A 72,089-nucleotide genomic window follows, 5' to 3' on the forward strand; every position below is an offset into this window, starting at 1 on the left:
CTGACGTCGCTGGAAGTGTCCCGTGTCTCTGTGTTTGGTACGCCAGAACAGGTAACCCACGAAGGTTTCAGGTGTTGTTCCCTGGCACCGCTGGGTCTTAGAAAAACCCAGTCCTTCAGTTGGCGCCCAACGTGGGGCGACATCAACGGTACCGGTCCAAAGCCCGACGATCGTGAGGAACTTCGTGTGAAATCTCCGAGGGAAGGTGCACCCCGCTTCATCGATCCAGTTGTCGAAATAAGTGGCCCGACGTCTTTTCCCGCGAAGATCCCCGCCTCCTGACGGCTGCGACGGACTGATGCCCTGACTGTCGACCTGTTTTGGCGCCTGGCGTAGGCCTTTGTACGGCGAGACGATAGACTGGCCTTCCTGGTGACGCCATTGTTCTTTCAGTTAAGTATTTGTGGGTCGCTCCCAGTGTTCCTTTGTTGTTTGCATGGTACCATAGCATTCGTGGTTCTTAGTTGTTGGGTTTTATTTGACGATTGCAATTGCCAAAAACCGAGGGTCTCGCAATAAAGAGAAGGTGTTATTGCGGTGATGCAAGATGCTGAACAGTATCAGCGAGACAAAAATGAGAAAGAGCAGGAAGTTAGTGCTCGACTTCATCATATGGCGGTGGATAAATGTTATCCGGTGCTACCGTCTAATGTCGATAAGTCGGGAGAAGAAGCGGTAGAGGATTCGCTATTGTCTTATCTGTTGAAATCACCACCTCCCTATGCTCCCGATACTCTGGGCCCTGTGATTCTACCTCTTCCTCCACCTGCTGTTTTGGCGGCTGCTGGTCAGCCCGCCGTTCCTCCCGCTCTCCCGAATCCCCTTGTGCCACAGATCGTTCATCCTCTTTTACCGGCTTCTCTTCCTACTGCGCCTTTTCAAGTCCCTCCTCAGTCTGTCGTTCCCACTACTCCTGGTGCCGCGTCTACTTCTACTGCCTCCACCCCTACTGTTGCTGCGCCTGCATCTTCTTCCTCTTCTCCTTCTGTTCGTAGTGGTCTCCTGACTGCTGTTGCTACTCTTTATTCCCCGCTTTTTTGGCCAATACTCGGCTCGACTCTTTCAGATGCCGCTCAGAGGCGCAGTCAGCTTCCTGATGATAGGGAACGTGAATCGCTGGTAAAAATGGCACGTAAATGGATTCGTAATCCTGTTAAATACCCTTCGCGTGTAGTGTTTGAAACATTTTCTCAGTTTAATGCGCCCACTCAACGATTCGTGTTTGAGGAATTGTGTAAATCGTTGAAGGATGAGTGGGATCATGATGTGGTAGATAATGTACCGTCTGAGGTTTCTGAGCTCCAGCATCAGTTCACAACTGGTGTGATCGTAGGTGACAAGGTTCGAGAAGCTCTAGAACGTTTGTTATCATTTCGATGTACAGTGCAACCTCGAGCATTGTTTAAGGAAGAGACCGCAGAGTGGATGGCAAAACCTGGTCAATATCCGATGCGGGAAGTTCCCCCAGTATGGATGCCAGGTGATCCTAATGCTAACCCTGCTGTCCCAGGCCGTTTTCAGAGAGTGTGGATACACCTCCCTTGGAAACGATCGGAAGTCTTACAGGTGAAGCAAACTTTGCCTGATCCCCATAAAAATCCAGCAGGTTATTATAAGGAGCTGTCCCAATTGGTGGATGCTACTGTTATGAACCTTGCTGATATTGACATGTTGTTTGGCAATGTAGTGCCTCAGCCGATTTGGGCGAAAATTCGTCACGAGAATCACGCGGCCGAGTTAGGCGGTGATTGGGCTGCCCTTACAGCGGCAGACGCTCAGCAAGTTGGTGGGGCTAAGCCTGAGCAGCTTATTGTGGAACTGCCCCAGAGGATAATTACCCTTATGAAAACGCTTATGCCGGCGATGCGCGTTAATTGGGACAAGTTGTCCGCGTGCAAGCAAAAGAGGGATGAAAGCGTTTCCGGTTTCTTTACGAGATTCGAGGAATCATTTGTTGATCATAGTGGCCAGGACATGGGTTCAGAGGGTGGTCAGCGGCTGTTTGTTGATAAGTTTGTATCGAACTTGTTGCCCGAACTTAGCAATAAGTTGAAAAATTCTGAGAGTTCGTGGGCTGTTTCTACCACTGCTCAAATATTGGCTACGGCCCAATATTACGAAAATAGGGAAAAGGAGGAAAGTGAACGTGCAGATAAGAAAACAAAGGATCTTAAAACTAAGGTCTTATTGCAGCAAGCGTATCCTCCGCGCTCGAATTTCAATGATTCGCAACAGCCAAATAGATCGCAATCACAGTTCTCTAGATCGCAGACGCGAAATGACTCTCCCGCACCTCGTTTTGTGTTGGGATATAATCAATGTGCGTATTGTCGAGGGGAGGGCCATTTGAAGTTTAATTGTCCGGTTCTCTGTGATAGGAATAATGGTGTGTCAGCTCGAGGAGGTCGTGGTGGTCCTCAACAAGCTTCACGTGGTAGAGGTCGTGGAGTTACTCAGAATCAGGCCGAGCGTTTTGCCACTTCCTCAGACTCGCAGAATTGTTTCGATCGACGTGAACAATCGTCCGGTAGATCTGCACAGTATCATGTGGATGACTATTAGGTCGAGCGTGATGTTGATACGGATGGTATCTACTAGGACAGCCATAGACAAAGGAAGGGAGAAGTATCAGTTCCGGTTGATCAGAGAGGGCCTTATGTTGCAGTAGCCACATTGGGCGTCGTTGAGCCTTTTCTGTTGGACACTGGTGCAGCAAAAAGTTCCATTATGCATTCGAAACTCCCTGGCGCGCCTTTGTCTGGCTTAACGAATGTTTCCGTTGGATTCTCTGGCGCCCCCGTTAGCAATCCAGTTTCTAGCCCCTTGCCCCTTACGATTGGGTCTCATGAGTTAGAAGCTCCTTTGATTTTGACTACTGGTTGTGGTGAGAATCTTTTGGGCTTGGATTTGTTGAAGAGGTTACATGCGACTTTGTACTGCTCTCCTACGGGTGTGGAGCTTACATTGGGTGAGAATGTGACTTCCCCTATGTATCTCTCGGTCGATAAGCTCCCACCGGAATTGAGTTCTCTTCCGGTTTCTTTGTGGGCGACAGGTCCCAATGATGTGGGCCTGCTGGATATCCCACCTTATGTTGTTCAATTGAAAGTTGATGCGCGCTTACCACGCATACCCCAGTATCGTATTTCCCTTGATGGTGAACGGGCACTATTAGCGATCATTTATGATCTGATCGGTAAAGATGTTATCGAGGAGACACGAGGTAACGTGTGTAATAGTCCCGTGTTGCCTATTCTGAAACGAACTGATCCGTCCAAGCCTCCCGTGTACCGTCTAGTTATTGACTTACGGGAAGTAAATAAAATTGTTGTCCCGCAGTTTCCTGTGGTTCCAGACATTACAGCTTTACTGACTCTGATTCCAGCCTCTGCATCATGGTTCTCGGTGATCGATCTGAAGAATGCGTTCTTTAGCATTCCGATTGCTGAGGAAAGTCGTGATTTGTTTGGATTTTCGTTAGGAGGTCGCAGTTTCCGGTTCAAACGCGCACCTCAAGGCTATTGTGAGAGCCCATCGATATACAGCCAAGCTCTTAAAAGTCAACTGGATGCATTTGTGCTGCCGACTGGTGCGGCTTTGATTCAGTACGTTGACGATCTGTTGGTAGCTGCAGATACTGAACAAGTTTGAAAGACTGCTACTGTGTCACTGTTACAGCATCTCTGTGACTTACACCACAAAGTGTCACCTTCTAAATTGCAATATTGTTGTCAAGAAGTTACCTACTTAGGTCACTTATTGTCAAAGGCGGGAAGAAGGTTGACCCCTGAAAGAATTGCAGCAATTGCTCGAATGACTGTGCCGACGACCCAGAGAGATGTGCGTGCCTTTTTAGGTATCACGTCGTACTGCAGACAGTGGATTCCGAATTTTTCACTGTTAGCGAAGCCATTGATAGCTCTCACGTGCAAGGACGTTTCGACTCCTTTGCCATGGACGGAGGAATGTCAGAAAAGTTTTTCTGAACTACGTGATGCACTGTGTTCGGCTCCTGTGTTAGGTACTCCTGATTACAGCAAGCCATTCACATTATACGTTCACGAGAGGGAAGGTTGTGCGTTGAGCGTTTTAACGCAACAATTTGGTGGCAAGCAGCGCCCGTGTGCATATTTTTCCTCGACCTTAGACCCGGTAGCTAGAGCGTTGCCAAGTTGCTTGAGGGCGACAGCGGCAGCAGCAGTGTCTATTCGGCAGTCCGCAGGTCTTGTTATGGATAATATGCTCATGGTGATGGTTCCGCATGCAGTTGATAGTCTTTTGAATCGGACAAAGACTCAACATCTGACGAGTGCAAGGTTGTCTGGGTACAAGCTGACCCTTTTGGCAAGTCATATACAGATCAAACGTTGTAATGTACTGAATCCGGCGACATTGTTGCCGATTAATATGGAATCAGATGATGTGCCACCACATGATTGTTATTTACGAACTGAGGAAGAAACAAAAGGTCATGTGGACCTGAAAAACACTCCCTTGACAGATCCCGATGGTACTTTGTATGTGGATGGCTCGTGCTTTAAATTGCCGAATGGCGATGTGACGACTGCGTATGCTGTAGTGACGTTGAGCACGGTTGTGGAGACTGCGAGATTGAATCAGAATTCAGCACAAGCTGCAGAGTTGATTGCATTGACAAGAGCGTGTGTTTTGTCTAAAGGAAAGCAAGTGAATGTGTTTACTGACAGTCAGTATGCATTCGGTGTTGCGCATAACTTTGGAAGACTGTGGAGAGAAAGAGGATTTATGACATCGCATGGTACGAAGATTCAGCATGGGCAGCTTGTGAATGACCTTTTGGATGCACTTACACTGCCTAAACAAGTGGCGATTGTTAAATGTAGTGCACATCGGAAAGTGACGGATGATGTTGGTCGTGGTAATGCGTTTGCGGATGAGATTGCTAAGGAAACGGCTAAGGATCTTGCGACCCGAATGTATGTCACGAGTTCAGTGAGGTGGCCGATGGAGACTGGTATGTGTGAAAATACTATTGAGAGTGTGAAAGCAATTCAGAACGAAGCTACTAAAGCTGAAAAGACTAAGTGGAAAGAAAGTACGGGAAAGTTGGACATGCATGGATGTTGGGTTGACCTGACGGAATGTCAGAGGTGGATGTTACCAGATGCGTACGTATTAGCTGTTGTGACGATGGCTCATGGGTTGTCACATATCAGTGCGAAAGGAATATGTAGGTTTTTGTCCCCTGTATGGAGGAATGAGGGTATTGCTAAGTGTGCCGAGAGAGTGGTTAAGAACTGTATGGTGTGTTTGATGCACAATCCTGGCAAGGGCACCCCCACTCCACCTGGTCATTTTGCTCCTCCTGTTTGTCCCTTTGAGGTTATCCAGCTGGACTTTATCCATATGGAGAGATGTAATAACCTGAAGTATGTTTTGGTTGTGGTTTGTGCGTTCTCCAGATGGATTGAGGCCTATCCTCTTAAGGATAACACTGCCCTGTCCACAGCGAAAACCCTGCTGAATGAATACTTTCCTCGGTACGGAATGCCACGGATTGTATGGTCGGATAATGGAAGTGAGTTTGTGGGAAGTGTAATGCAGAGTGTGTGTAAGGGTCTTGGAATTCGTCAAAAATTCCATAGTGCTAATCATCCACAGGCAGCGGGTTTGGTTGAAGGGTACAATGGTACCCTAAAACTAAAACTCGCCAAGATTCAGGCTACGACTGGTCTATCATGGCCTGATGCCGTGCCTCTGGCTCTCCTATCGACCAGAGCGACCGTACACTCTCGAGTAGGGCTTAGCCCATATGAGATTGTGTTCGGCCGCCCTGCAAATATTTGGGGGGTCCCGAGGCCAAGGGCTTTTGATAGTCTTGAGTATCCAATGTTAATTGATTACCTGCATGATTTGACCACTAAACTACGGTTAATCCATCAACAGGTCTTTGAAGCTCTACCGGCGCAGACAGAGGGTCCTGGACACCAGCTCCGGCCAGGGGACTGGGTTGTCACCCGAAATTTTGGTCGGAAACGTAACTTGGAGCCAAGATTTGTAGGACCCTTTCAAGTCTTGTTGACAACGAGGACTGCGGTTCGACTGGAGGGCCGGAAGAATTGGGTACACGCCAGCCATACGAAAAAGGTACCGATCCCCTTACCAACGGATGGTTGGGTGAGGACTGGGATTTCGGCAGCAGAAACTGAGACTCCTTTGCACTTTGTGCCGTTTAGCGACGCTCAACCTGTGGGGAATGATTTGTCACTGCCAAACCCACATGTGGAGTCATCGGTAGCAGAGAGCCCAAGGTCTGACTCGTTGTCCACTTCATCGAATACTGTTGCGCCAGCTGAACAATTGTTTGTAGAGCAAACTCAACCTGGAAGAAGTCGGTACTTTCTTCGTTCAAGGACTAATAAAAATTAGTTGTATATTTGCTTTTGATGTTATGAACATTATGGACAATTATATCCTTTCTTTTTGAGTTTTTATGTGCTGTCCCACGGCTAAGAGACTTGTAATAATACTGAACTTTTTGAGGAAACCTCTCCATCCGGGTCACCGTAGGGCCGTGCGGGTACTCCTTTCTGTTTAGCAGGTTTCTGACGCTAGGTCGGTTACTTTTGTCGATTCCTGGGAACTCCTGGGGATTGATAATCGCTACTCAGAACGAAGTGCGTCAAGTACGGTTTGTAGAGGATGGCATTCTCTAAACTGTTGGAAGTAGAAAGGATGTCGGCGCAGAGATCAGAATTAAGAAGAGTTGTACGTACAAAATGTTTTTTGTTTCAGGTGTTCCTACTGTTCCTGACCGTATCTATGTTATTGGTGGGTGGAGTGTATTTTGGAGTACAGTTGTTATTACCTTCTGTTTCACCTACCTTTTCTCCTAAACTAAGCTCCCTCACCACTGTTTCCCCACATTCTTTTCATCCTCTGCCTCAACATGAACAGGTTAGGCGTGCGGAATTTATGAATAACTCCTTTGTTCAACTTCTACATCAGCATCAGTTGGTGATGAATACTACCAATTGTTGGGTGTGTGGGTTAATGCCACATACCATGGATAGGGGTATTCCATATTTGGTCCTTCCGTACAGCTCCCAGGGTTCGGCTCGAGCATTCCAAACTATGTTCCGTAGTGCACTAGATTCCTACCCCAGTCGAGAGCCACGTTCTGCCAATTTTGGTCCTGGGCCGTATCACAAACCTTTGGCGATAGCGATAGCGGATTTGGATAGAGATGTTTTTGATGCATCGCTTATCCCAAATGAAGAGGTACAGGCTTATAAGGATCTGAGCGAGGCTGAGTATAGTACGTCAGTGGGTGATAGACAGCTTAAGAGCTCGTCCCCAATATGGATTGTACCACACCTCGGTAATTTCTGCTTGAAAGGTTTGGGTCGAAATCCGAGAGCACAACTTGGGAACAGTGCTTGCACTGACACGTATGTTCTGCCGATGCTCTCTTCCCCTGTTTTTCTGACCGCTAAGGGCACTTATTTTGTATGTTATGAACGCGCGTATACATGGTTACCCCGTGATTTTTCGGGTACCTGTTATATTGCGAATCTTTTACCACCGACTTTCACAGTTGCCTCAGATTATCACAAAACTAGAGTTGTGAGAGGAGTTATTAGCAAAGAGGATACTGCCGGTCAAGAAGCAGGAGACTTCTTTAAGGGTTTCTTGCCGTTTTGGGGACCTATGGTTAATAGTAGGAACCTAAGACAGCTGACATGTGTAGTAGAGTCGACTGCTAATATTACTGCAAGTGCCCTTGGTAATTTAACAGCTGAACTTCAGGCGGATAGACTCATGACGTTGCAGAACCGTATGGTTCTAGATGTTGTTCTCGCAGATAGAGGTGGTGTGTGTAAAGTTATCCATTCGAGTTGTTGCATTTTTATTCCTGACAATGCTCCAACTGTCTACCAAGCCATCTCGAAGTTGCACAAGATTTCCGAGTCCATACACGTGGACGAAGGCAATTGGACGCTTCTAGGATGGTTTTGGGGCCTGATGTCAACTTGGGGTTGGAAGATTCTGATGATCGTAGGAGTTGTTGTAACGTTTCTGTTCACGTGTTGTCTTTGTGTACAGTGTGGTCCTGCCTTATGTGGCCTATGTGCTACAACGTGTATAAGACGACCATCTGTTACCAAGGAGACGTTGATGAATAGAATGATGTTCCAGCAGCAACTGAACGATCTGATGAATATTGAAATAGATTCCGATCTTGACTAGTGCTTGCCTACATGAGGGCAAAAGGAGCGTCTGAGGTTCCGTGTGGGACGGAACGACACTTTTGGGTGGTGACGAATATGGATGAGTTGGGTATCTACGAACCGCAAATGACGAGTATAGTGGGTGTACGCAGTTTCGCTACGCAACCACGTATGGTTCGTCTTATTTTTGGGTTTGTTCATCTGAACCCTCGGGTTCCATTTTAGATACGGCATCCATTTTGTTTCTTGCCCTCAAGTAGCCAGCGAACGGACTTTGTCCGCTTCGTGACCCTGGGACTCCCAAGCTTACACGAGGGACACGTGTTCTTTGGAGTATGACTTTTATGACGAGGGAAATGACACGACGAAGGCAGATGGCCCCGCTCAAGGCTCATCTTGCCGTGCCGGTCTATTGTTTCAGTCATGCATACATTAGACACGGGGTCTCTGATCCCGTTATCAAGTTCCCTTTATTACTCCTAACACTCTTCTCTAATCTGTTGTGCATCCTTGTCCTTTCTTTGCATCTGTTTTTGTTCCTTCTCCTAATGTGTTTACGGTCAGGATGGAATGTGTTTTATTGCAGAGAGGATATGTTTTTACAGTTGGGAACTGGCAATACTGTTGTAATTATGTTCCGGCCTCCTGAAACATGAACGCGACTCTTTTGAAGTTTATTATGGGAACTGAGTTGTAATCTTTGTTCACTATACTGTTCTATGGGAAAACGTGTATAAAAGGAGCGATCCACTTTTGCAACTCGAAGCAGTCTCCGAGAACCTACACGTTGTGTACTTCTTGTGACCTCTGTATCCCTGCAGTAAATAAACGCTGATCTCTGACGTCGCTGGAAGTGTCCCGTGTCTCTGTGTTTGGTACGCCAGAACAGGTAACCCACGAAGGTTTCAGGTGTTGTTCCCTGGCACCGCTGGGTCTTAGAAAAACCCAGTCCTTCAGTTGGCGCCCAATGTGGGGCGACATCAACGGTACCGGTCCAAAGCCCGACGATCGTGAGGAACTTCGTGTGAAATCTCCGAGGGAAGGTGCACCCCGCTTCATCGATCCAGTTGTCGAAATAAGTGGCCCGACGTCTTTTCCCGCGAAGATCCCCGCCTCCTGACGGCTGCGACGGACTGATGCCCTGACTGTCGACCTGTTTTGGCGCCTGGCGTAGTCCTTTGTACGGCGAGACGATAGACGGGCCTTCCTGGTGACGCCATTGTTCTTTCAGTTAAGTATTTGTGGGTCGCTCCCAGTGTTCCTTTGTTGTTTGCATGGTACCATAGCATTCGTGGTTCTTAGTTGTTGGGTTTTATTTGACGATTGCAATTGCCAAAAACCGAGGGTCTCGCAATTTTTTTTTGCGAGGATATCATAAATTCGATAGCCCTTGAAGTTTGAAACTCGGTTAGTGTGCGCGATGCCTAGCCGTAGTACTTTGTTTGGGTTTCTCAAATGTTGCAGAATGGATTCCTGGCTGGAGGATTCATGTCCGATACCTCCGGTTGGAACTCCAATTTACGAGCTCTATAGTCGCCATGGTGTGGGTCCTATCGTGTATAATGAATATTGGGTCCGCTACACTAAAAATGATGGCGTTCTTAGTTGGCCATCTCATGGTAGTTTCGAAACTGCCGTTTTAGATAATTTGGAAGCTAAACTGTTTAAAAAGAAGGTTAGGCCGGCCATGTTTGATTCCTTCCGGTTATGGCGGAAAGAGGCCAAGCAGAAAGAAATCAAACAGAGTAAGAAAAATAAAAGAGAAGGTGTTATTGCGGTGATGCAAGATGCTGAACAGTATCAGCGAGACAAAAATGAGAAAGAGCAGGAAGTTAGTGCTCGACTTCATCATATGGCGGTGGATAAATGTTATCCGGTGCTACCGTCTAATGTCGATAAGTCGGGAGAAGAAGCGGTAGAGGATTCGCTATTGTCTTATCTGTTGAAATCACCACCTCCCTATGCTCCCGATACTCTGGGCCCTGTGATTCTACCTCTTCCTCCACCTGCTGTTTTGGCGGCTGCTGGTCAGCCCGCCGTTCCTCCCGCTCTCCCGAATCCCCTTGTGCCACAGATCGTTCATCCTCTTTTACCGGCTTCTCTTCCTACTGCGCCTTTTCAAGTCCCTCCTCAGTCTGTCGTTCCCACTACTCCTGGTGCCGCGTCTACTTCTACTGCCTCCACCCCTACTGTTGCTGCGCCTGCATCTTCTTCCTCTTCTCCTTCTGTTCGTAGTGGTCTCCTGACTGCTGTTGCTACTCTTTATTCCCCGCTTTTTTGGCCAATACTCGGCTCGACTCTTTCAGATGCCGCTCAGAGGCGCAGTCAGCTTCCTGATGATAGGGAACGTGAATCGCTGGTAAAAATGGCACGTAAATGGATTCGTAATCCTGTTAAATACCCTTCGCGTGTAGTGTTTGAAACATTTTCTCAGTTTAATGCGCCCACTCAACGATTCGTGAAAAACGTGTATAAAAGGAGCGATCCACTTTTGCAACTCGAAGCAGTCTCCGAGAACCTACACGTTGTGTACTTCTTGTGACCTCTGTATCCCTGCAGTAAATAAACGTTGATCTCTGACGTCGCTGGAAGTGTCCCGTGTCTCTGTGTTTGGTACGCCAGAACAGGTAACCCACGAAGGTTTCAGGTGTTGTTCCCTGGCACCGCTGGGTCTTAGAAAAACCCAGTCCTTCAGCATTCCATATCTAGTACTGCCATTCAGCTATAATGGTTCATCATGGGCATTCCAGACCATGTTTCTTTTTGCGCTTGAAACCTACTCCCAGCGACCCCCGCGTTCCATTAGACCTAACTCAAATAATAACGCCTTGATGAAAGGAGTTGCAGATATGAGTAGAGATATCGATGCATATACATCTATTCCCAAGGACGAGTTGCGAGCTTATGTAGGTTGGAACGCGACTGGGTATAGCATCAGTTTGGGTGAAAAACAGCGCAAAAGTTCATCTCCGATTTGGGTCGTACCCCACATAGGTCGGTTCTGTCTACAAGGTAATGGTCAGAATCCAAGAGCTCAACTGGGGAAGAGTAACTGTACTGAAACATACACTTTTCCATCACAGTTTTCCCCTGTGTTTTTGGCTGCCAAGGGTACATACTCTGTCTGCAATGATCAAGCATATACATGGTTGCCCCCTGATTTCTCGGGCACATGCTATGTTGCGAATTTGCTACCGCCAACATTTACTGCCGCCTCTGATTATCACAAGACAAGAGTTGTGAGAGGCGTTGTTAGTAAGGAAGATACTGCCGGTCAGGAAGCGGGAGACTTTTTCCTGGGTTTCCTGCCGTTTTGGGGACCAATGGTCAATAGCCGGAACCTGAGACAACTGACCCGTGTAGTTGAATCCACTGTTAATGTGACGGCTGGTGCCCTTGGTAACTTGACAGCTGAGCTTCAAGCGGATCGCCTCATGACGTTACAGAACCGTATGGTTCTAGACGTCATACTTGCAGACCGTGGTGGGGTATGCAAGGTCATCCAATCAAGCTGTTGTATTTTCATACCGGATAACGCTCCGACAGTCTACCAGGCCATTTCTAAACTGCATAAGATTTCCGAATCCATTCACGTAGACAAAGGAGATTGGTCACTGATGGGGTGGTTCTGGGGACTGATATCAGCTTGGGGATGGAAGACTCTAATAGTCATTGGAATGATCTTAGCAATTCTTTTCCTGTTCTGTTTATGTATACAGTGTGCTCCTGTAATGTGTAGCCTCTGTGTTATATCATGTGTAAGGAAACCTATATCGAAGGACGAGCTAAGCAATAGGATGATGCTACAGCAACATCTCCATGACTTCATGAATGTAGACTTGGACTCAGATTAGTATAGTTCTTGCCTATGTAAGGGCAAAAGGAGGGTCTGTGGTACTGTAAAAATCGGAACCATGTAGGTGACATGGTCCCACCATGCCAAGTTTGGTATCAGCAAACCGCATATGAGCAACGTGGTATGTATGAGTGTTTTCATCATGTTGCACTGATGCATTCACCGTGTATACGATACTTTCCATGGGTTCCATTTTACAGTAGTAGCCATTTTTGTGGTTGCCCTCACATAGGCTGCGCACTAAGGCCATGCCTAGGCTTAAAGGACACGTACACCTTTGGTGACTTCTCTCTGACCTGTGCAAGCCGACTCCGCTGCCCGAAGTCAATCCTGTCCGGCCGGTTCCTTTCTCGCGGCCTAATGTGATTTGCATCAGGGCTCGACCCATCATAAAGCCCCTGTTCGCACACGATCCCTGACTAAGCTGTTTTCACACCTGACTCTGTTTCCGACTTTATGGCTTGTTTTACGAGCAGGAGGTGCCCGTGTTTATTGGGGTCTGCTCATATCTGATGAGGGATCTAAGCCTTGCTGGGTAAATAATTATGGGCTGGCTGAACTGAAATTTGGGATGGTCATCATGACTCTGCCTTTTCGTTTGTAATGAATACATATGAATGACCATATCGTAAAACGAGGAATGTGTGCCTGAAGCATGATATTTTGTATATAAGGAGAAGACTGGTTTTGTAACGGGAGCAGTCTCCTGAGAACATACATTGTGTTGTACTTCTTGGATATCTGTGATTGGTCTGCAGCCAATAAAGACGTTCTTTGAATTCACCTAGAAGACTCTGTGTTTCTGTGGGTCTGAAACAGGAAGAATCCGAAGTCTTAGGGTGTGTTCCCCTGCACCGCTGGGTTCTAAAAACCCGGTACTTCACCTCCCTCACCTCCAATTTCATCCTCCTCACAAAGACCAGGCTCAACCAATCATCCACGCCTGACATCGCCATCGCTATGCCCAATGGCTACAAGTTCCGACACCAGGTCCGTATCAACAAACAGGGAGGTGGGATCCTCATCATCCACAAAGAAACCATCCACTGCACCACAGCCACAGACAACACTGTGGGTTTATTTCCACTCTATAGTAGGAACTGAGCATTTGTGGACAGCATAACCGTTCAGATGGTGCCAGACTGATTCCATGCACCTACTCTGGATATGTTGTCCTATAGGCCAGAATACTCACAGTGCCACCATTAGCCCCCCTAAACCTAGACGGGCAGCAAATGGTTCAACCAACCACTGAACATGACATCCCTGATCCCTCAAGAATCATGGTAACAGATCTAAAGCCCTTTTTAGTCAGTCACTCGTACTCTCTTTCCCTCAGAGACATCTACACGACATACATAGGGGAATGTTTTCAATATTTTTGAACCTACATGATTCTTGTATAAAATATAAGTTATTTAAAGTATTCGGACAGTGAACATAATGAAAAGTTCCACCATGTTGCTAAAACAATGTATGTATGCAAGCATATAAACAATATAGAAAATCAGTTGTACTCCTACTACGTGTCACCTAACCTAAGTGTCTAGGACATGTGTGCTTGTTCTGCCAAGAATCCCCGCACTGGATGATCCAACCCATGTTAACAGAAGGGAAAGAATGCAGGTCCCCATCGTGGTCACAAGCTGGACACCCCTTGCAGGGATATCAGCAGGCTTCTGAGCTGAAGCATCAGCATATAGAGGCCTTGCCAATGACAGTAAAGCACTCCCCTGCCAACACCTGTAAATGAATGTTAATTCATAACAAACTGCACACTTGCCTTGTGCTGAGATCATGGCCAGGTCGCCATTGTTTATGTGTTATAGAGAGTTGTGTAGCCATACATATTAAACAAATTTTCATATTTGAACAATATATGTATTAACCTTGTACATGCTGTGTCAAGATATCATGAGAGTGTTCTTACAAAGTTGGTTTGTAAGCAAGTATAGTTTCCTAGAACTAATCTGTATTGTCACATTGCAAATGTTTGATAGAAGTAATTGTGTGAGGGTGATGGCAACTTTAGGAAGCTGCCTGTGTACATGTACAAAATGGAACTGTATTTCTCTATGCCTACATTGGACACATGACAACACCGCCCGATCATGGAACACCTCAACTTTCAGCTCAAAACGGGCAGCAAAACCATCTGAGGCACTCTTACCTACCAGGACCAGGACAACTCCCAGTGTTTTGCAATGCCATCCCAGAATTCATTGCACCACAAGCCACTCTCACTGAACACTACATCTTTCTCATAGACCTCAACTTTCACCTTTGTGACCCCAATGATGGCAACACAGCCAACCTCCTCAAGAGCATGGAGAAAATCAGCCTCACCCAGCTAGTCACCAACCTGATTGATAATGCTTGACACATGCTCTACCCCATCTTCACAGCTATGTCACCTCACTTCATCATCAAAGAAACCCCAAGAGCCACTCACAAGCCACCCAACACCACACACCGCAGCTGGGATAGAGTATCAGAAATTCATTGGACCGACACCCTCAACACCTCTCTACCTGACACCACAACCAACCTGGAACAGGCGGCAAAGAATTTCACCACCTGGATCACCAACAGTGCAGAAAGAGTCATCCCACCAAGCCTACCAAGCTCAAGAGATCCAATAAACATGGCAGTTGGTACACCTTGAAACTGAGAACCAAGAAATGAAACTGCGAGCAACTAGAAAGGAAATGGCACGGCAGCAAGGACCCCACAGACGACACGACCTTCAAGACAGCACTCAACCATTATCGCCTACTTCTGAAAGAGGAAAGTCTCCTTAGCTGACTGCATCGAAGCCAGCTCCAACAGCAGCAAAAACTCTTCAGCATTGTCAAGGAAATCTCCAACCCATCAGCAACCAAAAACATCATCACCACTTCCAAAGACCTCTGGGACACCCTGGCTGACTTCTTCCATGACAAGATGATCAACATGATGCTGCCGACATCGTCAGCCTTCTCGATCATAAGGATGCAAACCATGTCCACTCAGGAGCTGTCATGGACCCACGTCAACCTCAATAATAGGACCATCAGAAACAAACTCACCACCATCATCAACAAATCCATCACCTTGGCCACCTTCCCAGAAGAGTGGAAACAAGCAGAAGACAAACCCCTCCTGAAGAAACCGTCCGCCAACCCGAACAAACTCAAGAACGACCAACCCATCTCAATGCTACCCTTTCCCACCAAAGTCCTCGAAAGAGCCATGATCCGCCAACTCACAGAATACCTGGAGAACAACAATTTTCTGGACCCAATCCAGATTCCATACAAACCACAGCACCTAAAATGACCCCTGATCGTACTCACTGATGACATCAGAATCTTCCTAGACCGGGGAGAGATCCCTGCCCGGATCCTTTTCAACCTCTCAGCAGCCTTCAACACCACGTTCCACCATACCCTGACCAAGAGGCTTCATACCACTGCAACTTGATATTTGTAAGAGGCACCCTAAACACACCCCTTCCAAATACCAATTTAGAATTGGATCGCAAACGCAAACTGAGATTTGGTACCAAGTTACCAAATCGCAATGTAGTGTTTGTACATTAAAAAAAAAATTGTGGACTCGCAATTTGTGACCTTAAAAAAGACCGTAGTCTTGAAGCCAAGTTTTTCCTTGTCATCTTAGTGGATAGCACAATAGGTGTTGGGAGTCCATAGATGACATTTACTTCCCTGCATCCTATACAATGTCCTTAATGGGAAGTTAAATGTGTCAGTTGATGATTAATCAAAATTTCCTTGTGATAGAGGGCAGAGAGCATACTCTGAGGACTGGAGAGCCGTGCACCACTAGGCAGGGTTCAAACCAGCAATGTCAGTTAGGAAACAAAAAGGGGAGATAATAAAAAAAGGAATTATCTCCCAGACGTTATGAACAATAAATAACTGGATGTTTTGAAACAGGAGGCAGGCTGTCGTCAATGACTGGACACTAAGAAAGCCTCCCTGTCAGAAATGGGGGTCTCTAGTTGGCAGAGGTAGGTACCTTTATCCAAATAGGGGCCCTTGCTTCTAGTCAGGGTAAGGGGGATACACTCTTAAACTAGCCCCCTGTTCACTCCCTTGGTAGCTTGGCAGAAGCAGATAGGCTTATCTCAGAGGCAGTGTGTAAAGCATTCGTGAACACATGCAGTAACACAGTGAAAACACTTCAAATGGACACGACAACGGTTTAGAAAAATATGTAATCTTTATCTAAACCAAAACAAGACCAAATGACAAAAATAAGGCTTTCAAATGGTAGAAATTGTTCAGTTCAATGCAAGTTGTAAATGCGACACGTTTCTCACAAAGTACCTTGGATGCGTCACGAAAAACAAACAAAATGGCCACAGGGAAGGTGATGCGTCGGTTTTATTATACGCAAGAATGGGGATGTGTCGGTTCCTTGCTTTAGGGAAGGTGATGCGTTGGTTCCTTACTGCAGCGACTTCGGAGATCGTTGCACCCGATGCGTCGCATGGTGATTTCTCGAGCCGTAACAGGTGTTGCGATGGTTTCTTCGGTAACGCGTCAGAATCAGGTGCGTCTGCGACACGTTTCTTCGGTGTTGCGTCAATTTTCCAACTCCCAGCGATAAACAGTATCTAGAGGTCCTAAACAGCAGCAGGAACCTCTTTGCAGGTTGGAATTCCCAGGAAGGAACTTCAAGGGAGCTGGTGGTGAAGTCTTTGTGTCCTGAGACATCACAACAGGAGGCAAGATCAGTTTCAAGCCCTTGGAGATCTTCCTCAAGATGACAAAGCAACAGCAAATTCCTTTTCTCCTTTCCTTGGCAGTAAGTAGCCACTGCAGGCCAACCCCAGACAGCAAACAGCACAGGGCAGTATTCCTCCTCAGCTTATCCGGCTCTTCTCCTTGGCAAAGGTTTCTCTTGATTCCCAGAAGAGATCTAAAAGTTTGGGGTCTGGGTCCCTCTTCTTATACACCAAAATCCTTTGTTCTCTGAAGGCAGAGAGTGCTTGTACCCAGCCAAAACCAGTTCTGTGGGGCACTACAACCCCCTTTGTCAGTGTGAGTCTTGGCTTCAGACACACCACAGAGGGGCGGAGCCGTCATTGTGGAAGGCAGGCACAGCCCTATTGAGGTGAAGATGCTACTCCTCCCACCACTCCAAATGTAGACCAAGCCTATCCAGGCAAGCCCTGACTCATCAGACTTCTGGAGCCACAGCCCTCTCCAGCCCCCAGTCATCCAAAAGCCAAACATGAAATACACAAACCTAGCAGAGGCACACTGGATGGTAAGGCAAGAAAATACCTACTTTCTAAAAGTGGTATTTTCAAACACAGTATGTAAAAATCACCCTCACTAAAAGATGCATCTTAGCATTCTGAGTTCAGGCATACTAAACATTAATTTCCAATCTTGTTCCTGGGGTCAGTTATGTTTATAAGATGTATAAACTAACTCCCCATTCTAGCCTTTGGGAACAGATAGCCTTGCAATAGTGAAAAACAAAAGTGGCAGTATTTCACTATCAGGACATGCCACACACATCAGGGCATGTCCTACCTTTCACATACAATGCATACTGCCGATAGGGGTACCATGGGCCTACCTTAGGGGTGACTAACATGTAGAAAAGGGAAGGTTTAGGGACTGCCAAGTGTGTGCACTTGCCAAGTTGACATGGCAGTCCCAGACTGCACACAGGCTCTGCAATGGCAGGTCTGAGCCACATTTTACAAGCTGCTTCTGTGGGTGGCACAATCAGTGCTGCAAGCCCACCAGCAGCATTTGAGTTATAGGCCCTGAGCACACATAGTGCACTGTACTAGGGTCTGATAAGTAAATCAAAGAGCCAATCATGGAATCACTAATCCATAACGACAATTTACAAAGGGAGCCCTTGCACTTTGGCACTGAACAGCAGTGGCAGAGTGCCCAAAGCATCTAGACCAGCAAAAATAGATGAGGCACCAGCAAAATAATGGAAGGGAGACCCACGCCAATGGTGCCAAGTCTAACACTCTTGCATCCTCTTTCTGACTGCATGAGGAAAGGTCGACCCTGCAAAGTAGCTACCATGCAACTCTGCACTGAATACTGTACATGAAATATGTGAGGTGGCTCAGAAAGAGGGCCCTAGGTAGGAGTAAAAAAGCAATATGACTAAAAACAATTAGGAATCTTGTTGCCCTTGAATGAAGATTAAGATAAACACCAATGTGGCAATGAAAGAAAGCAAATTCACTCTGACTTCAGAGACGAAAAACTAATCAAGCATAATGTCCAGAAGGAGAATCCAGAAGAAGATGCAACTGTTAGAAGAAAATTCCAGGTACAAACATCATACCAAAAGACATGCCTCGTTTATATATGGTCAAAACAAAAAAGAAATAACATCACAGCATAAGACTCTAATAAATCTTGGATTACAAACCTTAAATACCATCTTATGGAAAAACCATCACATTGGAAAAGATTGCTTATAAGATGTGTCAATGTCCCCCCTCTCCTGGAACTTGGGTTATTTGTTGACAAACAAAAACAAGCCCAAGTTTGGAATCCTTTGTGCCACATTGAATTCTGCAAGTAATAAATATACTAAACAGGGGCACCCTGTTAGCTCTAAAAACCTCAGAGTAATTAATACAAACCAAACACAAACAGCCCCAGTCAGGGTACTCTTTGTGAATGATCTTCGAATAGGGGACTACATATATTGCATCACAAAAAACATTATTCAGTTTAGACCATATGGCACACAAACAGCAATGGCCAGTTATGGACATAGTAAAATGAACAAAACATATATTACATATGTAAAATATTTTAAACATCAGAAAATCTATGGAGAGGGTACCACAAGAAGTAAATCAATGGCCCTATAGTGCTCAATGGATAATCAGGTGCCATAGAAGGCGAAGGAAAGAAAGCATGTGGTAAAACAAATCTAGTTGCTGCATAATATTACTATTTGAGTAGTAGGTTAGTAGACACTATCCCACTTCCTACTGACTCCCTTTGCTTTAGTGGGCATGCCAAGAATAATCATCAATGTCCAAGAGGCAAAGAATTCTGCAGTCCTGCTTCCACCCTTTATGCTCAGCCGTCTGAGCAACTTATGGAACACTCGTCAGGTGCAGGAGCATAAGAACAATTCAAGTGGTCAAAGTCTAACCTCTTAGTTCTCCACAGTACTCTCAGCACAGATTTTGGCTAAGATGTAACAGTATGACCCATCCTGAAGGTTCATGCTTATCCAGGTGCAGCTGAAAGAAACAAAAAGCTAACAGGGATGCAGGGAAGTGAAAAATTTCTTCCCAAGAACACTCACTTGGAGAACAACCTTTTTCAGTAGATCGGAAATTGAAGCTGACCTTGATTTTTCAGGGAATCACAAACTGTTTGAATCTCATAATATGGGGATTCTTGTCCCATAATTGGCATATGTTCATTCAGAAGTCAATGATAAGAATCTGGACCACATGGCTTACATTGCAATGAATGAGACAGACTTAATAAGACAACAGAAAGGCCACATGATAGGTCAAATAAAATAGCAATAATGGTCAAAAAATATGTGGTACAAATTTGACTGGCAATGTATGGACTAAAAAAAATGAGAACACAGACAACGTACTCTCCAGGAGCAAAATTAGCTACTTTTTATCAGCATTTATAGCCATATCCCTTTTGTGGATTTTACAATGTTGTAAGATTTCAGAAACAAGTTATCCTTCCTTCTGTAATTGATTTAAATAATCAGTAGCTGTAGGGACCAAAGGATCAATATGACACAAATATGAAACAAATACTTGGATAGACACCTTCCATGGAAAAGAAATATGATAATTTGATTGTAATATGGGTCACTTGTTAAATAAGAACCACAATTGACTTGCAATAAATTGCCGTACCATACATCGCTCTAGACTTTGATTAGTTCACACTTCCCAGTTCACTGAGGTTGATAACCAAGGAAAAAGCATTTCAAAACTCTATGATTTACCTAAACATCTACAACAACATATAATATATTGAGCATCTCTCTCAGAAATGACAGAATGAAGAAATTAATGAAAAATAAAGATATCAATGAAAAAATATTGGGTCATTTCTTCATCTGCTGGCTTTTAATTCCTCTGTCCTTTACCGAAAGGGAAGGCTGTCTGGTCACTTATCCTAGAATAGCATTTGGAAATTCGGATCAACTCTAATGTCCCTTACTATTGTATCGTAAAACAATTGCAAAAAAAGAGAGTAAGGTTAGCTGTGCTACACAGAGACAGAGAAGAAGGAAGGATGAAATTCCTGGAAATGAAAACTTAGCATCTAGCCTCTCAACTGAAATACAGGAAGTCAAGGTTTGCAAAAGAAAATGATCTTGACCAACATCCGTTGAGTGGTATGGTTACGGATCAAGAAAAACAAAGACCCCCACTTAATATGGATGTAAGAAGTGACAATAATCCTTATATATTCAGACTGTCTCAACAGCAATGGAGACAGCTCTTTAAAGAAATATGAATTAAAAATCCATACATGCAAGAAACCCCAAAATGCAAATGAAATAGGTTTCAAAATCTGTCTACTTATTTGGATTTTATATCATGAGACACAGGGTGAACTGTAACGTATGGGAGATTTATTTTTAAATGGGAAGATATTTACATTTAGATCACACGTGTTTCTGGATTTGTGAGTACCTCACTATTACAATACGCTAGACTACTAAAGGCAGAGAAAATATCTGGCAACAATTCCCTGAGGAACCCATGACTACCAAAATGCTTCAAGTAAAATTTGACTTGACCACTAAACATGGATTGCACAAGTATGATAACTAAAGATGGAGAATGCACATAAGTCAAGCTTAAACCATTAATTGAAAAGTAGCACAAAGAAGAGATTAAAGAGACCAAAAAAGATAAAGATAGCATTATTGAGGGAAAGAGACAACATTACATGGAATAAATATCCCAAATCCAATAAAAACAGGAAAGTCGTCTGCTCTGTGGTATAGAGCAGCCCTGGAATGGACTCCCGCTTACCATCTACAATTAAACACATGTTATGATATTCTGCAAACTTTTAAAAATTCCCCTTTTCCAGCAATACGTTTTTTTCTCTATTATTGACATCTTGGTTCCAGGACACATTCATGTATTTGCATGCTTTATAATCCCAAATCAAATAAAAGTTTGTGTACATATATTGCTAGATAGTGAAAAAATATGCAAGTAGTTCGAGGTGGCAGTTGTAATAAAGGTATAGTTTGTTCTTATTATGCTTTAGAATGTTTAAGAAGGAAAATAAACAGACAAAGCAATTCTACAGGTTATAGTTTTAGCAAGACACAGAAGAGCAATTAAGCCTATGTGGTTGGAATCACAATTTGTTGATGAATTGAGGAAGGCCTTTAATGAATAATTTCTGGCTAAAGAAACAAAATTGTTATGCGTACAGAAATATGATAAACTATTGGAGGACTTGGAAACAAGAAAGACATTTTAAAGGGATCTTTTATTCCCACAAAATGACAAACCACCATAGAGTGATTATTCAATTTGTTATGATGCAAAGATAGAAAAAACGGTATTTATTCATAGCAATGATGCATACCATGGCAAAAAATATGATGTATGCCGCGTTAGATAAAATAGAGTTCACCATAAATGTGGTTGTTTTATGTTTACAATGGTTCCGAAACAAAATTAGAAAAGACTTACTGTGAAATATGTTATGAACTTCTGAAATGAATAAGATACGTTTTTAGAAAATCGGCAATATTTATAGCAGCCATACATAAAATCGCCTGTTGCTCTCAGTTTTATTGGTGTATGAAAGCAAAGTGTGGCCCCTAATCACTAATTTGGAGAGGTACCAGTAAATGAGGGGATTATTCCACTTCCAGTGATACTTTTCATAATGTAATCATTCTCAGGGATCATTGCGAGAGGGAGATCGCTCAGCAGAAATCCTGCTCAGCATTAGAAGAATGCATTTTTAAATAAAAAGGAAAAATGCATGGGTCTGACCTCTTCTGTCACCAGACACACCCCCACACCTGGCCCTTAGACAGTCAATTTGCTAGGCTTGCAGACAGAATTAGACCACCCTAGCAGACAGGGCATGCCCACTGGACAACCACAGATAAAAAGTTTTAAAAAAAGGGTAAATGGAGCAGGCTGCATCTGGCATCAGAGATCAACCACCTTCATTGCTGGAGCCCAAAAAATCATTCTATCTCCTGGGGTGGCAGTTTGAGGTTTACCCTAATCTTTCCATGTCTCAGGTGAGCAGAAATCTCTATTGATAAAAATGATTAGTATACAGAAACTAGAATGGTTTTGGGAAATCCTGAGCCTGACATCAGTCTGCACATTCCCACATCTGAGCAGCAAACAGGTTTTCTATCCCCTAGTAGAGAGACTGCCCCCAAAAGAGGAGAAATAAAGGTGAATGACAATGAGGATTTTGATGTGGTAGCTAGCGTAAATGATGTATGTGGAGAAAATAGCGAAGTAAATGATGAAAGTATGTGGATCAATGACTATGCCAAGAATGAAGAATTGAACCTGGTTAAAACATACCGTGTCAAAGGTTTGCCCAGTATCAAAGTCTTGTGGGTTCTATACATTTGTTTGCATAAGTTGTATCTGAGTTGTCCAATAAGGGTGAATTCTTGTTTCTTTCCGACAAATATTTGCTGCACCGACTACTTGAATTGTGTCACCAGGGACATATGGGAATGTCTGCATTGAAAAATCAAATACACGGACATTACTGGTGGCCAGGGATGGATGCTGAGGTTGATCGTCTAGTAAGACAGTGTGAAGTGTGTAAAGATGTGGCTAAAAAGTGCAAGATCCAGGTACCCCCTCCATGCAAGCAGTGACATGGCCAAAATGTGCATGGCAAAACGAGGGATTAGACATTGTAGGGCCTTTGAAGAATTTATCAGGAAATTTGAGATTTGTAATGGTACTTATAGATTATCATTTAATATGTCCTGAGGTGAAGTTTGTGGAAGGTGTAAACACTGGTACAGTGATTGAATTCCTCATGGGAGTATTTAGTAAAGAGGGCTTCCCTGAGAAATTAATTACTGGCAATGGTGTGTAGTTCATATTTAATGAGATGAAACACATTTTCAAGACTCACCGGCTAAGGCATTTATGTGTATCCTTATATGATCGACAATGCAATGGGTTGGTGGAATGATTTCATTGTGATTTGAAGGAAGGTATTCATTCGGCTATGGTTGGTAACAATCCCTTCCTTGTATCTGTTTGTAAAATATTGTTGCCGTATAGAATCTCTTTCATCAAAAAAAGGGGGGGGGGGGAACAAGGAGCCAGTTAATGGTCCAGTGTCCATGCTCCCAAAGGTTATCTTAACACAAAAAAGGTTGGGCACTGTTCCAAAGATAGGGTCCAGAGATTGACCCATATGTCTTATAAAAAGACAAAAGAAAAAGGGAGGGGAAACAAAATCCCAGGTTAAATGCACCCACCACAAGGGAGAAAGCACAAGTATTGCCTCTTGTTGCCCTCACACACCCCAAGGGGTGTCATGCTTCATCATCGGGCTATGCTCCTCGTTGGGCCGGCGCTGCAATTCCCAACGGGCCCCCCGAAGGGTCACTTTCTCAGAGATCTTTTTGAGGCATGCCGGATGGTGTATGAGGGTGTGTGGGGTGTGGGTTTTTAATGAGGGTAGCTAGAATGTGTGCAAAGTGAATTAAAAAATGACTGGGGGTTATGTTGATTTAGTAACCCTCCTGCCAACAATAAAAAAACTCTAATTTAGAGTATGGTCCCCAAAGACACATTGTGCCTCGGTGGCATTAAAACGGTCAACATGTTTCGCGCCTCTATCGCCGCTAGAGTCGTTGGCGCTTCATCAGGACCAAAGTAGTGCAGAAAGTGGTGAAATGCACGTGAATGTGTACGTAAATATAAAATTTAAACAAATATATATAAATACCTACAATATATGTCAGGGCGGGTCAATTGTACTGCTCCTGAACATGACCTAGGACACAGAAACAAAAAAAGGATACAGTTACAAAGGACGTGCATTAGACTGGCTTAATGCAACGTAGTATGCCACAGTCGTGTGCACCACATGCCAATGTTATACAAAGAAAAAAAGGAAAAAGGACGAGACCAAGTGGGGATACATGACTCCCTCGAGTGTTTTTCTCAAGACATTTGTGCTTATCTTTTATCATGCCTTTGTCTTCGCAACCTGACACGGTGCGGGTGTCTTATCGCCAACAGCCACTGAAGCGAGTTTTGCTCTTTGAGAGGTAAGAATACCTATAGGGAGGATGTCCTGTGGATATCTTTTGGATGTCTTTTTAAACCTTTTTGGGGTCTCAATAAGTGGAGAAGCCCCGGCTACAATGGAGCATATATTATTACGATTAGGGAGATTCTCTGCTCGTCATACAAGAGGAATTCCTTGTAAAATTGATACGCCATGATACACTTGCCTTGGTATCCTCCATGTCTTGAGAAAAACACACGAGGGAGTCATGTATCCCCACTTGGTCTCGTCCTTTTTCCTTTTTTTCTTTGTATAACATTGGCATGTGGTGCACACGACTGTGGCACACTACGTTGCATTAAGCCAGTCTAATGCACGTCCTTTGTAACTGTATCCTTTTTTTGTTTCTGTGTCCTAGGTCATGGTCAGGAGCAGTGCAATTGACCCGCCCTGACATATATTGTGGGTATTTATATATATTTGTTTAAATTTTATATTTACGTACACACTCACGTGCATTTCACTACTTTCTGCACTTCTTTGGTCCTGATGAAGCACCAACGACTCTAGCGGCGATAGAGGCGCGAAACATGTTGACCGTTTTAATGCCACCGAGGCACAATGTGTCTTTGGGGATCATACTCTAAATTAGAGTTTTTTTATTGTTGGCAGGAGGGTTACTAAACCAACATAACCCCCAGTCATTTTTTAATTCACTTTGCACACATTCTAGCTACCCTCATTAAAAACCCACACCCTACACACCCTCATACACCATCCGGCATGCCTCAAAAAGATCTCCGAGAAAGTGACCCTTCGGGGGGCCCGTTGGGAATTGCAGCGCCGGCCCAACGAGGAGCATAGCCCGATGATGAAGCATGACACCCCTTGGGGTGTGTGAGGGCAACAAGAGGCAATACTTGTGCTTTCTCCCTTGTGGTGGGTCCATTTAACCTGGGATTTTGTTTCCCCTCCCTTTTTCTTTTGTCTTTTTATAAGACATATGGGTCAATCTCTGGACCCTATCTTTGGAACAGTGCCCAACCTTTTTTGTGTTAAGATAACCTTTGGGAGCATGGACACTGGACCATTAACTGGCTCCTTGGTCCCCCCCCCCCTTTTTTTGATGGAATATTTGCACGGCAGTTCTGCCGAGGGACCGTTTATCTTTTCTTTCCCTTCTGTTCTCCATTTTCCTTTCATACATGAGACCTATATATCCTCAAGATGGTAGGCTCCTAGGCTTGTACATGAGTGATATTTTCTCCTTGTAGTGTGGTTTCAGTGGTCTAGGCCCCCCGTTTTTCCTTCCTTTTATCTCTGTTTACTACACCCATTGCTTTTGCAACAAATGAAGTAACTTTATTTTCCTAGATTAAAACGTGGTATGGGCTACACTCCTTGTTTCTTTCATTACTAACCATCATGGGTATGCCTTTGTGATCTACGTTCAGAGTTTAGTAGACGCTGTCATTAGGAGGATTCTACCTACCACGATTATGACAAGATCGCTTAACTCTGGCATTGACCGGTACACGTTTGATGGGCTGTGGTTTGACCGTATATAGAGTGCCAGTAATAATAAGCCTCCACTCGGGACGCCCATGCTCAGGGGATTACTAGTCCCGGTCTGCGCATGCACAGTAAGGGCGCATTTGCACGCATGCGCGTTTGCATTTTACAGCATGGTACGCCCCGGAAGGAGGATTCACCGAGGAACCTACGAGTTTAAAACCTCCGTCCCGCTGCCTCCAATGCATTACTGGCTTGGCGGTTGGACGCGTAGGTGTAAGAGTGCAGGCACCTGCTATCTACAGTGAGTACCAGATGATGATTGGGGATTAGGTCACGTAACCTATGTCTTTGGATGTGATGATAGCACCCCCTGTTCATTTGTGCTTATCTTTTATCATGCCTTTGTCTTAGCAACCTGACACGGTGCGGGTGTCTTATCGCCAACAGCCACTGAAGCGAGTTTTGCTCTTTGAGAGGTAAGAATACCTCTAGGGAGGATGTCCTGTGGATATCTTTTGGATGTCTTTTTAAACCTTTTTGGGGTCTCAATAAGTGGAGAAGCCCCGGCTACAATGGAGCATATATTATTACGATTAGGTAGATTCTCTGCTCGTCATACAAGAGGAATTCCTTGTAAAATTGATACGCCATGATACACTTGCCTTGGTATCCTCCATGTCTTGAGAAAAACACACGAGGGAGTCATGTATCCCCACTTGGTCTCGTCCTTTTTCCTTTTTTTTCTTTGTATAACATTGGCATGTGGTGCACACGACTGTGGCACACTACGTTGCATTAAGCCAGTCTAATGCACGTCCTTTGTAACTGTATCCTTTTTTTGTTTCTGTGTCCTAGGTCATGTTCAGGAGCAGTACAATTGGCCCGCCCTGACATATATTGTGGGTATTTATATATATTTGTTTAAATTTTATATTTACGTACACACTCACGTGCATTTCACCACTTTCTGCACTTCTTTGGTCCTGATGAAGCGCCAACGACTCTAGCGGCGATAGAGGCGCGAAACATGTTGACCGTTTTAATGCCACCGAGGCACAATGTGTCTTTGGGGACCATACTCTAAATTAGAGTTTTTTTATTGTTGGCACGAGGGTTACTAAATCAACATAACCCCCAGTCATTTTTGAATTCGATTTGCACACATTCTAGCTACCCTCCTTAAAAACCCACACCCCACACACCCTCATACACCATCCGGCATGCCTCAAAAAGATCTCCAAGAAAGTGACCCTTCGGGGGGCCCGTTGGGAATTGCAGCGCCGGCCCAACGAGGAGCATAGCCCGATGACGAAGCATGACACCCCTTGGGGTGTGTGAGGGCAACAAGAGGCAATACTTGTGCTTTCTCCCTTGTGGTGGGTCCATTTAACCTGGGATTTTGTTTCCCCTCCCTTTTTCTTTTGTCTTTTTATAAGACATATGGGTCAATCTCTGAACCCTATGTTTGGAACAGTGCCCAACCTTTTTTGTGTTAAGATAACCTTTGGGAGAATGGACACTGGACCATTAACTGGCTCCTTGGTCCCCCCCCCTTTTTTTTGATGGAATATTTGCTTGGCAGTTCTGCCGAGGGACCGTTTGTCTTTTCTTTCCCTTCTGTTCTCCATTTTCCTTTCATACATGAGACCTATATATCCTCAAGATGGTAGGCTCCTAGGCTTGTACATGAGTGATATTTTCTCCTTGTAGTGTGGTTTCAGTGGTGGAGGACCCCGTTTTTCCGTCCTTTTATGTCTGTTTACTACACCCATTGCTTTTGCAACAAATGAAGTAACTTTATTTTCCTAGATCAATACGTGGTATGGGCTACACTCCTTGTTTCTTTCATTACTAACCATCATGGGTATGCCTTTGTGATCTACGTTCAGAGTTTAGTAGACGCTGTCATTAGGAGGATTCTACCTACCACGATTATGACAAGATCACTTCACTCTGGCATTGACCGGTACACGTTTGATGGGCTGTGGTTTGACCGTATATAGAGTGCCAGTAATAATAAGCCTCCACTCGGGACGCCCATGGTGAGGGGATTACTAATCCCGGTCTGCGCATGCACAGTAAGGGCGCATTTGCACGCATGCGCGTTTGCATTTTACAGCATGGTACGCCCCGGAAGGAGGATTCACCGAGGAACCTACGAGTTTAAAACCTCCGTCCTGCTGCCTCCAATGCATTACTGGCTTGGCGGTTGGACGCGTAGGTGTAAGAGTGCAGGCACCTGCTATCTACAGTGAGTACCCGATGATGATTGGGGATTAGGTCACGTAACCTATGTCTTTGGATGTGATGATAGCACCCCCTGTTCATTTGTGCTTATCTTTTATCATGCCTTTGTCTTAGCAACCTGACACGGTGCGGGTGTCTTATCGCCAACATCCACTGAAGCGAGTTTTGCTCTTTGAGAGGTAAGAATACCTCTAGGGAGGATGTCCTGTGGATATCTTTTGGATGTCTTTTTAAACCTTTTTGGGGTCTCAATAAGTGGAGAAGCCCCGGCTACAATGGAGCATATATTATTACGATTAGGGAGATTCTCTGCTCGTCATACAAGAGGAATTCCTTGTAAAATTGATACGCCATGATACACTTGCCTTGGTATCCTCCATGTCTTGAGAAAAACACACGAGGGAGTCATGTATCCCCACTTGGTCTCGTCCTTTTTCCTTTTTTTCTTTGTATAACATTGGCATGTGGTGCACACGACTGTGGCACACTACATTGCATTAAGCCAGTCTAATGCACGTCCTTTGTAACTGTATCCTTTTTTTGTTTCTGTGTCCTAGGTCGTGTTCAGGAGCAGTACAATTGACCCGCCCTGACATATATTGTGGGTATTTATATATATTTGTTTAAATTTTATATTTATGTACACACTCACGTGCATTTCACCACTTTCTGCACTTCTTTGGTCCTGATGAAGCGCCAACGACTCTAGCGGCGATAGAGGCGCGAAACATGTTGGTGATTTTAATGCCACCGAGGCACAATGTGTCTTTGGGGACCATACTCTAAATTAGAGTTTTTTTATTGTTGGCAGGAGGGTTACTAAATCAACATAACCACCAGTCATTTTTTAATTCACTTTGCACACATTCTAGCTACCCTCATTAAAAACCCACACCCCACACACCCTCATACACCATCCGGCATGCCTCAAAAAGATCTCCGAGAAAGTGACCCTTCGGGGGGCCCGTTGGGAATTGCAGCGCCGGCCCAACGAGGAGCATAGCCCGTTGATGAAGCATGACACCCCTTGGGGTGTGTGAGGGCAACAAGAGGCAATACTTGTGCTTTCTCCCTTGTGGTGGGTCCATTTAACCTGGGATTTTGTTTCCCCTCCCTTTTTCTTTCGTATAGAATCTCTTCCCACACTGTCACTTGTGTATCACCTTTTATGCTGATGAAAGGAAGATGACCTACTTCCTTGATCTTCCCATGATGGTTCAAGATTAAACTGACTAGAAACAAGGCGATGATTGAGCAGGCTTTGGATGAAGTCAGGAGAATTGTCAGAAACAAACAGTGCTAGTCAAAGAGGCCATATGACATGGTATCTAAAGTTACTACATGCAAGATAGCTTTTGGTGATTTTGTGACAATAAGGGGTACAAGAATGAGTAAAGGCATCAGCAGATTCTCTAGACCGATCAAGGTGATTATAATCAACAAAGGAAGTGTGACCACCCAAGATGGTAAATGATAGAGTATGAAGAGACTTCCAAGTGTGCTAAATATTGTGTCAGCAAACTACCTTTAGAATGCAGATGTGATGTGGAACATACTCTATTGGATGAGCAAGAAGGAGAGGATGGTGATTTGTTCATTGAAGGAAATCTACGAGTGAGAGACAAAGGGTGTGAACCAAGGGCTAATGTAACAAACATGCCTATGACAGTAGAAGGCTCTGTAGACCACAAAAGCCCTGCAACAACTGTACAGAGTAAAATTTGCTATAATTCCTTTAAGGGAACTATTGTTTGATGATTAACTTGTGTAAGTGTTTCAAGCTTTCTTAAGAAGGCAGATGTGTTATGTTTTAATACATTACTGAATCAACTTATATTTTTTTCCTTTCCTTCCCTGACCCGCTTTCCCAACCTCCCTTTCTCTTACCTGTTTTCACTCCCTTCTACCTATTGATCATTGGGCATGAGCCCGAATGTTTCATGTCTGAGGGTTATGGAGTCTGGAATTGGAGGATGACAGTTTGTATCATTATTATGATGTGGGACACAGAGAAGAAAGGTAAAATAAACACACGCTTTACACACACTGATATTTACAGTTTCTTTTCATTTATTTATTGCAAATGATACAGTAAGTTTAATCAAAATCGACCCATCTCCCGCTGTATGCAGAAAGCCCACTAGATACCTAGTTTTTGGGTATTTCTTTGTACCAGACGAGTTAAAGCAGACATGTGAGGATATTAGCAAGCAAGGTCCCTCCCTCACTTAGGCTCTGGAATGTATTTTTCGCCTGCAGGATTGGAGTGTTTATCACCAAAATGTCTCTCTCAGGGTGGCAGAAAGGACATTAGACACAAGTCGTTGCTATTCAAAACATGAATGGGGAGGGTCACCCTGTCTTGCCAATGGGTGATCCACATTTACCCCTAAGCTCCCAACAGTTTTCTGCAGTCTTCACCCCACCACAGTGAAGACATGTCTGTCTAATCCCTCCCACCCCTCCAAACCGCCCTACCGCTCTTACCTGCATGGGCCGCTCCTGGAAAAGAGAATATGACTATACTGCAAGACGGACCGGCCTGCCTTCAAACCTTTTCAGTTCAGTAACTAAAGTACCATTAAATGACATGTTCTATATGAATTTCTGTGGATACGTATTTTCCTTGTTCAAAATTAGGTAATATAAAAAAACACAGAAATAAATGCTTACAGGAGAAAATACAAAATGTCAGACTTGGTCAATCAGTCAAATACATTTCATTTCGGTTCAGAGAAATATAAAAGTGCACAATACAGAAACCTTCTCAGTACAGAAAAACTTCTTCAGACATGTTCACACACCATACCAATATAAATATCATAATATCATAATCATTTTCAAATTTAGTGTATCTTGTTAATAGAATAGGTCCCTAAAGCTGCAAATCAAGACCAGGGAGAGAAAACCCTCAGACAGAGGCCCCTAATAGGGACTTGTAAAGGGATTGCCATGTCGCCCAGGCTACTATTGTATTTTCAGCTTAGGGCGCTACTGACTGATCACTAAAATTAATAAAATAAATAGTGCACCTGGACCAATTAAAAAACTGTAAAACCATGGATGGATATCATCCAACTGGACTAGTCCGAGTCTTCCAGGGTATCACTGGTTGCAGAGTGGGACACATAAGTTTAGAAAACCAAAAAGCTATACCCACAACGGGATTATTGAACAACCAGAACTAGTTAATTACCTAGGACAATAGATATTAACAGGTAACGATTAAGACATCAGGGTCCCTTAGAGAAGGCCCATTACCTATTCATATTGACATGCTCCCCCCTTAACAGAAAGACAACATGGCCTAATGGTTTAATTGCCTGGCAATCTGATATATTTTACCCATAACGCCTTCAGATCGTGGCAGCAACTCTGATGACATTTGCGACTGCAATACAAATATCAGTAGGGGTCAGTGAGTACAGATAACATAAACCTTCACTATAAGTACACAGACGGTGCTTTCTTAGTAATGGGAGCAGAAATCTAGCTATCACAGACTTATAAAGTGCACGGTGTAGAGTACTTTGCTTGGGTGAATTATCACAGGGGCATGGCGTGAGGTTGACCGACCATCCTCCTTGATGTGGGAAAGCTACCAAAAAGTGCATGGTGCCTAACCGGAACCTTATGGAATAAAATATGGTGTGCAGATTTGTGCTACAAGCTAAATAAAACTGAGGGGTAGCCGAAACAGGGGTCGTAACTCCAGGATAACCCTGGCAATGATGATAAGACATATTGTCCCTAGTGGAGAAAGCCAGTTTGATAGTATCTTTGCCATTTGAAGGCATATTTGGGGGATTTTCGTAGAGTTGGCCGAGGCCAAACTCATGAAATCTCTTTCAAATAGTGAAGCCAGGGGATGTTATCAACACTATGAACAGCAAGGCAATCCCTAATAATATCTCTGGAAATTGATAAATCCTCCTTTAGCCAGATCTTGAGCCATAAACACAATGGGGCGAGGCCAATACGATCCTTCATTAACTCTGTGCCGAATTCTGCATTGCAGAGTGTTGTAGAGGCACTTGTGGGTCCCATCAGGAGTCTTCTAATAAAGTTGTTCTCGGCTACTTTAAGCTTATGACTCCTGTTGCACCCCCATACCCTGCCCCATTAGTGGCAATAGGGAGGCATTTAGCTCTATAGAGAGTTAGCAGTTCTTTTACTCATTTCTGCTCCAAGTTAGAAGCAAACCGAAAGAGCGCGTCTGACGCCCTGCTTGTCTGCTGCGCTCTCACGGTCAGCAGGGGGTCCCATTTCAACTGAGTATTAAATAAGTTACCCAAATATGATATTTTTACATTTTCTATCACCTTTCCCTGCATCACAAAGGTTTTTGTTTTTGTAGAATGTCCGACTCAACATAAATGCAAAAGCCAGCTTTTCATGGCTATTCATCTCTTTCAGCCAATCTATAATTAAAGAACACGTTCGAGCATGTGATAAGAAAAATGCATGACCCCTCAAACAACTCAAGTTCATGTCACCTTATGGAAGAACATTATTTTAGGTTTTTCTTTTCGCCTATGGACATAAGACATGAAGAGTTAAACAGTGAGCAGGGCTACCCTACCGGTTCAGAGAGTAAAGTGCGAAGGCCCACTTAAACCTAAGTAGTCAGGTTTCCCTAAAACCAGTCCTCTAGAGTTAGAAAAAATGCTTCTCCTTCCATCAAATCTCGTAAAATGTACACCTTCCAGGAAAGGACATTCAACATATCTACCAATTATTTGTTTTACTGCAAAATGAACCAAAGTGTAATGTGTAGGTGTAAGCGCCTTCTAGTTCCATAACTACATCTATCATAAAGTGGTACTACACTGCAGTTTCCAACCCTTGCATCCCTTAAATGAGCAATGCTAAGATATCCTAACACATTTATTCTCTGTTTGATTGTATGATTACATTAGCCAATCCAGCAAGATTTGTTTTCAGACCACCAAACTGTCAATATTGGCCTCATTCGATATAAAGCTGTTGTAATCGCCTACTTGGTACGTTCCTTTCCCCCCCTCTCCTTTCTCCTCCCTTGGTTCTTCCCTTCCCTGTCACCAACAATCTATTGCACCCTTCCTCTGGTTATACTGGGTCCTGTGGTGGTGTAAGGATAACAAAAGCCTTACATCTACACATTATTATATAAGTCGCCGAGAATATATAAGCCCCTGTGAAAGAAACCTTGTACTTTGGGTATTAAAATAAAGTTAAGAATTAAAGAATTAAACATTAAATTAAAGGGTAGTGATTCATTGGATACCAACGTGAACTTGAAGGCATCCATTGCATCACTAATGATCAAAGAGAAGCATGGCAAAGAGAAGAAAGCCAATCTCAAGAGTGCATTTTTGAACCTCCACACTGCAGTACAGAAACAACTGGGTTAAGTGACAGATGTGCAAATTATGAAAACAGTGTGGGCAGGGCCGGCTTTATAGGGATGCGACCAGTGGGACGGATTCCACAAAGTATAGTTCTGTGCTTTGTTTATTGAACCGGGATCAATGGCCAGATAGTAGCCTCTTTTTAAAATACAGGCCTCCCTATCCATACAAAAACTTAAGGACCATGTGGCCTGTTTTAAAGTACCTTTTAATTGGTGTTGCGTCAGCTTGTCTAATGTCACATTTACGGTCATTGATGCAAACTGTTGGACATTCGGTACACTGTGCCCAGGTAACTTTTCAGGAGAGGGCAATATGTTGCCATATTGGAGTCCAGTCCGAGAGGGTGATGTTGTGAAAGCAAAAGTGCTCATTATGGGCCTCATGTAGGTAGCATACCAGTTACCACTTCTAAAATACCGAACGATACCGAATCGGTATTTTAGAAGTGGTAACTGGTATGTAGGTAATGAGTCGGTATTTTTTACCGATTCGTTACTATTCGGTAATTACCGATTCGGTATTTACCGATTCGGTAATGAGGCATACCTTCCCATTGATGGGAAGGTATGCCTCATTACCGAATCGGTAAATACCGATTCGGTAATGGGGGGAACACATACAAGGGTGGCAGGGTGTCACATTGACACCCTGTTGCACCCCTGATTCGGCCATGTGTGCACATGTGGCACACATACATGCCCTAAGGGCATGTATGTATGCCACATTGCACACTGCTACGCGCGTAAAAATGCATTAACACATACATTAATTATTTACCACCAACTATAAGTTGGTGGTAAATACCGACTCTTAAACACACACACACACTCCCCCTACATCTCGATTTTGGGTTCGGAATTTACCGAATCGGTAAAATTACCGATTCGGAAAAGTTACCGATTCGGTAACATTACCGATTCGGTATTATTACCGAATCGGTAATTTTACCGATTCGGTAAATTCCGAAACCAAAATTCGTCCCCCTACATAACAATAGCCAAAATACCGGTCGGTAACGGTATAATTACCGAAAATCGGCCGTTACCGACCGGTATTTGGCTACCTACATGAGGCCCTAAGTGAGGTGATTTAGTAGTAGCCTGGAAAGAAGTTTCCCTGGGACTGTGAGGGAAGTCTGAGTGCTCCTGGTTCTGGGCTGCTCCATGAGAACTCTTACGATTTGTTGATGGTTGGAGACCTCTGACACCTTTAGTGCTAGCGAAGGAGGTTCCCTTTCCTGCCTATACCCATTGTGACTGTGACTGGAAGAAACTGTCAGCATTTCACGTCATGCAGAGAGCAAGCTCAGAGTTGGCTGGGGTAACGGTGTTGGAGTCTAACAGCACTGCCCTGAAGAGCTGTAAGAAAGCCTTTCAATATGCACCAACAACCTAACCATGCTCCCTCCCTCCCTGTACCTGAGAGTAAGTGTGAAACAGACTGGTCATCAATAACCAGTCCTGGTAGTTCTGAATACTGGCAGCAATTTGTGTAGGGGTCACCTAGCCCTCACAAATCAATGTAATAGTACATTGCCACTTGTGCAAAGTGAGACCTACCCCAATAAAAGTGAATTTCTGTTAACCAATAAGATAAATAACGTTTTAACATTTTGCTTACTCCATGTCAAGTGCAAGCTAGTTGTCCAGTTCTAAATATTTTACTTTCATTCTACTTTTGTAGTTTTCACATGACTGAAACAGCTTGCCTGATCTGATGTGGGGCAACTTGGATTCTCTGGGTTAGGTTCTAGAAAGAGAGGGGAAATATGTTTTTTATTAAGCAGCCTGTCTCAAACCATGTAAGCGATTGGTAGCTGGTCTCTACACTTGTTTTTCCACTTCCATTGGTACTTGGGGTCCAGTAAAGGCTGTTGAGATGGCTGGATTTAGTGAGGTTCCATCTCTGTAAAAGCACTGCAGGGTTCCTACAGAAACAGATCCACTCTTTCTGAACATTTGACAAGATGCTACAGTGTCATCATTACGCCATTACTGATTTTGTGAGGATGGCGAGATATGATCAAAACATATGATGATCAGAACATATGATCGCAAATGACTATAAGCCTTTGAAATATCAGTCCTCTTGACTTCAGTGCACCAGACTAACATCAAGGGCTGCAATTTTAGAAAATTCCTAGACCCACAGGGGACCCTCTACTTTTGTAAACATTGCTTCACAAAATATAGTTGATTGGCAATTAAAATTACTAAGTGAACATTAAGATACTTGTCATTGGTCTTTGATGGATATAGCTCTTCTAAAATGATGTTGTGGCAAATGAAACTGCATATGTCCGGGCTCACATATTAGCAAATATTCTCATTGCAAATTGTTATTGTCTCAAAAAACCTTCCTCTTACATAATCACCTTATTTAATACTGGAGGATGGGATACACTTGTAATATGGTGAATGGAACATCTGGTAGATTTGTGATGAAGTATTCCATCTGCCAAACTCAAATGAAGGCATTGATTCTTCTTCATTTCCACTCCACCAGATGTATAAACAAATCTAACATTTTCAGCCCATGTTGTCCACAGAACGTGTTGACTCTATCATAAGACTGGAAATTATCAGCCACTTCTTAGGTCATAACACACCAAGTTATTGGTTTTCTAATTGTTTGCCACTGCATAGTTAGTACTAAACCAGAGTCAGGAGTCCGTCAAAGGGACGTGGTAACTCTTTTTAAGTACCGCCTGCTTGGCTAGATCTCCCTCCTAACATGGCCTTTGTCCCTTTTAGATTACGATCGAGAGTAGGAAGAAGCAGTCTGTTAACGGAGCACTGAACGAAGGGTCAGAATACTGATGGTGACACTTCTTTGAAAGTAACCCCTGACAAAAAGCCAAGTAGGCTCGAAATGCATTGGGTATTTACAAAGCATGTTAACTTCATAAAGTGGTTGATGTGGACGTACCTCTGTATAAAGCTTTGATTGGCGTACAATTGGTATTTGAAGACGTCAATAAAGACTACAGATTTGATCACACTGTCTCCTTTGTGATGAAAAGATAACAGTATATGGATTAAATATTGGAGAATGAAACAGTTATAATGAGTTAACATTGGAGTACTGGATAAAAGTAATATATTGGCGGGATCAATTCCCACTTTTTGCAGCGCGACAGTGGGAGTGCAAGAGGTGTGCTCTTCCTTTAATACTTTGCCCCTTTTCGGTATTTGGATTTTCAGGGGCTATAGTATTAGAGCCCGATGTGCTTAAATTGTTTTAGTAGTTCATATGTCTTCAGTCTGATTTAGTGTTAATCCCTTACCCTGTTCTGTTTTAGGGATTTACTTTTAGCTTAAGCTTTGTTTTAGATGTACTTCTTGCTGTCCACTGTAGAGTTGTCTTTCTTTCTCAACGGTCCCTACTTTATTTTGTCTGTGTCTGTAATTGAGTCCAGGCAATATGACCACCTTTTGTAAGTTCACCATACAGAACAGAACTTGATCATTTACTTTGTTGGAATGGAAAAAATAGTTCCTCTTGCACTTAGTATTCTAAGGAGTTGAAAGTAGGTTATTTCTCAGCCATATTGAGTCTGCTACAATATGCACAATATGGGTTTGAATTAAATGACAGGGCAAATTTAACCTTTTCTTTTCTGGAAGTTAGTAAGTTGAATACCATTACATTTGGGCATTGTGAGTAGCACATCTAATACTTATTGTGAAATGCTCTAGAACTCAGGAGCTGCAGTCGCTCCACTGATTGAAGTTTTCTTCTTCATTCATTCCCTGAGGGTCAGGCAAATTAAGCTGTTGTTTATACTAATAAATTAATTGAGGACATCTATTGTTTTCTATATGACCACTCAGGGACTCATTTAGAACATAATCTGCATTTTCTGGAGACAATTCGAGTTTCAAGTATGAGATCTCATATATACGCTCGTTCTATTCTGGGCAGGACATTTATTTAGCATTTGTCATGCACTCATTCCTGTGATCCAAGTGAGACAGATCATTCAGTAGAGCTAAACATGATGCAGTTCTGCCCAGAAGGCATAAGGCATAAAAGTAAATGCTCCACCAGCTCTGTGTCAAGTGTATTTGTTCTATTATTTGCATTTGTGTGCCACTTTCTACCTTGAGTATAGTCTGTAACACTATGGGAATCTGGGTAACCTTTATGGTTATGGGGTACCATTTGACTGAAGTCAAAGTGGTTTATTGATATTGTATTCAGGTAGTTTTTCATATTCTTTAGAGGTGTGTCATACTGGACAGTTGCAGGCAGGACTGGAATTGATTAAGTTGTGCATTATAATGGATAGTGGTGGCTAGATCCGGTCATTTTCATCACAGTCTTGTTGCCTATGAATGGCAATCACAAAAAGAGAGGGAACAAGAGTGCATAAAAGTCGAGCATACATGGACCATGGTAATATTAGTCAAAAGAAGGTATGAAGTTCCTGAGAGGGTGGTAGTTATTATATGTCAGGTCAGGCATATAGAAACCAAAAGGTGGGGGGTGGTTCCTTTCTGGAATTAGGGCCCTCATACACCCTTGCAAGTGTCTTGCTTCTTCGTAGGGCTTGACCCTCATCGGGGCGGTGCTGTGGTGCTCAATGGGCACCCTCAGGGAGCTCTTTATCAGAGATCTTTTTCCAAAGTCATATGTGAAGTGTGAGTATAGGGTCCTAGGTGTAGATTGGTGGAGGTGAGTGTCAATGAGTGGTAAGTAGTGAAGTAAAATAGATGCAGCAATTTAAAAAAATATATATATTTTAATCAGTGAGTGTGCCTGTCCAATTGAAAGTCTGTGTTCCACCGATGGAGGCAGTGATCTCTTGTGGCTATAAAAGAAATATCAGAAGGGCAACATGTGTCTTGCCATTTTAAACCCAAATAAGGATCTGGGGCAGTTCTTCAGGACCAAGTTATTGTAAATCTAATCTGCACAAAGTTTGGAACCAGAGAGGAGCAACATGGTGTCTGTGTAGCACTCCCGTCGCTACCAGTCCTCTCCTTACCTCGCCAACCCATATGGCAGATCGCAACACTGCAACCACGTGAGGTCCAACAAGAGCCCGATGAGATGCAGGAGAGTCAGTGGAACTTTGGTATCACCGGTATCACCGAAGAATACACCGAGCGCTATAGTTGCCGGATTTTATAGTATAGTGCCGGAAGAAAGTGAATTGTGTATTTTATATCTGCAGCTGCCCCGAAATCGAGCCAAAAGCTGCTGCGGGTTTTTTCTGGAAGCTCTAGCTGGGCAGAGAGGCTCTATCGATCAGATGGTGGGAAGAGGGGCAAAAACACTCAAACTGAAACCTTCAGTGGAAGCGACCGCAGCTTCACTTCCATCCGGTACTTCCAGGACAGCTGCGCCACCCACAGCACAGCCTGAGCACTCTCAAGATCCAAGCTCTGAAGGGAGAGGCAACAAAAAGGTGAAGAACTGGCCAGCATGGGGAAGAAACCAGTACAATGAACCCCCCCCCCCCACGAGGGATCAATGTTACAGCACCCACTAAAGAGCAATCTTCAATATCCGAATTGTTCTCCCACATCGGAAGCAGAAGACCAAAAAAGTTGGGATGCTTCGGGAGCACCACCCCCGTCAGCTTCATCGGTTTCAGCAGCCCTGGCCCCCGCTGAGGCTGTGTTGGCAGGACTGCACCCCGCAAAGCAGAAAGAGGTAAATTGTGACTCTGTTCAAGTTAATGTACCACCTGCGGTTCTAGTGGCACCAGATGTCAAAACAATAGTAGAAAAAGTAGTGAGTAACTCTGTAGGCATGGAATATCCTGACTATGGGGATGTGGAGGATACCCCTCCCACTACCATAGAAGATATAAGTCACACCCTGTTAGAGCACAGCCCTCTGAGGGGCCCAAAAGTGACAGTGTCACCAGAGCCTATAGGGGGATTTTTTTTACCAAACTGATGATTCCGATTCCTCAGTACCGGAAATTGAATCTACAAGCCCCACTCTGTCAGGCTCAAGCAGCAGAAGCTCCCTGGAAGAATCTGTTTTAACGACTAGAGGGAAGAGCAGGGCTGGCAGAGGGGAAGGAAAGAGGAAGTCTGCATGCCATAGAAAGGTACGTACTCTGAGTAGTAAGAACGCAAGCTCACGACAGGATGGAACAGCCCGGAAAGATATTCCCAGACTGAGATGGCACTATTCGGCAATTCAACGGCTTGATCAGCAAGGAGGGAGAATGGAGAAAGTGGCCACTGGAGGTCAGGCAGAAACAACATGCACCACAATTTCTACTGGAATCTACTAGTCTGGCAGAATCCTTACCCTCTATTATTCTGGCAATTATCAAACAGATGCAGGAGGAAGCAGGAAACGATAGTCGTCGGGCCTGACAAGCCTAAAAAAATCTACAGGTGACAGTCAGAAAGATAAGTAAAACCTGCTGAGAGATATCAGAAAGAAGCACTGGTGGAAGCTCGCACAGAAACTCTTGAGCTGGAGGTTGCTGAACTGAAGACCCCAAGTCAACGGATATGATGTGGAAACCAGAGGAACAGGAAAACTGACAGAGGAGAAACAATTTGAGACTGCTGGGGATTCCGGAGGGCAGTGAAAGAGGGCATCCCAGAGGATTTATAGTAAAACTCCTAAAGTACACCTTTCTAGAGCTCATAGGCTGGGACTGGGAAAAAGAAGTACAAAGAGCTCATCCCTTCCCCTTAATGTTTAAGAAGCAGTAAGCGGGTAATACTGAATACTCCCGGGCGGTACTGGTGTACCGTGGCAATTTTTTACTGAGGCAGAATATCTACGATCTGGCAAGTCCTAACACCAAAAGAGAGTTTGAGGGAGTGTCCTTTTTGCATGGACAGACTTTGCTCATGCCACAGTAGAGCAAAGGTGGCATTTGAGACAAATGTTTTTACCATTTCAGAAGCTGGGGGATGAAGTATATCTACAAAATCCAGCTAAATTGAAAGTTGCTTTCAAGGGGCATACACAAAGTTTTTTCTAGATGAATTGCGGGGGGATCCTGATATACGAGCTAAGGACAAAGCAGTAAATCCCGGAAAAAGAGAAGGGAAACTTTAATATATATATATATATATATATATTTTTTTTGTAAACTAGTGTACATGCTGAAATGCCACTGATAGGTAGTAATAAAGGTATTAATAGTGGAGACTGGGAGGTTAGGGGGTGGGATGGTGAGTTTGGTACCACAGATGTCGTCACACAGGCTAGGCCTGGTTGCTCACTTGTTTGGAGAGGATGGTGAGGTGGGGTTTCGAGGGGCGGGAGGGTTCTGTTGTTGGGTGTAGGGTTGGAGGTCCGGATGAGAGAAGTAGGGGCAGAGGGGGAAGGGGGTCCCTCTCGCTCATGAGGGAAGAACAAAGAAATGTGAAGTCTGTTTAGAGGGAGAAAATGATTTGGTGTTGTATTCGAGAAATGTCAGTAGTTAAGAATGAAGGTCTGTTCTATAAAGTAATATAATGGAACGCAAGCGGTAGGTGCGCATCGCCTCTATGAGTATTGCGGGCTGAATTATCCTAAGTAAAGATCTAGAACCTCAACCGGAAAGCAGATATTGTGTGTCTGCAAGAGATGCACATTGAAGACTTAAAGAGGGATACACTAAATACAATGGTTTGTAGACTAATGGGCGGGACATCACAAGGGGTGCGCACTGGGGACGTTGCAATTTCACCCCGAGGCAACTGGTTAAAATTGACACAAGTATGGACTGATACGCAAGGCAGAGGGGTAATTTTAGTGTGTCACCCTATTTGCGGAGACAAACTAACACTGTGTATGGTGTATGGCAAAATACTTGACGATCCTTATATTTTTGAGCAGAAATCTAACAAACTGACGAATCGACCCTTACCAAATGTGTTATGTGGAGAATTGAACATCAATCTGCCATGTAACGGGGGATATGAGAGCACAACAAAAATATTGGCTGAATACCTAAAGTATTGCAAGCCCTAGAAGGGGTTTGTAAGGATCATGGCCTGGAGTAGGAAGAGATCGCTGGAGCATGGATACACATATTTTTCCGCTATGCATCACACACATACTCAATTGTATTATTTCTTTGCATCAAATGTATTTATAGCAGCTTGTAAAATTGAATGATACTCGAGTTCCCTTTCAGACCATAATCCATTGGTTCTAGAAATACAGGGAATAGGGAGGAAAAATACAAAATACATGGAGTTTTGAGCATGCATTGCTTCCGAATGAAGATTACTGCGTATACATTAGTGAGTGGATTCCAATATTCTTTAAAAAGAATGTCAGTAGTGCTTCATCTAGTATGGTCTTGGAAACGTTAAAGGCATGCCTATGGAGGGAGACATTGAGGTTCTCTTTGAATCGTGGGAAGGAATCGAAACAACTCAAAAAAGCCAAACAAGATGGCTTAGTGGCAGCAGAAGTAAATCTGGTCAGAGTAATACAACAGTGAGAGGAAATGAAGGAAGCCCAATTGGGGGTAATATCAGCATGGGCAGCAATCAATGTGATTTTTGCTAATAGTGCAGCAGAAAAGTTTGCAGTCTGGAAGGAAAGAACATATGAGTGTAGTGAGCAAGTAGGCCACCACCTGGCAGTCAGAGCAAGGCAGATGAGCATGACTAGTGAGGTATGGAAAATTTGAGACCCTAGTCTTGGGCTAGTCTTTGCCTCAAGTAAAATGAGAGATGTATTTAAAATGTATTATCAATCTCTATATTCTGAAAAAATACTAGCTATAGTCCATTGTAGACAGAAGAGTTTTTGAAAACAGCATCTTTAAATAAACTGACCATCGATGAGAGGGAGTCGCTGGAAGGGGGTCTACAGTGGAAGGAGATCTATTTAGCGCTGTCTAATCTTCCTTCTGGTAAAGCTGCAGGGGCTGATGCACTTTCTTAGAACATGTGCTCACCAAATGAAAGATCATATGAAAACATAATTCAATCAAATTTATAGTGGAGCCTCTCCTTTAAGGTCATGGTTCATCGCCAAATCTGTTGTTTTTAAAAATAAAAAAACCTCCGGTAGAACTAGGCTCATACTGCCCGATGACATTATTTAATGGAGAATCAAAAATCTACTCCAATGTTTTAGCCGCACGATTAGTGCAAGTAATACCAAAACTAGTGTCTAATTGACAGCATGGTTTTATTGCAGGGAGGGACACCACAGATCACATTAGGAGAGTAATTTATCTTTTCGATACATTGCAGGTGTCAGGAGACCCTAAGGCCTTATCCTACCAGATGCGGAAAAGGCATTTGATAGGGTCTCCTGGCATTTTCTTCGGCAAACAATGCAGGCAATGGGCATCAGATTTGGGTTTATACAGGGAATTAAAGCCTTATATTATAAACCTGTAGCTTATTCCTATATTTCCAGGGACATGACATGACCTGTGGTGATCTCCTGCTGAACTCAACAGTGATGTCCTTGTTCTCCACTTCCATTTGCACTGTATATTGACCCGTTTACACGAAAAGTAGAGCAAAATACTGCAATTCCACCAATAACAGTGCAAGGGTATGAAAGTAAAATTTTAGCATATGTGAATGATATAGCATTAGTGACCCACCAAACCAGAAATAGTACTCAAAATAATCGAGGAGGCTGCCCTACTTTTTGGGAAGATTCCCGTCTACTCTTTGAACAAAGACAATACTCAAATTGTTAATAATTATAAGATCTTGATGGTAGACAAACAAGTGATCAAAAAGAATGTATGTCTGGGTGTCTGTGTATTGTCCGAAGTGGAGGAAATTGTAAAGGAAAATTCGGTGCCTCTCATAGGGAAAACTGAATAAGAGCTTTTTAGATTGAATAATTTGCATCTTATAATGATAGGAAGATGCAATGTGATAAAGATGATTTTCTTCCCTAAAATCTTATATTTTGTAGATCTATTCACCTGGAATTCTCAAATTAGTGCTTAAAAGCATTTGACCTTACCTTTACAAGGTTTTTATGGGCTTATGCCAAACATAGAAGGCATTGAAATATCTCTCACTTCCGAGAGAAAGAGGAGACTGGGCTCTATCAAACCTCAAATTGTATTATTGGGCCACCACACTGCAACATAGCCATATTTTGCTTAGGGAGCCTTTAACGAATGAAACCACAAAACCCATTCCTTCTACATTTGAGTTAATAACTGGCAGGGAGGCATTGGGGTGCCTTTGAAGACAACTGGAGCTGAGCTACTATAAAAAAAAGTGTGTTTTTAGTGTCTCCTGGGAGTTTATAAGGTATAGCCATTGCTTCGTAAATAGACGGGTTTAGGAAGACTGAACTGGTATACTCCGATTCAGAATAGCCTGAACTTACCAGAAATTTCTGGGGACGGTTATATGCAAAACTGGTTTTAGGCAGGTATAGCTAAATTAGGAACTATTTTTTCTCCTTCTGGCTCCGTAACGTTTGATGACCTGTAGTTAGAGTTTAGTTTTAACAATAGGTCGTTTTTCAAGTATCTGCAAATAAGAGATTACGTGCAATGCAAAGGGGTTGGTCCCAATGGCTTTTATAAAAAAGGAACTGGTAGAGATTTTAATAGCACAGAATAATATCAGTATCAGGACATTATGGGGCATATTAACAAGCCAGACGGTAAAATTATCGCCGCTTTAGCGGCAGAAAACTGCAGCTAAAACGGTGATAATGGGCTTGATAATATGCTCTATGGAATTCCAATTGAAGCCCATGTTAGACGTCCTTCACATTTAACATGGGCTTCAATTGGAATTCCATAGAGCATATTATCAAGCCCATTATCGCCGTTTTAGCGGCAGTTTTCTGCCGCTAAAGCGGCGATAATTTTATCGCCTGGCTTGTTAATATGCCCCCAGGTCATTTATTAAATAATGAAATGAAATACGATCTTGACAAATTTCCTCTTAAACGGCAAGAGAAGAAGGTGACTTCAGAAGCCGAGTTTGATATAGCTCTTATATTATCTCAAACCATTATAATGTAGGCTAACTTACAAGTGCAGTTTTTTAAGACCTGTTTTATGCTATATTACACACCAGCTACAATTGCGAAATGGTGGAAGGATAGGGCAACAAGCTTTCCCCACTGTGCCACATTGTGCACAGATGTAGTACATATGTTTGCTACATTCGCCTCTTTAAGTTTAATCCCCTTAAAGGACGACTCCAAAAACTTTCATTCTACATATATATATATAGAAGTATCATTGACTCCAAATGTAATTTTACTAGGAGTACAAGAAAAGGAAGTGACTCAGGAAATAGACTATTTTCTCATTGTCTTGATGGCTATTTTAAGACTGACAATTGCTTCGCCATGGTTGGACCTGCAACCCCCTGTTTCAAAAATGGTTGGCTCGCTTATTAGCAGTCTTCAATCTGGAGAGAGCGGCCTATGCTAGAAAAGGCTATCAGGCAAGGAGGAAAGGATTATTAATATGGGCACCCTTATCTAGATAGATAAATTAACTGTAGTATGTATGCTTACTTTATAGTATGGTGGGTGCCCACAGATCTTTTTTTCTTTAGTACAATGCACTTTGAATTAGTGATTCACGTTTGTTTTTCTTGTAAAAGTATTAATGGAGGGTTTTTGACTTTCATCTCAATTAATGAATTTAAATTATTTTGTATGTTTAATTTCACCCATTCGTTCTTGAATTATGGGTTCTACTGTTTCTTACAATCAGAGCGTGGGGGAGGGGAGGGCGGATGGTTCGTTGGATATGTATTTGTAGAAAATGTGCAACAAATTTATATTAAAAAAAGGAACCAGTTGTGGAGTGCATGGAATCGAAACAGTAAAGTATCCTGAGTCGTATACTTTAATTAGGCCTACACGGCTGACCCAATATGGGTAGTGTTCCTGCCTCCTCGTGAGGTAATTCAGTTTCCGATCTCGTTCGTATTTAGCCACCATTTTGTGTCTTTCTGCCATTTTGTGTTGCCCTCACTCAGGCGGCACGGTGAATGAAGAGTTGTTTTTCCTCATCCTACTGCAACGTGTCGAATAACCTCCTGCCTCTGTTTATAGCTGGTGTCAGGGTCCGGCCGACTCCACTAATCCTCGTCTGGTCTGACTGATCCGTGTTTCAACTATCTGTTGGTTCGCACCATTCTTTCCTGACTGTGTCTTATCCTCTGGCCTTCGCTATTCTTTACTCGTATTCTCTCATTTCACAACTGTCCTCTAGGCCATACAAATGTGTCCTGCCACCTGCAAGTCGACTTATAAACACTACCACTGATTAATTTGTGGGGAAGGGTGACAAACACTGTTGGGAGAGGGGCTTGTTTGAGTTACTTAATATCTTGTTTTTACATTCTTCTCATTGGTTGACCCTGTATGCATTGGGAGTGTTCTTTGTGAATATGTATGTTATAAAAGATTGTGCGCCACAAAGTAAAGTGGCAGTCTCCTAAGAACATACCGAGTGTACTTCTGGGACAACTGTACTTAGCTGCAGCTAATAAACCCTATCTTCTACGCCTAACGGAGTGTCCCGTGTCTCTGTTCGACAAAGCAGGTGAACTCAGGAGATTAAGCCCCATGCCCCTAAGGTCGTGGTTCTTCAATTGGCACCCGAACGTGGGCCGGCTTCATAGGTAGCAGTTCTTGACTGAGGATCGTGAGGAGCCCCGCAGGAAAATTCTGGAGGAATCGCGAACCACGTCAAGCGACCCCTGTATGTCGAAGTGGTCCGAAGGTCTTTTGCAGCACGGTTTCTCCTTTCTGACGGCTGCTGATGACTGCTGCCCTGACTGCCGCCCTGCTTTGGTCCCTTTGATGATTGGTATCGCGAGACATTAGACGGGCCTCTGTTGGCGTAAGAAGACACTTAGTTAAGTATTGGTGGGTAGCTCCCACTATTTTTGTTTTGATTTGGGTCTTTGATTTGGCTATTGCAAAAGCCGAAGCCGAGGGGTGAGTATGTTTGTGCTATATTTTTTGATTTAACCCCTTGATGTTTGTAAACAGTCCAGTGAAATAACGATGCCTGGTCTGAATAAGTTTAGGAAGTTCTGTTGCTTTGGTTGTAATAGGTATTCCCGGCTGGAGGACTCTTGTCCGATTCCTCCGGTTGGAACTCCCACCTATGAGCTTTATTCAAAACATGGTGTTGGCCCCATTGCCTTTAATAAGGCATGGATCCGATACACGAAGAACGATGGCGTTCTACAGTGGCCACTAAATGGTAGTTTTGAGCCTGACATATTAGACAATTTGGAAGCGATATTGTTCAAAAGACAAGCCCGGCCGGCAATGTTTGACTCTTTCCACCTCTGGCGTAAGGAAGCCAAACAGAAAGAAATTAAGCAGGCAAAACGAGATAAGAAAGCACAAAATATGACGATTATACAGGCTGCCCAGCTAATGAGATTGATAATGCAACGGAAATTTCAGAGAGACAGCATCGTATGGCAATAGATAGATGCTATCCGGTGTTGCCTAATTCCCCTTCTGATAAAAGTAAGGATCTGGAGGAAGACCCTTTGATGTCTCACCTATTGAGATTGCCTCCACCCTATGTACAAGGTGCTAATGCACCCCCGTTGTTACAACCTGTTCAGTTACCTGTTGTCCCCCCACCTGTTCCGGTTCTTCCACATTTGCCTCTTCCGGTATTGCCACTCCCACCTCTCGTGCCACCGATTCCTTTGTCTCCATCTCCTGAACCTCAATCTTCTTTGCCTTCGGCTCCCCTTATAACTGCCAGTTCCTCTCCTGTATCGCCTAATACCTTGTCCCCTGTCCTTATGTCTAATTGTCCTACTGTGCGCAAACGAATATCTGGTTTCTTGTCCCCTTTCTTTGAGACTTTGAACATGTTTCCGGCTTTTTCTCGAAGACAGTCTCGTAGTCAACTTCCAGGTTCCGACGAACGGGTGGTATTGGACTCTCTCGCTCGCAAATGGATCGAGAAGGGTCCCCAGTATAGTGTGAAAGATATCATGGCCACCTTTCATCAGTGGGAGGTGCCCACGCAGCGATATGTATTTAATGTTATGTGTGACACTCTCGCTAAAGAATGGGAGGATATGGATTTGGGTTTACTTCCCCAGGGTTTGTTGGATGTTCAGGCTAATTTCGATAAAGGACTCATTGTGGGTTCTAAGGTTGAGGACGCTGTAAGGACACTTGTTACTTTTAGGTCGTTATTTTATTCACAAACTTTTCTTGATTCTGATCATGCTGTTCGGCAGACATTGAAACACTACCCAATGAGAGAGGTTCCTCCGATATGGAGGGAAGAGGTTGCGCAAGCAGGTAATAATCCAGCTATTCCCGCTCACTTCCAGCGTATATGGGTACATGTGCCCTGGAAGAGATCTGATGTTTTGGCCCTCAAACAATCTTTACCGGATCCCCGTAAAAACCCTGCTGGTTACTATAAAGAATTGTCTCAGACTGTTGATGCCTGTATTATGAATTTAGCCGATATTGACATGTTGATGGGAAATGTAGTCCCGCAAGCGTTATGGGCTCGGATTCGTAGAGAGGATCACGTTCAAGAATTGGGTGGTACATGGGATGCTATAACTGCCTCGGATAGAGCACAAGTCGGTGGTGCTAAGCCTGATGTTTTGATCACAGAACTCCCTGGTAGGATTATTACTTTAATGAAAACAATGATGCCCGCCTTACGAGTTAATTGGGATAAATTAGCAGCGTGCAAACAGAAGAAAGATGAGAGTGTCTCCGATTTCTTCACTCGTTTTGAGGAGACGTTTATTGATCACAGTGGTCAGGATATGACTACGGAGGGTGGACAGCGATTGTTTGTAGATAAATTCGTATTTAATTTGCTCCCCGTGTTGTCACATAAATTAAAAGACTCTGAAAGTTCATGGGCTGTTTCTTCTTCGGCTCAGATATTGGCTACTGCTCAATATTACGAAAACAGGGACAAAGAGGAAAAAGACAAGCAAGAGAAAAAGACTAAAGAATTAAAAACGAAGGTTCTTCTGCAACAAGCTTATCCTCCTCGCTCTGCTCAACGCCAGTTTCAACAGCCTCCCCAATATCAGAGGGTGTTTCAAAAACCTGAGCCCTATATTCCGCGGCCTTTGTTAGGTCCCAACCAATGCGCCTATTGTAGGGAGGAAGGTCATTTTAAGAATAGCTGCCCGGTTTTATTACAGTGTAATGGAGGACTACCTACTCAACGAGGTCGTGGTGGTTCCCAGTTAGCGCCCAGGGGTAGAGGTCGAGGTATGTCGCCCCAGACACAGCGTTCCCCTCCACCTCCACATTCTATGAACTACTTTGATCAACAAAATACTCAGTCTACACAGTATTACAATGATGATTACTATGTTGAAGGTGAGAATGACGGTCTTCACGCTAACTAGGACAGCCATAGACAAAGTAAGGGAGTTGTATCGATTGCAGTAGATCTGAATGGGCCTTATGTTAATGTCACTACAATGGGTGTGTCAGAGCCATTTCTTTTAGATACTGGTGCGATGAGAAGTTCTATTATTCACTCCAAACTCCCTGGGGCACCTTTGTCTGGCTTAACAAACGTATCCGTAGGATTTTCTGGCACCCCAGTTCATAGCCCGGTCTCTTGTCCTCTACCTATTTCAATTGGTTCTTATGATTTGGAAGCTTCGCTTCTTTTAACGACTGGTTGCGGTGAAAATCTGTTGGGTTTGGATTTATTGAAAAGACTGCATGCAACGATATGTTGTTCTCCTTCTGGTGTACATCTCGTTTTGGGGCAGAAACTGACTTCCCCAATGTATTTGTCTAAAGATCAATTTCCACCTGAATTGCTCTCTCTCCCTGCAACACTTTGGGCTATGGGTCCAAATGATGTTGGTTGTCTTGAGATCCCACCCTATGTCGTTACCCTCAAGCCCAATGCTAAATTGCCACGCCTCCCTCAATACAAAATTCCCAATGATGGTGAAAGAGTACTTTTTGATATTATTTATGATTTGGTTCAGAAGGGTGTGGTCGAGGAGACAAGGGAAAATGTATGCAATAGTGCTGTTCTTCTCAGCCTCCTGTTTATCGCTTTGTTATTGATCTCCGGGAGGTTAATAAAATTGTTCTACCGCAGTTTCCTGTTGTTCCAGATATCACTGCCCTGTTAACTATGATACGTGCCTCGGCAGCTTGGTTTTCTGTTATCGATCTGAAAAATGCTTTCTTCAGCATCCCCATTGCTGAAGAGAGTAGGGATATTTTTGGCTTCTCTTTAGGAGGCCGAAGTTTCCGGTTCAAGCGCGCACCCCAAGGCTATTGTGAAAGTCCCTCCATCTATAGCCAAGCTCTGGAATGCCAGCTTGATGCTTTTCCTTTGCCGCCAGCTGCTACCCTTATTCAGTATGTGGATGAATTATTAATTGCTGCGGATTCAGAGGATATTTTCAAAAACGTGACTATTGCACTATTGCGTCACTTGTCTGACCTTCACCATAAGGTTTCACCTTCTAAATTACAATATGCCCGCTAAGAGGTTACCTATCTAGGTCATCTTTTGTCGAAGGAGGGTAGGCGACTGACCCCCAGAACGTATTCAAGCAATTGCACAAATGTCTGTGCCATCCACACAAAGAGAAGTGCGTGCCTTTCTGGGCATTACCTCTTATTGTAGACAATGGATTCCAAATTTTTCTTTGTTGGCTAAACCTTTGTTGGCACTCACTTTGAAAGACACACCCCAACCCCTTCCTTGGACTGATGAATGTCAGAAGAGTTTTTCTGATTTACGTGCTGCTCTGTGCTCTGCTCCTGTGTTGGGTACTCCGGATTACACGAAGCCCTTCACACTCTATGTCCATGAAAGAGAGGGTTGTGCGGTGTCAGTCTTAACACAACGATTTGGAGACAAGCAGCGGCCATGTGCCTACTTTTCGGCTACATTAGATCCAGTAGCCAAGGCATTGCCTATTTCTCTCAAAGCTACAGCAGCAGCAGCAATTTCTATTCGTCAATCTGCTGGAGTGGTGCTTGATAACGCTCTTATTGTCATGGTACCACATGCAGTGGATACCTTGCTAAATAGGACGAAAATGCAGCATCTTAAAAGTGCTCGCTTGTCTGGGTATGAGCTGACGCTCTTGGCTAGTCATGTGCACATCAAACGATGTAACACTTTAAATCCAGCCACATTGTTACCTCTTCCAGAAGAGAAAGGTATTCAGGAACAACATGATTGTTTTCTCCGTACTGAGGAGGAGACAAAAGGTAGGATTGATTTGAAAGATGCACCACTAATGGACCCGGATGGGATCCTATGGGTGGATGGTTCTTGTTTTAAACTCCCTAATGGTGAAACAACTTCAGCTTATGCTGTTACCACCTTGCATACAATTGTGGAGACAGCACGCATCAGACATAATTCAGCTCAGGCGGCTGAACTGATAGCTTTGACCAGAGCATGTGTGTTATCTAAGGGGGAGAGAGTGAATGTATATACCGACAGCCAGTATGCGTTTGGTGTGGCACATAGCTTTGGACGTATGTGGAAGGAAAGAAGATTCTTTGCCTCCCACGGTACCAAAATACAGCATGGTCAGTTGGTAACTGATCTTCTTGAGTCACTTGCTTTGCCTACCCAGATAGCAATCATAAAGTGTAGTGCGCATAAGAGGATTACTGATGATGTTGGTCGTGGGAATGCTTTTGCGGATGAGGTAGCGAAAGAAACAGCCAGAGATTCTATGAGTCGCATGTATGTTGCGAGCCCTGCAAATTGGGTCAAGGAAAAAGGAATGTGTGAGGATACAATAGAAAGTGTGAGATCGATTCAAGGAGAGGCTACAGAGAAAGAGTTGAGTAAGTAGAAAGAGAGTACAGGAATGTTAGACGCGATGGGATGTTGGATAGAATTGTCAGAACATCAGCGTTGGCTGTTACCAGATGCCTATGTACTGCCTGTAGTTGCACATGGACCAGCCCACATCAGTGAGAAAGGAATATGTAAGCTTCTGGCTCCAGTGTGGCTGAACAAAGGGATTCCAAAATGTGCAGATAATTTAGTGAAGCATTGTATCGTTTGCTTGATGCATAATCCAGGAAAGGGAACCCCAACTCCAGCAGGTCATTTTGCTCCCCCAACATATCCTTTTGAGGTGTTGCAAATTGATTATATTCACATGGAATGATGCAACAATCTCAAATATGTTTTGGTGGTGGTGTGTGCCTTCTCCAGATGGATAGTGGCCCACCCCCTGAAAGACAACACTGCTTTGTCCACTGCCAAAGTTCTTCTGAAAGAGTTCTTCCCTAGGTTTGGTTTGCCGCGCATTGTCTGGAGTGACAATGGAAGTGAATTTGTGGGCCAAATTATGAAAATGGTGTGTGCCGGTCTTGGTGTCGTTCAAAAATTCTATGCGGCGAACCATCCCCAATCAGCGGGTTTGGTAGAGTGCTATAACGGCACTCTCAAACTTAAGCTTGCAAAGGTACAGGCTAGCACGGGACTTGCCTGGCCCGATGCCTTACCTTTGGCTCTCCTACCCACTAGAACAGCTGTACATTCTCGTTTGGGACTCAGCCCATACAAGGTTGTTTTTGGGCGCCCGGCTAATGTTTGGGGAGTCCCTCGCCCTAAAAAGTATTCTGAAATACAGTATCCAATGCTGATTGATTATTTGCATGACCTCACCAATAAATTATGTATTCTCCACCAACAGGTTTGAGACGCTTTACAAGAGTCCTCCACAGACCCAGGTCATTCTATCCAACCGGGAGACTGGGTCTGTGTGAAAAAGTTTCAGAGGAAAAGGAATTTGGAGCCTCGTTGGAGGGCACCTCGACAGGTCCTTCTAGTCACGCGTACAGCAGTGAAGGTCGAAGGGAAAAAGAACTGGATCCATGGCGTGTACTGCAAAAAGGTGCCCTTGCCCTTGCCTTTTGACCAGTGGGTCCATAAGGGTGTAGGTGATTTTGAGGGCGAAACGGTCCCTCGGTTTGTACCTTTCAGTAGTGCACACCTAGATGGAGCTCGGTCTGAAAAAGAAGATGACGATGTTTTACAAGAAGCAGTACCGCCACATCTTCGATTGAACACTACAGATCCACAGACACTATTTCAGGACCAAACTGTACTGAACAGAACTCGGTATAATTTAAGGCCTAGACTGGTCAAGGACACCTGAAATTTTCATCTCTTTTATGACATGTATCATCTGTCCAGGTTGCAGGGTCACGGTAGGAGTCTTGGTTTGTGACCTGTATAGTGGCTAGGCCCCCAGGACTTGCAGTGTCATAGGACGGCTAATAATCACAGCCAAGTGAGTAAGGAAGATTGCCGTGAGCAACAATTTTAGAGGATGGGTGTCAAATTGCAGAAGAATAACAAGAAGGAAGAGATGAAAAGAAAATATTGTAAATTAGTGTACAGTCAATGTGGCATAACATTGTGTGTTCTTATGTTTTCTAGTATATTATTGGCTTGTATAGGTTGGATTGTTCATGTTATGCAGCACAAATCTGTTCCTACTTCTATTTCTTTGCCTTTTTATTCTACTATCTCCCCACACCAATTATATACGCTTCCCCAACATGAACTAATCAGGAGAACAGAATATTTTAACAATTCATTTGTCCAGTTATTGCACCAACACCAATCGGTAGTCAACACAACCGGCTGTTGGGTGTGTGGACTTATGCCTCATACCACCGAAAAAGGGATGCCATATTTAGCCCTTCCATTTTCCTATTAAGGTTCCTCTTGGGCCTATTTTGTGATGTTTTCAAATGCATATAAGAACCGATTTAGACGTCCAGCTGGTTCATATGGTAGTGGACAAGATTTTAGTCATAGTTCTCTGATAAAAGGAATAGTGGCTATGGCTAGAATTGTGGAGAATAGTAAGATTCCTGTTGATGAGAAACGGGCATACGATGCTTGGAACGTGACTCGTTACGCCACTAGCCTTACAGATAGGAGTAAACAGGGAAAATCTCCACCAATTTGGACTGTGCCTCATCGAGGTAACTTTTGCTTACAAATAAATGGCCAGACTACTGACACTGGACAAGGAAGGAGTGTTTGTTCCCGTACGTACATTCACACATCTCAGAATTCACCACCGTTAGTGCCATCACAGGGCATGTATTTTGTCTGCCACGATAGAGCCTACACATGGCTACCGACGGATTTTTCAGGAACATGCTATATAGCCTTTCTTCTCTCCCCTACATATACTGCTCCTTCGGGACATCACAGAAACAGATATGGCAGAGGGATTATTGATTCTAAGGACACGGCAGGACAAGAGGGAGGTGATTTCCTTAAAGGATTTCTTCCTTTTTGGGGCCCAATGGCCAACAGTAGAAACATGAGACAATTGGTTCATGTTGTTGAGACTGCCATAGATGTCACTGTGGGAGCCTTGAGCAATCTCACAGCTGAACGTCAGGCAGATCGTCTCATGACATTACAGAACAGGATTGCTTTGGATGTTATTCTTGCAGATCGTGGTGGAGTTTGTAAATTGATCGGATCTAGCTGTTGCATTTATATACCTGATGGCGCCCCTACGGTATACCAAGCCATCTCCACATTACATGTGATCTCCGAGTCGATTCATAAGGACGAAGGAGATTGGTCTTTAGTGGAATGGCTTTGGGGATTACTGTCCAAATGGGGATGGAAGGTATTAACACTCCTTGGAGTAGTTTTGGCCATAATTTTTTCCTGTTGTCTCTGTATGCAGTGTGGCCCCGCCATCTGTGGTCTTTGTGCCACTATGTGTGTCCCAAGGCCTGTGCCACGGAAGACGGAGAGCATTAAAATGATGTTGCAGCAACAGCTTGATGACCTCATGGCCATTGACGTCGACTCAGATTAAAATAAGTCTCTGTGTCTTGCCTGAGTAATGGCAAAAGGAGGGTCTGAGGTAATTCAGGTTCTGATCTCGTTCGTATTTAGCCACCATTTTGTGTCTTTCTGCCATTTTGTGTTGCCCTCACTCAGGCGGCACGGTGAAGGAAGAGTTGTTTTTCCTCATCCTACTGCAACGTGTCGAATAACCTCCTGCCTCTGTTTATAGCTGGTGTCAGGGTCCGGCCGACTCCACTAATCCTCGTCTGGTCTGACTGATCCGTGTTTCAACTATCTGTTGGTTTGCACCATTCTTTTCTGACTGTATCTTATCCTCTGGCCTTCGCTATTCTTTACTCGTATTCTCTCATTTCACAACTGTCCTCTAGGCCATACAAATGTGTCCTGCCACCTGCAAGTCGACTTATAAACACTACCACTGATTAACTTGTGGGGAAGGGTGACAAACACTGTTGGGAGAGGGGCTTATTTGAGTTACTTAATATCTTGTTTTTACATTCTTCTCATAGGTTGACCCTGTATGCATTGGGAGTGTTCTTTGTGAATATGTTTGTTATAAAAGATTGTGCGCCACGAAGTAAAGTGACAGTCTCCTAAGAACATACCGAGTGTACTTCTGGGACAACTGTACTTAGCTGCAGCTAATAAACCCTATCTTCTACGCCTAACGGAGTGTCCCGTGTCTCTGTTCGACAAAGCAGGTGAACTCAGGAGATTAAGGCATACCCTGCGCCGCCAGGCCCCTAAGGTCTTGGTTCTTCACTCGAGGGTGCGTTGAGGAAACGCTATGATTTAGCATAGTCATCCTTAAGAAATTCTGTTTGCGACCTACCCCTTCCTGAGCACCTCGGGAGTGCACTCTACTACTATAGGTTCCAAACCTTTAGATTAGATTTACAATAACTTGGTCCTGAAGAATTGCCCCGACGAGGAGTAAGCCCTATGATGAAGCATGACACTTGCAAGGGTGGGTGAGGGCCCTAATTCCAAAAAGGAACCACTCCCCATCTTTTGGTTGCTATATACCTGACCTGATATATAATAACCCTCCTCCTCAGGAACTGCATGCCTTCTTTTGACTTGTCTATGAATGGCAGCAATTTTAATGTAATCTGCTTTTGATGAAGTGATTTCTAATCAAGCTTGCATCTGTAACAAAGCCTGTTGTGTGCCATTTGCGTTCCTTATTTTGCATTACTTTATCACTGTGTTCTGCTTTCCAAGACTATTTTCCCTAGCTCCAACATTTTCCTGGATCTCTCCCAGCAACCCATCAGTACAGTACACACTAAAAAACCTGTTATGGGTCCTAAAATGTGAAGGTGGCTTTTTATGTATACACATTTTTGTAAGAGCTCAAATCATGTTTTGAATCGATGTTGGAACCTGTTTCACAATGTCATGTTTTAGAAAAATTCACCAGTTTCATAAATTTTTGCCCCCATATTTCTTGGGAAAGTGTTGATATAACTATCTTTTAATCCATCCCAATTTTTACTATTTACTGTCCTTTTATAAGCAATTTCTCAAAACGACCTCATGGGATACTCTCCAAATACAATCCAAAGTTGTATTCAAGCTTTGTGAACTTTTGACCAATGTTACTGCCCCAGGGTGCTTTGAGATTCACCATTTGCCACAATTTTCGAGAAAACTCCATTGGTGGAATACTTCTATCCTCCCTTAAATTTATCTTTGAATTAACTTTTGTTTTCGACTCAAATACTTTAAAAGCACTACTGATCACATGTTTTGCCTAACAATACTTCAGATAGAATAATACCATGATAAATATAAAATGTGACTGACAGAACTGCGGGGCATATGTACAAGGAAATTTTGGAGCGCGGCGAGGGTTGTGCCATTTTTGCAACAATACGGTGCACCCCTGTGTTTTCCCTAGCTCTGGTGCTAAAATTAGCGGCCTAGCTCCAACACAGGCACCCTTGCACCATAGTGCAAGGGTGCCTGTGTTGCAGGGAATGTCTGTTTATGTGCAGCATGGCGTCCCTTCCTCCACATAATTAATCAATAATGGTGATTTGTTACTTCTATGTGTGCTGTGGCATACAGAATGCAGCACACTTAGAAGATAGCAAATTGTCATAATTTTATGTTTGTTTATGTGCAGGAAGGGACACCATTCTGCACATAAACAATCATTTATGGCTTTTTGCAGAGGGCTGGAGCTCTTGCCAGACTGTGGTGGAAGTTCATAACAAGCTTTTTGAGGGTTTGAGGAAATATTTTGTTAAACCTATCTCAAAAGACCTTTTATGCACCACAATAAAGAGGGATGGTATAATTTTGAATGTAGGAAAGCCCGTGCTAAACTCGGCAGCGCCCTCAAAATGAAAGATCCAATACTGATAAGATCTGCCAGGTTATACTATAGGAAGATTTTGAAAGAGGCAAAGGAAATGTGGGACAATGAAATGTGGAAAGATCTCCTTGACGCTTGCAGGCGCAAGAACAGTAAGCAGTTCTGGGACATATATAAATGGGATAGGGGTGGGATACCAGAGCGCCCACAGAATAATGTGGCCCAGAATGCGTGGGTTGATCATTTTAAACCCCAGTATGCTGCATCCCGGGAAGAAAATTCCAGTAACACTTTTAGCCATGTCTATTATGATAAAGAAATATTTTTAATAATAGATGTAGAGAGGGCTTTAGATAAAGTGACTGGGGGCAAAGCACCTGGTATGGACGGAATTCCAGCAGACGTGTTCACCAGTGATAGACACCTATGGTGTAGATACATTATGCGTCTTGCTAATGCAATTGCCCAGGGAGCTGATATCCCCTTCTCGTGGAAGGGAGCAGAAATAGTCCCGGTATTTAAAAAGGGGGAAAAGTCTGTTGCGGGTAATTACAGGCCAATCAGTCTAATAGACTTGATACAGAAGATTATTGGCCGAATGTTTCTACATGAGATCCTAACATGGATAGAAGATCGGGAAATCCAAAGCCCAATGCAGGCTGGCTTCCGACGCCGGACAAGCACAATCGACCAAGTCTTCCGTTTTGTCATTTTATATTGGAAGACGGTGATCTTAGGAAAGGGTGCCTTATATGCGGTGTTTGTGGACCTAAAAGCGGCTTTCGATCTGGTCCCACGTAGTAAACTCTGGCAGGTCCTGAGTGAATTGGGACTTGCACCTGAACTTCTTTCCGTAGTTATCCGCTTACATGAGGGGAATGTTGCTCGGGTTCGTTGGGGGGGTGTGGGAGAGGTGACGGAGGACTTCCCGGTTGGCAGGGGCGTGCGGCAGGGGTGCGTTTTGGCGCCGACCCTGTTCTCGCTCTTTGTCAACGGGGTGGCCGACTTCCTCTCGCTGACCCCCACCGACGCGCCAGTATTGGCAGGATCACGTATCCCCATTCTCATGTTCGCGGATGATACGTTGATTATTTCCAAGACCCCAAGTGGTCTACAAAAGGCACTTTGGTGTTTTGAAGAGTTCTGCAAAGTGAGGGGCCTGGTAGTTAATACTGAAAAAACCAAGTTCATGTCCTTTAATGTACATAAATCACATAAGGGAAGGATCTACATGAATAATTTACCCTTGGAGGAGGTCTCCTCATTTACCTACTTGGGCATTACATTGCAGAAAGATATGCGTTGGGGCTGCCAACTAGACCGTGCCGCATTAATACACAAACAAAAATAAATCAGGTGCGCTTCTTTCAAGATTTAAAACCTGTTTCACAAAGCCAATTTCACCAGTATTAGAAGTTTATGGGACAACGGTTCTGAGTTCATGCCTATATGGGGCTGAGCTCTGGGGTTTTGGCAATCTGAACAGCCTGACGGTGCTTGAAAATGCATTTTTACGCGAGATTACAAGTCTCCCTTCAAGCACACCACTGCGACCTTTATTATTGGACCTTGGTAAAAAGCCACTTGAATATCTAGTGAAGCTTCGTCCAATACTTTATTGGCGTCGGCTCTGGTGCACAGAAGAACTTGTTCATTATAGGAGTGGCTTTACGGATGTAATAAAATCAGATTCGTTTCACAAAATACATTGGCTGCGTGGGATTAAATCTCTTCTGGGTAGTATAGGCTTGATTGATCTTTGGAATGACCCATTAAATGCTGTTTTCCCTTCAAAGGAAAAGCTGAAAACAATGTACTGGGAATTGGCTTTCAAGGTAGAAATTACACAAGGACTCTCTACCCATCTAACAAGTCGTTTTCTCGATTTAAAAGTTCGCCCATCCCTAGAGAGGTATTGGGAGATAATCGAAAAGACCCTTGATCGTAAGTTGTATTTTCAGCTGCGGGTGGGTACCCTACCCGTTGCTGAATTTACCTCTGGATGGGGGGTCATCAAAACAAAAATGACAAGTATTATAGATGTGTTGAGGAATGTGAATCTATAGGACATCTATTGTTTTTTTGTCCCATGTATGCAGCACCCCGAAAAATTTGGATAAAGCCCATTTGCAGATCTTTGGGCACTAGGAGATATGAGATTGCCCTACGTATTTTGTGCACAGACACTGCTCCCCCAATTTGTATAGCTGTGGCTAAGTTTTTAGGGTGGGCCTGGGGTATACTGTCAAAAGCCTTGAGGCATGATGTTAATTCCTCTTAAAACATCTGTATTTCGTAAACCCAGGTTGGTAACAAAAACAGTATGTCCATTGAATTGTGTTACGCTAATCTAGAATAATCTGATTGGTTTTAAAAAGGGTATTCGAAGGGTTGCTTAGAGATTTAATTGTAATTTTAATTCTTTTTAGATAATTCATTAACTGTTTTATGTTATGATTGTAATGTGCTTTTATGACTCAACTGTCGAATAAAGCTTGATTGATTGATTTGATTTGGCTTTTTGCTCTTTCTATGTGTGCTGCAGAATGCAGCACATATAGAAAAAGAAAAATGAGGAGAAATAAAAGTATTTCTCCTCGTATCGCCATTCCATCGCCATTCTAACGCTTGCTCTTGCATGGTGTTAATTTTTGCCGCTGCCTCAAACTTACACATCCTTGTAAATCTGAGGCAAAGTCAAAAAGAAACCGGTGTGGTGGTGGAGCGCCCACAGCAACATCCATTGCATGCTTCTTTCACACAGATACTTGCACGAAAGGGTACCATGTTTACAAAGCAGCGTTACGCCACAAAAAATTTGCTTAACTGCTTGTTGTAAATATGGAGGAGGGCATTGCGCTACAGAAACGTAGTTGAAAGCTATGTTTCTGTGGTGCAATGCCCGTGTAAATGTGCCCCTGTGTGCTTTCAAAATCTTACTAATATTGCAGCATGTTTAAAAAAACTTTGAAAGCCCTCCCTTCATATTCTCATTATTGAGCACCACGACCCAAACATAAATTATTGGCTACCACCCTGGTATTTGGTATACATGTAGATATTATTTTTAAAGGACTGAATGGATTCAATTAATTTGCAAGAAAATTGACACAGTTCATCACCTGTTCTAATAATTAACACTATCACAATGTAATTAAAAATAAATTAAGGTGAAGATATTTTTGCTTGCTATGAGTATTCTCTTTGCCTTTTGCAATATTGTCGGGGTATCATAAAGCCAGCGCTGCCTGTAAGGGGGTCGGTGCCATTTTCCTTCATGTGGCTTCGTTTCGCCTATAGCGTATGTATCTTGCAGAGGCTTCGGAGGAGACACACGTTCAAGAACCAAGCACAGCTAATTAGCTGGGAGCCAGCCTGTCTGATGGGGGCCATCAGTGAGGAAAATGAGAAGCAATCAATGATGGAAGTCCTGTCTCAACAAAACATGAAAAGAAACTGGCAAGATGAGAACAGTAAACAAAAACACATTAGTCAAAGCAACGTGACAAGTCTGAAATAAAACAAAAATGTGCAGTTTGTCTGCTATTCTGAAATTCAGATGGCGCTTTTTATTCGGAGAATATATAATCGCATTCTAAAATAGAATTAGGAGAAATTAATTAAATGAAATTCACTATTAATGTTTCTTATAGCGTATGTTTATTCATTCTAATGTTTATACTGATTGGAATATTTCCTTAGTTTGCGTGTAAGTAAATTTGCAGGATGATGCCCTTACAAGCAGAGTCTAATAATGTCTATAAAATCACACAAGGTGACAGAGTGAAGGGGTATATTTACTAAGATTTAGCACTGTGTTTGTATCAAAACAGTAAAGCAAATAGACGCAAAAACTTATTGCACTAATTTACTTTCAATTTCCCTGGAAAATCGCTTTAAAGTAGCGCAAAGCAGTGAATTGCGCTGCTTTGTAATACTTGGCACTAAGGTGGCATTCCATCAGAGGTGCACGGGCGTTCCCATGCATCCACCCAAGGTTTCCAACACAAAGCGTATTTAATATAAAAAGTACACAGGGTTTTACATCCAAAGAGAGTGCACACTTCAACCAGGCGCTATCTCGGAGAAATGCTTTTATTTCTCGTTCTGTTTCCGAATTTGTATGTGTACTGCTCTGTACAGCACACAGACAAGGAGGGACAAGTTTTAAAATTAGTCTAGGCATAGGGACATTATTACCATCCCCTTGTGCTACCGGTGCATCACTTTTTGTGATGCACTGGCAGCACATTTTGCTGCCCCATATTTACAAGGCACGTAAAGCCACCTTGTGAGGCTTTTAACATAGTTGTAAATATAGCCCCTTTTCGCGCAGCACTTGGCGTGAAAGGGGCATGCCATGGGTGTGGCCGTGGGTGTTCCCACGCAACACCCATGGCTTCTGGCGCATTCCCAGATTTACAACCTTTTGAAAACCTGTGAATGCGTCAAAATGCTACACGGAGGCACAACCAGGAGAAATTTGTAATTTCTCCTCTTTCTATGAGTACTGCATTCTGCCGCACGCATAGAAATAGGAAAACACCTCTTGTGATTGTTTTTATGCAGGAAGATGTCACTACCTGCAAAAAAACAATCTCCCCTAAAATGCAGACACCCTTGCTAGCGTGCTTGTGTTGGCACATGGCAGCGTAGGGGAAAGCACAGGGATGCAAGATATTATGTGAGTATGACACATCCCTGTGCTTTGAAAATGGCTGTGTGGCGCAGCCAAATGGCTTGTGGTGCTGTGCTGAGTCTCCTTCCTGTAGCTAAGGCCCATTGAGGCTTATTTACAAGCCCCTATTATAACCGGTATGACACTTTTTCAGTTGTTAAAAATTATGCACCAGAGGCGCAATTGCCTTGTAAATAAGTCCCATAGTTTTTTGTTTCGAAAGGATATCCTTCCAGCAAAAAACCTATGCTCTATGTTAGACTCACGCAGACACCCTTGCACTATGATGCAAAGTTGTGTGCGTGGCGCACAGCAGAATATTTCTGTCCCGGCGTTAGGGAGAGGGAAGGAAAGTGGCATATTTCTGTAAGGTTGGCGCTCACCTGCTCTCTCCTTTTCACGCACTGCAGCGCGGTATTTATGGCTGCTGCCCTGTGCGGCATGATAATTTATTAAATCGGGTATGAAGTATCTACCATGTTGAAGGGTACTTAGAGGGGGAAGGAAAAAACGAAATGTTGCCTATTAAAAAGGGAAAACACTCCCTGGGTGAAAAACAAAGATTTTATAGATGTTGCACTATAAAGTTGTTTCTACGAGTATTTAGGAGGTATTGGGTGTAGGTAGGGTGGTAGGTGTGTACGCTTTGAAATTTACATTTGTGCTTCTCATTAACTCCGTCACAAACAAAAAGATCACAATTAGGGCTAACAACACATATGTATTTTTTCAGCAAGGCCCGCCTTCTAAACATATGCCCATGAGTGAAAACCTGGTGGGTGATATACTTGGGGCACATACAGGCTCTCCAATCATTGTACGAGTCAAGAGCTCTCATTGCACTTTTGCAGCCAGCAGTCCATTAACTTGCTGTTCACTCCAATAGGTGACTGCTCACACTTCACTGGACAAACAACTATCATGACCTCTCATTTGCCCATTTACCATTTTATATTGTTATATCAAGCTTGTGAATTTGGAGCCTATTTAAAGGCAACTTGACCAACATCCTCAAGCAACCAGTTTTTTTTCTTCCAGTAAGGCAGGCACTGGGGGGCATATGGGGGCTGCAGCCACCAATCTGCCCCCCGGGGGGCTGAAAGTCAACTAGACCCAGGGAATTTGTATATTATGTAAATTAGGTGTGGGGGCTGCCCAATATGGGCACACCAATGCCCCCACCCCTCTGCACAATTATAGTCTTTCTGCCCCCCTGGAGGGCAGATGGGGCAGTAGCCCCCAATCTGTCCCCCGCGGGGCAGAAAGCCCACTAGACGCCAGGGTTTTTTTTACATTTAATTTAGAGATCGGGGCTGCCCAAGATGGGCATGCCAATGCACCCACCGCTCCCCCCACAAAATTCCAGTCTTTCTGGGGGGCAGATGGGGTAGGAGCCCCCAATCTTCCCCCCGTGGAGGCAGAAAGCACCCTAGACAGCAGGGATTATTTTTTTATAGGCCCTGGGTGGCGGCTGGCCAGAATGGGCATGCAAATGCCCCCACCCTACCCCCAAAGAAAACTAAAGACTTGCTGCCCCTCCAGCAGGAAGATGGGGGCGATAGCCCCTGATCTTCCCCCGAGGATGCAGAAAGCCCACTAAGCGCCAGGCATTTTTTTTTCATATAGGTAGGGGTTGAGCAGAAGGGGCATGTCAAGGTCCCCACCCCCCATAAAAAGATACAGTCTTTATGCCCCCCCTGGGAGGCAGATGGGGCAATAGCCCTTTATCTGGCCCCCCTGGGTTGGGACAGAAAGCCCACTAGCCACCAGGGATTTTCTTTTTTCAAAGTTCAGGGTGGGGGTTGCCCAGAATGGGCATGCCAATTCCCCCACCCCCAAAATATATGCCACTGCCTTTCTGCCCATCCAGGAGGCAGATGGGGGAGTAGCCCCTGATCTGCCCCCGGGGTCAGAAAGTCCACTAGGCGACAGCCATTATGCAGGATTTTCTAATAGTAGGGTTTGGGGGCTTCCCTGAATGGGCATTACAATGCTCCCACCCCCCAAAAGTATAGGCACAGTCTTTCTGCCCCCCTTGGGGACATAACGGGGCAATATTCCTCTATTTCCTCCTTCCCCAGGGTGACAGAAAGCCCACTAGGCACTGAATTATCTTCGGGATGTGCCTACCTGTGGATTTTGGGACCTAACTAGACACCAGGATGGGGTCACTTGTGTGCCTCTAACCAGATTCTGTTACCCAGAATCCCTTGCAAACCTCAAACTTTGTAAGAAAACCCACATTTTCCTCACATTTTTGTGGTGGAAAGTTCTGGAATCTGTTTGGATCCACAAAATTCCACCCACTCCACATTCCCCAAAGTCTTCTGAGAAAAATGGTACCTCACTTGTGTGGGTAGGCCTAGTGCCCGCAACAGGAAACGGCCTAAAACGCAACGTGGACACACCACATTTTCTCAGTGAAAATTGACTCTTTTTTTGCAGAGTGCCTGGATGTAGATTTTGAACCCTAGCTCTGCCGGCACCTAGGGAAACCCAGTGGTCTTATACATTTTTTAAAACTAGACACCCAAGGGAATCCAGGATGGGGTGACTTGTCTGGCTCTCAGCAGGTTCTGTTACCCAGAAGCCCTTGCAAATCTCAAAATTTGTATAAAAAAACCCATTTTCCTCACATTTCTGTAATGGAAAGTTCTGGAATCTGTGTGGAATTTCACTCACCCCACATTCCCCAAAGTCTTCCGAGAAAAATGGTACCTCACTTGTGTGGGTGAGTCAAGTACCCGCGACAGGCAAAGGCCCAAAACCTAGTGAGGCGACATCAAAATTACCTATCACAAACCAGCCTGGTTTTCAAGCGGGGTCCCATGAGTTTTTGGCCCCGGGCTCAGTGGCCATCTAGGGAAACCTACCAAACCCACACATTTCTGAAAACTAGACACCTGGGGGATTCCACGAAGGTATGGCTTGCGTGGATCCCCCAGCGTTTTCTTACCCAGAATCCCCTGCAAACCTCAAATTTAGCCGAAAGAATCACTTTTTCACACATTTTTGTGTAGAAAAGTTGTGGCATCACCGGGCTGACAAAATTTTCCTACCACCCAGCGTTCCCCCAGGTCTCCCGATAAAAATGGTGCCTAACTTGTGTGGGAGGCCCAAGTACCCACAACAGGGTGTCTAGTTTTACAAAAATGTATAGGTTTGCTAAGTTTCCCTCGGTGCCGGCAGAGCTAGGGTTCATAAGCTACAGCTAGGCAGTTTGCAAAAAAAGGGTCCGTTTTCACTGTGAAAATGTGGTGTATCCACGTTGCGTTTTGGGCCATTTCCTGTCGCGGGCACTAGGCCTACCCACACAAGTGAGGTACCATTTTTCTCGGGAGACTTTCGAGAAAGATGGGTCGGGGGATTTTTGTGGATCCACGCAGATTGCAAAACTTTCCACCACAGAAAGGTGAGGAAAATGTGTTTTTTTTTTTACAAATGTATAGATTTGCAAGGAATTCTGGGTAATAGAACCTGGTGAGAGTCAGTCAAGTCACCCCATCCTAGATTCCCCTGGGTGTCTAGTTTAAAAAAATGTATAGGTTTTCTAGGTTTCCCTAGGTGCCGGCACTAGGGTTAAAAATCTACAGCTAGGCACTCTAAAGGTTAGGTCAGTTCTCACAGTAAAAATAAAGTGTGTCCACTTTACGTTTTGAACCGTTTCCTGACACTATGCCTACCCACACAAGTGAGGTACCATTTTTATCGTGAGATTTAGGGTAAAACAGAATTGTAGAGCAACTGTTATTACTTATTGACTTTCAATGCATTTCTGCCTTCCAAATGAAAGACAATGTGTAAAAAAAGAAGTCATTTTGAAAAATGACCTATAATTCTCATGCTAATATGGGTACTCACAATATGGGAAATGTCCAAATATCTACTGTTTCTAAACTCTATATTTTGTTCCAATTTCAGAAATACATAGGTGTCTTTCATACCGATTTTTCCATGTATATATTTTCCCAAATGAATTGCTATATACCCGGTACATAAATAAAAAACCATTGCAAGATGCTGCTCAGTTATTGGCTCTGGGTTCGTTGGATTCTTGGTGAACCTACAAGTCCTATATATCCCCACAACCAGAAAGGTCCAGCAGATGTAACGGTATATTGCTTTCAAACAGCTGTCATAATTAGAAGAAGTTACAGATGAAAATTTTGACACAAATGGCTGTTCTTATCAACTAATTTTCAATTTTTTCCATATTCAACGGTTAGTTTCTATAAAGAAACCTTGAAGGATCTGCACAAATAAATCCTTGCTGAATTCAGAATTTTGTCTACTTTTCTAAAATGTATAGATTTCCGGGATCAATTATTGCTTTCATACCCATTTCTACCATCAACTGGAAAAAGGTTGAAAGCACAAAAAATAGCAAAAATAGACCATGTCCCAGAAAAATGCCAAAACTGTGTAAAAAATTTTTTGCTTTTCTGACAAAAGTCTGCTTGTCTCTGAAAGCTGAGAAGATGGTGATTTCAGCACCACAACCCCTTTTTTGATATCATTTGAAGGGAAAAAACGAGACGCTTTCATCTGTAGCCCTTTTTTCCCATTGTTTTTTTTACTGTATTTTGGATAATTTCTGGGTCCCCTCCATGGCAATCCACAAACCCTGGGTACGTTTAGAATCCCCATGATGTTGGAAAAAAAAGGACGTAAATTTGGCGTGGATACCTCATGTGGTCATAAATTTACAGCAGCCTAAGCGCGAACTACCCCAAATAGCCAATAAAAGACTTAGCACAGGGGGGAAAAAGGCCTAGCAGCGAAGGGGTTAATGGCATATTATCTACCCCAGTGGATGAAGCTGTGTCTCTAAATGCAGAGGCAAACCAGCGTACAGTATGGAGATGTCGGTCACAAGAGGAGAGCTCAGCAAAATGAGTAAGCTTCAGAAGGAATGTGGACTTACAAGAGAAGAGAATGAATGGAAGGGCCAAGAATTATAAATATAGTTGGTAGATTTTTGGCAGTTAGAAAAGTAGTTTAATTTGTGACAAACTGCTGTTTATATGGTGCCTAGTTACTTGTTAAACAGGAGGAGAATTTCTATTCATTGATTTTCAAGTTGTGCTACAATTCTTGGAGAGTTATGTGACAGTCATTAACAAGCTTCTGCAGGCTCACAAGAGCCACCGATTATGATGGGGTTTTCTGGCTCTCTCAAGAGTGTTGTGAGAGATTTAGAGAAGGATAAAAGGAAAATGTAGAAAAAATAACATCGATCATGAAACTACAGGGTATAGGAGCTGTTTTTGTTAACAGTTTTCATCAAATATACAATTTCTTTGTGTTTTCTAACATTTCTCAGTTTTTAGTATTTTAAAACATGTTTAATAGAGTAGGAAAAAACAGACCAGCTTGTCTCTGTCTACATATACAAGCAGCAAAATAATGCTTTATTCAGGTAAGTGGGGTTATTTTTTGCTACTGCACTTACTACCTGCATAGACACACTATCGGCAGAAGCAAATAATGTGGAAGCCCCCGAAGAGTTGTCTAGCCACGCAGCACAAGCCAACTCTGCCCAAGTAAGCATTTGCGGAAGCATAGATCCACATGCCTGGGGTACTATACTGCTTATTTCCGCACCCCCAGCTGTACTCCTTCTTGTGAAGTTTACAGATGATGTACTTTGCAGAAACGTTGTCAAGTGGCTGCAATTCAAAGAACTGCCACACCAAGGATTCTATGGGAGGCTGAAGTGGCTGAGCTGGTGCAGCCTCCCCTAGCTGCTCATCAGAATCTGATGAAGACATCATTGTGAAGGTAAACAGGAAAGGATAAAAAGTCAGAAATGTGTACCCTCATTCAAATCCAATGGGGAAATAAAGCAAAAAGGATGGAATATTTTTTTCTTAATCAAGACATCCATATGAACCAATCACAATCCTTCCTTAGTGGGTCGTTTCTCTCCCAGACCTCTCACTAGTTTATTTTGTGAGATCGTAAAAATATTATTGCTTTATAAAATTCATGGAACAATTTATAATCAATTTCTCCAAGCTAATAAACATATCTAATGTCAGACAGAACAGATAATTTGTTCAGTATTATAAAAAATCATGGTTATTAACCTAACTCCAGATTGCAGGATTGGCCAGAACATGGGCTGCTATGGGAATTCCATAGAGCATATTATCGAGCCCATTATTGCCGGTTTAGCAGCAGTTTTCGGCCGCTAACCGGGCGATAATTTGTAACACCGTCCTTGATAATATGCCCCTAGAAAAGTGAAATCTAGCACCTAAAAATCAAAGCACCAACCACAGACAGCTATTCGTGCCTTGCCGAATCAACGTTAAAAGTTAAGGCTGATCGCGATGGTGTGCAGTTCATAAGCATGAAGCGCTTACCTTCGGACTTAGAGAAATTCTTGATGGAAAATGTCAAAGAAGAAGGGATAGTTCAGCAGGGCAAGGCTGCAGGAGATGTCCAATAATTGAGTTTTATCATCGGATGGCTAAGGTTGAAGCCGCAGTGAAGTTTCTACGTTTGGGCAGTGTCCCCGAAAAGGAAGTTGAAAAACTCCAGCATGACGAAGCAGAGGACTGTGGTATTCTGTACTAAACTGTTGCTAGCATATCTTCCTTAGCCATTGTAAGAACCTCCAGCCTCTGTGAGAATCTTCAGCTTATGTCATCTCTGTGTAGAACTCTGTGCTCTCTGAACTCTCTGATTGTTGCTCACGCTTGGTTGATAAAAGATATCCCAAAGATGAAGTGCAGGAAAGAGAAGACTCAGATGATTTTGATGATTTTGTTGTATCTCTTGTCAATGAAAGCATAATCAAGGAAGATGTATGGGTAGATGAGCTTGGGAAAGATGCTACTTTACAAGCAGTGTTGTACGGTATTGGAGGGGGTTGGAGCAAAAATTCCAAAGTTGATGAAGTACTTAGTAGGTTTTTTGGGTGAAGGATGAATTAGCTTTACAGAGTGGTCTTTTGGTGAGAAGTAACAGATTAATCCCTCCAACAAGTCTGAGGATGCAACTTATTGACTTTGCCCATGAAGGTTATCCGGGAATCTACAAAACAAAGGACATACTTAGACAAACATACTGGTGGCCGGGTCTGGATATAAGTGTGGAAAGATGTGTGCGAGAATGTATGGAGTGTGGAAAAAGCGACAAAGTGTTAAACCCCGAGTTTAACCCATGACATTGAGGCAACTCCCCAAAGAGGCTTGGGATGAGGTTGTCATTGACATTTTAGGTCCCATTAGATACAGCAGTGTGGACAAGTATGCCATTGTGCTCCTGGATGTATACTCTAGGTGGCCTGAGGTAAAAATCACAAACTCCATAGAAGCTAAGGATGTCATAGCTTTTCGTAAGGACATCTTTGGAAAAGAAGGTTTTCCCTCAACCTTGTTGTCTGATAATGGAGTCCAATGTACATCTAAGGAAATGGTGAAGTTTTGGGTGACAAAGGTATTGTTCATAAGAAATCTTCCCTTTACCACCCAGAAGCAAATTAAATTGTTGAAAGGTTTAATCGAGTACTTAAAGAAACCATTCAAAAGGCTTTGTCCAATTAAAAGTGTTGGTATAATCAGATTCGAAACAAAGTGAAAAGTTATAGGTTTTCTCCCCATTCCATGATCGGGAGGACTCCATTTGAGTTATTTCGTAAGAGGAAGGTTTGTACCATGTAGTGTCCCTCCTGGACATATAAATAGTCCCTAAGTTTGGAAATCTATCATTGTGGCTAAATCCACATATTTCTCCTCAAAAATCATGAGTTCCGCCACCAAAACTAAAGATATCTTCTCTATCGTGAATTAATTATCTTTGCCTGATAGAATAACTGTCAAACCTTCACCTACTCAACACCTTTGTGACGCCCTTAATGATTTTTTTATTCAGAAAATTATTACTATCAAAAGGAGTGTTCCTCTGCCCACCACTCCCACAGTCTCGGGGACCCTGCCTAAGAACACGCAAGTACTAGATCAGATACCTCTGATCTCCAAAGAGGATTTTTTCACACTTCTTAAAAAGGTTGGCTCTGGTTCCCCTCTAGATCCTTGTCCCCCTCTCTTTCTCCAAGAAGCTTTCCGTTCCTGCCCCGACCCCCCTCTTGCACTCCTTAATAACTCCTTAAAAACAGGTGTAGTTCCCGACTCCTTTAAAGTGGCAAAGGTCGTTCCCATTCTAAAGAAACCTAACGCTGACCCTTCTAACCTCACTAACTATCGTCCCATTTCCCATCTTCCTTACCTTAGTAAGATCTTAGAAGCTCATGTTGTGCATTGCCTTAGCTCCTTTATCGAACTTTCGTCTTTTCTCGACCCCCAACAGGCTGGTTTCAGGCCTGCTCATTCCACCGAGCTGGTCATACTTGCTGTCATGAATGAGCTCAGAAAGGGGGCCGATAACAATCTCTCCCAGGCCCTTGTCCTTTTGGATCTTTCTGCCGCCTTTGACACGGTCGATCATAAACTTTTGATCGACCGTGTCAGGGAAGCTGGCATTCATGGCACGGCTTTAAAATGGATCTCCTCTTTTCTGGAGAATCGGTCGCAGGCTGTTCGCCTTGACACCATTTCTGCCAAGAGGACCAGTTTGACCTGTGGTGTACCTCAGGGGTCTTCTTTTTCCCCTCTTCTATTTAATTTTTACATGTTCCCTCTAATCCATTCCCTCCGCAACTTTGAGGTAGCTTGCTTTAACTACGCTGACGATCTCCAACTTGTGTTTAACATCAATTCCTCCCCTACGTCGGTTACCAGCTTTCAGGCTACCTTGTGTTTCATTAGGGACTGGATGAACGCCAGCCAACTCAAGCTTAACCCGGAAAGACCGAGCTGGTCCTGAGCGGTACTTCCAATCCTTGGAACAACAGCTTTTGGCCTCCCATATTAGGCAACCCCCCTTTACCTACTAAGGGGCATATGCATCAACCAAAGTAATACCGATTCCTTAATAGCGAAAAATAAGGAATTGCCATTAAGGAATCGGTAATTGGCATGCATCAACAGATTCGGTAAAATTTAGCGATTCCTTAAAAATCGCTAAATTTACCGATTCCTTAATAGTGGGGCACGCAAACGGCCCCACTAGCAAATAGCGAGTTCGGTAATACCGATTTGGCTAATAGCGAGTTCGGTAATACCGAATTAGCAATTACCGAATCGGTAATAGCGAAATCGCAAATTGCCGCGTCGCACCGGGAACAGGCTGATGACATCACCAACCAGGAAATACTGCTGCCCCACCCACATAGCCTCGACAGAGGAGCAGACAGGAGCTGGAAAGAAGGACAGGCTGTGCAGAGTGAGGCCACACAGATTCTGCCAGTCACAGCACACATCCATCATGTCGCAGGAAGTGCCATCCAGCGCTGAATCTGCACGCAAGCGCAAGAAGAAGTTTTCAGACAGGGAGCTGGAGTACCTCATCGAGGGAGTGGCCAGCAAACACGACCGCCTCTTTGGCAAGCTGTCCCTCAAGGTGCCTGAGACCGAGAAGCGGCGCATCTGGCAGCGCATCCGTGAGAGGGTCAATGCGGTTGGCGTCACTAGCCGCAGCATCGACGAGCTCAAAAAACGGTGGTATGACCTCCGGAAGCGCGCAAAAGAGAGGATTGCTGAGAGGCTCCGGGAGGCAAGAAGGACTGGAGGCGGAACAAGCACTGCACCATCCAACACAGCCCTGGAGGACCTTGTGGAAGGGACGATAGAGCGGGAAGCCGTCGTGGGGGTGATCCAGATGGACACGTCCGGCGCAGCCACAAGTGCCCAAGGTAAGATGCATGCCTGTGCCACACCCAGCATAGCGTAAATCCATACCCATGCCCCCAGCCCAATCTCACTGTGTCTGCAGCTCTGGCACAGACAGTTCCACACATGACACTACTGCATCTTGGGAGTTGTAGTCTAGTCAGCCCAGAGTGCAGGCACAGGCGTAAATCCTCACACAACACATATTTTGTACATGGCTGTAGACTGTTCATTTGTTGGACCACAGAGGGACATTGATGGGTACAACACTATGTAGGTGTAATCATCCCACTAATCATGCACTGTTTCACACACAGATGCATCACCTGGGGACTCTGACGACAGCGACCAGCTGATCATATCTGAGACACCCGTGGAGTCAGACCAGGAGACTGTGCAGGATGCGCACGCACCGCCAACACCTGCCACCCCACCAGCACAACCTCCACCAGCGCCACAATCATCGGCACCAGTGCCACAAGCCAAGGCACCACCACCTGCGCCACAAGCAACGGCACCAGCAAGCCAGCCTGCAGCCAGTGCAGCCACAATACCGCAGAGGCACAGGCACCAAGTTGCGCCCTTGCAGGAGATGGCAACCCCCCCCCGCAATTGGCACCCACGCAGCGCACATCCACACCACCTGCTGCACCACATGGAGGCTCAAGACACGCACGGCGTCACAGGGCCCATCGCAGTTCCGTCTCCTCAGCTGACCAGGATGTCCCAACAACCTCTGCAATTGAGGAGAGGATGCTGCGCACACAGAACCTGCAGGGAAGACATGTGGCTAGCCTCAGCTGCAACATTGTGCGCCTAGCGAGGGAGATGCGCGCCATGACTGCAGCAGTCACCGACATGGGCTCCGCGGTCAGGGACATGGGCAAGGCGGTCAGGGACCAGACCACTGCGGTTGCTGATGGCAATGCTCAGCTCAGGGAGGAGGTACGTGAGCTCACCCGTGCCATCAGGGAGGGCCATGAGTCCCAGAGGAGGAGTAACCGGCAGCTAATGTTGCGTTCTGCCGCCGCTACCAAGGCCATACAACGGCACAGCAACTGCACCGCTGTGTTGGCACGCCGCACAGTCTCCCTGCAGGTGGACCTTGG

Source organism: Triturus cristatus, chromosome 5_2 (genome assembly GCF_964204655.1).
Source record: "Triturus cristatus chromosome 5_2, aTriCri1.1, whole genome shotgun sequence".
NCBI lineage: Eukaryota > Metazoa > Chordata > Amphibia > Caudata > Salamandridae > Triturus > Triturus cristatus.